This window comes from Fistularia commersonii, chromosome 25 (genome assembly GCF_037954325.1).
Source record: "Fistularia commersonii isolate RoL2024-O1a breed Wild chromosome 25, RoL_Fcom_v1.0, whole genome shotgun sequence".
Taxonomy (NCBI): domain Eukaryota; kingdom Metazoa; phylum Chordata; class Actinopteri; order Syngnathiformes; family Fistulariidae; genus Fistularia; species Fistularia commersonii.
The window spans coordinates 2794675-2866763 of record NC_141308.1 but is presented as its reverse complement, the minus strand read 5'-3'; the positions used below and the strand labels follow the sequence as shown (position 1 = coordinate 2866763).

The window sequence follows — 72089 nt, the reverse complement described above, 5'->3', positions numbered from 1 at the left end:
AAATAATGTGCTCAGAAATGCCCTGAAGAGTACATAAGCTAGCGCTATTTTAACCATAAAAAATGCCTGATTAAAAGAAAATACGCTGTATATTCCCTTGAAATCCCTAACTTTAAGATATATATATATTTTTGTAACTGATATGACACAAGTACATCTATTCAATATGATTTGATACAGGCCTTTCCGAGGAAGTTAATTTGTTCATTGTACACATAAACAGTGATGACAAATGCTGGAGTTTGACATGAGATTGAAATATAATTTTTACTCATCATCTGGATTCACCATTCATCACTAAGCAACTGCAGTCTCAAATTGACAATAATATATTTTTATTTATTATTGAATTAGATTTTTTTTTTTTAAAGTCATCCATACAACATCAATGTAATAGATTGTTTGGCCCTTCACAATATATATATATATATATATATATATATATATATATATATATATATGTGTGTGTATGGTCTTTTAAGAATGCTTTGATGGCTTGCAGAGATGGTGTTGATAGAAAGAAACCAAAAATCTGCAGAAGAAAAACCTTGTCTGCTGTTCGGATCGACACTGGCCAGTTTTCTCACCAAACTCAGTGAAAAGCAGCTTTTGCTTGCATTAATAGATTCTAACTTTTCCCAGACTTTATGGAAATAAAACCCTAGGCGTACTTTTATACAATGTTAACACTAAATTCTGTGCAAAACGGTAATGGCAGGCTCGAGCAGATTTTAGCTCGGTGTGTCCTGAGACACCAGAGGAAGGCAACAAAGACTGCAAAACAGTTGGTGGAGTGAAGCCGAGTCCGTCTTTTGTGCCCTTCTCTTTCTAACTCCACCATCAAGATTCTCCGTGAAGCAACACAATCAGCAATCGTGGCAGAGAATGTAATCTTTTTGAAGTGCAGACATAATTTGCAGCATGCAAAGAAAGCCTTTTGTCCTCACACTGATACATAAATTGTTCAGTGCTGGTTGGTTAGACCTTTTATTTTTAGTTTATTTATTTTATTGCCCTTTTTTGTCATGCTAAAACCAACTCTTAATGGTTAACTAAAGCTGAGCTTCATAAATTCAATAATAGTGCTTTGCAGTCTCGTGCAATCATCAGATCTATATTTAAACATAACTGCAAGCAACATTTGGTCTCCTAACTATCAAGTATACAAAGATTTTCATTCCCTTGAAACAGCTTTATTTTTTTTTTTGTGTGTTTCGTCAGCTTTTTTTTCCTCACTGAAGAGAATAAGCAAATCGGGCATGTTACATGACTGTATTCTTTTTCCCTTTTCTTTTTAGGATTGAAAACAGTAACGACTCTTCCCTTTATAATGTATGATTAGTCTTGAATTATTTTATAACTTTCCCCCTTTAGATAAAAATGATGTTGAAAGTGGGAATATTTCCCTGGTAACCATTACATGCAGACTAAATTTCAATGAAATTCCAAAAAATAAATAATTCGTTTTTACTCTATTTGTGGTGATAGCCAGTCTGCCTAACTGGTGAAACATTGTTTTTGAAATGGTTTGTATATTAGAATATGTAGACTATTGGGCCTCAAAAATGTTATTAAAAAACAATGAATTTATATAATAGAAAGTTTCAATATGTAAAAGGTCTTCTTGATATGTAAGTGTTCAAGTACTTGTTTCAGAGCCCGTGGTTGAAAATCGATCTCCTTTAGTGAATTCTTGTAGAGTAGGGAATGCTGTATATTTGCATTTCATAGAGTACTTAAGTTTGTTTGGCTGCATTTTCAGAAAAGGAACCATGGTTTGAACCCTTTGCAGGAGAGGAGCAGAATGTTTGTAATGTAATCCAACTATCTCTCATCCATTATTAGTCTGCACAAAGCAGCTCTTTCAAAGAGATTACGTCACATGGTCGAATCCAACTTTTTCCATAATTTTTAGCTCGTAATTGCAACTGTTTGGGGTCCAAAGTCAACTAATTATTTAAAGTTTGATTTGTACATATTCTTTACTGCTTCATGTATAACCTGAATTAACATTTAAACTTTTTAAAAAAACGTTTGAAAATAAAACATCACTTGGCATTGGGAATTTATTTCTAGAATATCAATATTCTAGAAACTGAAGCCTCTCTTGGAAAAATTCTGAAAATTATTTAGATAAGAATTTGATTTTTTTTTTCATGTCTTATTTTATTTATTTATTTATTTATATTGCTGTTCTTGATTTGTCATTAACAAGTGATTTGATTCCCAACTAATCAAATTATGATATTCTGTATTTTTGAAGGGGACAGTGATGAAAATGAAATTCTTTTTTTCCCCATTTTTTCATCTTTTCATTAAGATGTTCCTACCGCTTCCTAAACTGAAGGAAAGCTTTTTATTGAAAGCTATTTATTTCAAGACTATTTATTTTCAAAAGACTATCAGGACATACAATGTTAAAAAAAAGAGTCTCTGGTATATGAATGTTAAAATACTTGATTTCATTGGTTAACATTTTTAATATGATATTTATTGTGTAAGCCACAGACTGTAACTACAGTTATCCGAAATCTTGCTATGAAAATGTAAATATTGACAAAATGCCATCTTGACTGTTGAGAGGTAATACTTGCTGAAACTAAGATTTTGTTGTTGGATAACCTTGGATTTTGCTGTCAAATTTAGCTCTAGTTTGACTTAAACATGTACTATATCGCTCCTTTTTTAATACATTTTCTACATATTAATAAAATACTCAACTGGTCCTACTGACTTGAATGTACCATTTGCTGAGTCAAATGTTTTCCTTCAGTTTGCTTTTATCCCTCAAAAATTAACCTGTCAAAAAACAACCTGTAACTACAGTGTCGTCGACTCACTTCACACTATGATGGACTTTGGCTAAATGTGCTAATTTATAATACAACAGTTGTGACTGGAATGAGACAGACATAAAAACACAATTAAATGCTGTAATACAACACATGCTTAATTTCATACCTATATTTCAACAACAAACAGGGTGATTCCCACTATCAAAATACATTTTATGGGAATCAGACCCAACTACAAAACAGTGGATTTATTGTCATGTCAAACCATTACTGTGGGTGAGGAAATAAACTTAGTTGCCGCCAGATTTGATTGTGCTATAATGTGAATGTAACCTAACATTTTTTCTGTTACTTTCTAAATGTATTCATGAGAATTTATTGTAACAGATATTTAAGCAACACCCTACTGCCTCACACTGCTGGCGTTTCACGAAACGTTTTCAGATTTTACACACTTGAGGCCTGATATAGAAGCAAAGCCGGAAGGGTTTATAACATTCTTACATTCTTGGTGCCAGAGCTCATTATGTGCTCTTTTTTGCCTTTTGGTCTCCAATTCTACTTTTCTTACCTCCTGGTTGAATTCATTTTTTCCATCCTGCAACAAACACACACACACACACCATCAAATAATTTAGTACTGTACTGTAAAAACATGGGCAGCTGTCAAGGCCCATTAAAAATAGCCAAATAGCTACCAGCTATAGACTAGACCCATTTTTGCCTACCTGGAATTCATGCATTTTAACCTATATCTCCTCCAAACACAATGAAGCTGTTTTCTTCAAACCTTTAAGGTAATCCAACCCACACATGTACATTCTGATGCAATGGTGTTGTTTGCCCAGAATAAGATCTACAGAAACAGATGCTTTTGCTTAATGATACCCATTCTTCATAGACAGATCTTTCAAGCAAAGATGGTCTAAGCAAATTTGCTCATGATTGAACTGCATACTGAAAAGATACATTATAAAGCCATAGATTTGATTTGATCAGAAAAACAAAAGTACTCTAAATCTCTCACTTCAGCAGTTTTAAGATTCTTTATACAATTACTGCATGTTCTAATTATTCATTAGTTATCTACTGAAGTGTCTGGTCAGCAGAAACAACTTGGTAAATAATGGGCCTGTTGGAAATGTTGTGAATACATTAGACACAGATAGATGAGCAGCACAGGAACAATGGTGCAGCAAAGGTCAGAGAGATGAACTTTGTCTTTACCAGAACAAAATCAACCAAAAAGATATCTCACGGACTTTTAGGTTCTTGATGATTGAAAGATATAGTTGCCTTAAATAATTCATTAAACAACACTATGCAGAAATACTATTTTGCCAACAGATTTGGTGAGAGTACACTAACTTGTGCCAAAATGTAATGTGGCCTTCTCTGTCCCTCCATTTTCTATTTTCAATGCCACAACCGACTTTCAATACTGCAATCACACACCTAAAGTTTACTCAGCATGTTCACAACGAAAATCGCATCACAGGTGAAGAGAACAGGAAAATGTTATGAATGAATAGGGCCACAATTTGTTAATGGGCCATTCCAATGAAATGGTTAAAATTACAGTCTTATACCGTAGATTTTTATTAATGTTATGTTATGATCTAGTTCATCTCACAATATTAGCTCTGATACCACTTAATTAAATATATAATATTCTTATTATGTAACTTTCTATTAGGAAGCAGCTCTCCCAACCCCACATAACTGAATTTCACTGCATGAAAATATTATTTTGACATTCTTTTTATTTATGTTTTTATTTATTATTTCTAATGTGTTAGTTTATTGTCAAATTGAAGATGAAATACTCAACTTGATTTTGTTGTAAATTCAAGAAATGTGTGTCAAAAAAGCTCTCCCATGTTTTCATGTCTACTACCGAAGCAAAAAGAGTTTGGGTCCAAACATGGTCCAAACCAATATTCAAAGTCCCTACTCTCAGTCCCAGACTCTTGCCTTTCCTCTTCTCTCTCTGCTTCTGAATACCCCTTCATCCTCTTTCTTCGACCCACAGTAGCCCAATTTCCACTGGTACCCTGTAGGCTATAGCTCCCCCCCACCCGCACTATCAAGAAATAATGATTAAGAATTCATATATCTAAACCAAAACCACAAACGTGGTCTTTCTCTGTCAGTGAAACCAGGTGCACTTACTTGAATAAGAGAAAAACTGTGGTAAGTGGTCTTGAATCCAAAACACAGAGATAATTAAGAGTAAGAATAAGAATAAGAACAACTTTATTTTTCCCGAAGGAAATTGTTGTGCCAGAGTTAAAAGAAAAATATAATAATAATAAATAATAGTAGAAAATATTATAAACAGTAAAAAAAAAGGGGGAGAATAAGAAATACAAATAAACTATAAAGGGTCTAAATAATAAAGAATGGAAGTGTAAAAGAAAGAGGCCTCAGCAATTACAATGTAATTTATGCAGAGGGAACATTCAACCCAGGTGCACCAAATCCCTCAGATGAAATATCTGGAAAATCCAAATGAAATAAAATGACTCAATAATCTCTTCATAGAGAGCTGGCTGGGCTGTCACACCGAGAGGTACTGGTGATCTTATAAAATTTCTAATTTGTCCATGATATCTGCCATTTTTTCTCTCCAGGAAAACAATCTAAGTGTGATAATGCATCTGAATTTTTAGGTCCATAAGATAGGTCTTCTTCTATTACAGCTTTGATTATGAAATATTCCCCAGCACTATATTTCAAAAAGTAGTGACAGGGGATGAAAAAAAGAACGGCACCTGTGAATACGCATCGCAACTATCATAGCAAACAACTGGAAAAAGTGCAAATGTTGAGGGCCATTTGTTTTCTTTTATAAAATCTCCATTCCTTATTAATCTCAAGAAAAAGACATTTCAACAAACCTCTGTGCTAAGGTGGCAAAGATGGAAGCCTCCATTGCCATGGCAATCCATCAATGTGGCATTCCTGGATTAAAAAACCTACATGAGTCTTGTGGGGGTATACATACATTATACAAGAATATTTTGGACAATTGTTGTCAGTACAATTACAAATTGTTAAACTCCACCGAAACCATCCAGCAAGCAAGGTACGGGACCTGTAACATATCACAAACTGAAATGTAACCCCTTTGCCTTTGCCCAGTCTTCTCAAAAACCAAATATTAAATTGATTTTTAAATTATACACTGACAGTTTGCAACCAGGAAACGTTCTAGTGCCTTGTTGACAAACCTATCAAATGTCCATATCAGGCTACTTTTTTGGCATTTCCCATAGATCTTCACCAAGCCTTTATGATCATAGTCAAAGTCAAAACCTGCTCTGCTTTATGAAAGGGTTTCCTTGAAAAGCTACGAACATTAGTTTACCCATCATGCATGTGCTGTATACTCAAAAAAACAGCTTTCTGTTACTGTTGATTTAACTCCAAATGGTCCTCTCCGCATCATGATGACTCAGGAAGAGAAGCTGGCTTTTGGCCAAGCCTCCTGAAATTTCTTTCAGTTCTTTGTTTGGTTATATGCACTCTTTGTAATCTAAGGTCTACAGAGTTTAAGATGATGATTAATTTCTTGCTAATGTAAACCATTAGTTGCATTACAAGCTGAAGCTGGAAGGGTTTGCGTCTCCCAGTGATCCTGGGAGCTATGTTGCCCTCGGAAGGGTCACCCAAGGCAAACAGGTCCCAGGTACCAGACAAAGTGTGGATCAGAAGACCTCCCATGAAGAAGAAAATCATTGGACCCAGTTTCCCCTTGCACGGATGGGGGTCACCGGGGCCCCCCTCAGAGCCAGGTCTGGGGATGGAGCTCGGCAGTGAGTTGCTGGTGGCTGTACCCATGGGGCTCGCCTGGGCACAGCCCGAATGAACGACATGGGTCCCTCTTCCCCTAGGCTCACCACCCACAGGAAGGGCCAGGGGGGCTGGTGCAGTGTGAGCCGGGCGGTAGCCGGTGTGGAGGACCTTGGCGGTCCGCTAATTGGCTGCAGAAGCTGGGTCTTGGAACATGGAATATCACCTCTCTGGCAGGGAAGGAGCCCGAGCTGGTGCGTGAGTCTGACAGACTAGACATAGTCGGACTCACCTCGACAGATAGCGTGGTGTCTGGAACCAGGCCTCTCGAGAGGGATTGGACTCTTATTCTGGAGTTGCCCCCAGTGAGAGGCACCAAGACTTCAACATTCACACGAGCAATGACAGTGCGACTTGGAAGGGCGTGATTGGGAGGAACGGCCCAGCTGATCTGAACCCGAACGGTGTTTTTCTTATTGGACTTCTGTGCTCGTCACAGATTGTCCATAACAAACACCATATTCGGACATAAAGGTGTCCATATGTACACTTGGCATCACACAGCTCCGGAGCCAGCTAACAGGTTCCGGCAGGCCAAGCGGCATGCAGCATCGGTGGTTGCCGAGGCAAAAACTCTGGCGTGGGAGAAGTTTGGGAAGACCATGGAGAACAACTTCCGGTGGGCATCGAGGAGATTCTGATCCACCATCCAGCGCTCAGGAGGGGGAAGCAGAGCTCCATCAACACTATGTACCGTGGGAACAGGTTGCTGCTGACCTCAACTCGAAACATTGTAGATCACTGGCAGGAATACCTCCGAGACCTCCTCAACTCTGTTGAAACGCCAGCAGGACTGGGGGGCTCTGGAGCGGACACACCTATTTCTGGAGCTGAATTTGCTGAAGCAGTCAAAAAGCTCTTCAGTAGCAGGTCCCTGGGGGTGGATGAGATCCGCCCTGGGTTCCTCAAGGCTCTGGATGCTGTAGGGCTGTCCTGGCTGACACGCCTCTGCCGCATTGCGTGGATGTCGGGGACAGTGCTGCTGTACTGGCAGAGCAGGGTGGGGATCCCCCTTTTGTGCTGGAGAAGAGGGTCTGCCGGGTCATTGAACTTCAGATTCAGGAGGAGCAGTGTGGTTTTCGTCCTGTCATGGAACAGTGGAGCAGCTCTACACCCTCAGCAGGGTCTCTGAGGGGGCATGGGAGTTTGTCCAGCCAGTCTACAACTGTTTATGGAACTGGAGAAGGCATTTGATCATGTCCTGCGAAAATCCTGTGGAGAGTGATCTGGGTGCATTGGAGAATAGTGATACAGAACACGACAGAGGCAAAGGTAGCAAAGGCCAAAAAAGGGTCTGCAATGACATGTATGCTGTATTGGAGAGTAAGAAGGGAGAGGCTGATTTACAGGGGAAGATTAAAAAGAAAGATTGTCAGTTATGTATCTATTGATTGCTAGTCTCCTGATAGTTTTTGCAGCTATATATGCACAAGTACCAGTGTTCCTGAAAATTACATCAAATCTATTTATGCTCCAAGGCTATCAATGTTCCCTCAAATTTTTCATATGTCTGGGCATACAAACAACCTCCCTGAGCACACTGAGGACTACCGTGAGCAGCATCAGATGTGCACACTGTGGCCACAAACAAGTATCACACCTGGGATCATAGCTTCCATTTAGTCCATATTTTTCCATCAGAAAACTCGCTCACTACTTTAGTGTTGCTGCATGTTCCGCAGAACAGACCTTTCTCACTCGAAAAAGAAAAAATCTCACCCAGTTTCACCGCTTGGTCTTCGATCTGCACATACTCAAACAACCATTCCAACTTAAAAGAGTCGCATTTCTTTTTTACTTTGGTTTGGTTTGGCTGCCCGCTCGATTCGCTGTGGTTAGCATGTTAGCATTAGCGTCACTTAACTCTGCCACACTGTTGTTATTGTTATTTAGCGTGTATGGGCAGAGCACGTGCACAAGTAACGTCAATGCTGTGATTGGCTGCGTAGCGCAATTGCATCATGCGATGCAATTGCTGTTGTATTTGTAATTCATTTGCAGTGCGCTCACAGTGCTGGATCGGTTTTCTTGCATGCTGAGTGTGCGAGCAGTGCGCAATTGCGCAGTTTAGAGGAAAAATTGGTCGCATGCTGCTCTTTCATCCCTACACTGCGGCTCTGAGTGGCTTATAAGTATTCAGTTGAAGTGTATTTTATTTCTGTTAGTTCCTTTTTTTAATTTTTGTTCTAAATTGGAAGATTGTTGTTATCTTGAAATATTAAAATAAAATTGTACTTATTATTTTTCGACGCTCAAAATAAAAATCACACTCGCAGAGCCCGTTATTCCTGCCAAAACGCCATCAATTTGTCAAGACTTTCCATCCTATGTGGGCAAAATATAGTTGTTTATACAAAGTGTAAAGGTAAGAAAAAGCAATGTACACAGTGGTACCTTTATTTTAGATGTCAGAAATTAATTGCGACTCCCAGTGTTTTCTTTTCCGTGGAAAATGGGTCCAAATGGCTCTTTGGGTGTTAAAGGTTGCCGACCTGTCATAGACATACGTGTACTGTCATGCACTGATCATTTTGGCTACTGCAGGATACCAGAATAAGATCTTGTGGCGGAACAAATTCAGTAACCTTTCTTCACTTTATGACATGCACACAGCTCTCAATATTCACTACAGATCAATGATGGGCTGAAGCTGATCAAAAGTGGCATTATGGGCCATCCCTTTCTTTCCATGTGCTCCACGAGTCTCTTTACATCTCACTGAATCCAAAAAGTTAACAGGCCCTGGCAGGCATCTGAATAAGGGGGCGGAACAACCTCGATCTCCCACTAGAACTCGCTCTGTGATTGCCTTGTAAACACCAGAACTTAATTAGGCAACTGGTCGGTGAACAGCTTGATCTTTATCAGGCATGTATTGATGCTCAGAGCTTGTTATGTTGGAGCCCTGGAAGGAATAGGGAGCTTGTTCAGGGAGGCATGAAGTTTTGACACTGCTGTTGTGCTGAATGTGAGGTAAGAATTGATGTGATTTTGAGCTTCAAAATCTGCTTTTTAAACTTTTTCATTATTGTTGCAGTTTCAGTATCAGGGCTGATAAATGAAAGCATGATGAGGACCCTTTTTTACGTGTGTGTAGCTGTGGGGCATGATTTGTGTAACTCTCTTACAAACACACACATACAATTCAGTTAGTAACATAATGAATGTGGAGAAAATTGCAGAAAATGCAGCTTACTTATTGAATATTGCTAGTCTTGTTACATGTCATTGTCATGTACAAAAAAACAGGTTGTAAAAAATGTAATTTTAACATATTTCATTCAGTATGTTTATGTATATGGATACAGAGAGAGAGAGAGAGAGAGAGAGAGAGAGAGAGAGCAATAGAGGAGACAGAGAGAAATAGAAAGAGAAAGAAAGAGAAGATATGTATGTGTATATGGAGAGAGGGAAAGAGAAAAAGAAGGAGAAAGAGAGGGGGGTTATTTCTTTATTGAGTAAAAACATGGTTTTGATGACATGCAAACATGTTTCCTCCTCTGCTGTAAGCACACAACTCAAATTTCACTTTAGAAACTTCTATTATAGTTCATGTGTTTCATCAACCAGATACACTGATTAATAATTATGACCAAGAAAAGTGAATAAACCTCAAGATGATAAACTGGGAACAGGTACAGTGCAGTAAAAATAAGATGCAGTGATGACATTAATCCGAGTAAAAGACTTATCATCATGCTAGTGTGAAAATTGATGAAAGTGGTTAATAGAATAATTTTTTTCCCCTTGGTACTTTTTTTTTTCATAGGTGATTTGTCCCGTTTAACTCAAATGGTGCCGTGTTGTGTACTTGACATAGAGACAGCAAATAGACAAAAAAAGGGAAGTGAATGCATTTCATGACCACATAAGGTCAAAACATGAGATCAGGACAAAACTTTGCTTCATAAGAAACACCAGTCAAAGTCTGTCTTTTAAAGATGATGACTTGAGAATTTGGTCTAGTTCTTAAGTTAACAGTTTCTGTTTATATTCAGTACTGAAACATGTTGCTTAATTTGAGTTCATGTTTCCCAGCAACTTCCTCTCTGCATGTTTTAGCCGAGCTGGTTCCAAACAAATGACTGAATCACAGTTAAGAATCATCTCTGGAGAGCTGGTTTTATTAGCAACCTATTCTAGGCACTTGTCAGATTCCACAACAGCTACCGTCACTTTTGATCATCATATTCAAATACTCACAGTGCACAATGCATTAAGTCATAATACACCACATTTGTGCCAGTAAGAGTGTGTCATTGACAGAAACAGGAGACTGAAATGATTCTTAATGTCCATTTGCTTTGTTTTATACTGCTGATAATGTAACATTCACTCATTTTACAATGATGACTGTATAATCAGTGATCCAGCAAGAGATTACTTTTTTTTTCCTGCAATTTGCTTAGCAAGAGACCCCAGCTCAATAGAGGATTACATTGTGTGAACTTGAGTTTTTCCCTTATAATCGAAGCATGTGGTCCCTATAGGCTAGATGACAGCTATGGCCATTGTAGTTAGGGGTCAATGTAATATAAACTGAGATCAAGGTTTCAATAACAAACACTCCAGATTCAAAGGTCACCGTAGTATGTGCCAAGCATGTCCTTCGAGGGCAAGACCTACAATAGGTTCCTTACAATATCAGAAGAAAAGAGAAAATGGCCTTCTGTCAAGAATAGGCAAACATTAAAATCTACTTTCATTGCCAAATATAGCCACCTTTCAAATAAAGATATATCTGATTAGGCCTTTTGCAGCACTAATGTCAATACTAAAGCCACCAAAAACTGAAAATTCCTCCGTAGTGGGATCATTTTCATATAAACTAGGTTAAAAGAGTATTTTAATCAACAAATGCAGTGCTGCACAAGATTCTTCAACAACCATGCTCAGCAAAACTAGACAGTGAGATGTCTGTTCGGAAGCTTTGATATTACTTCATTTTTTTATGGACAGATCATCTGAGCTGGTTGAGTGTATGTGTGAATGTGGTATATGTATGTGAGGGAGGGTGGGAGGGTGGATGCAGTATGCCTTGGATGGCTCAGCCACTCCGGCAGACATGGCATGGCTTGTCCCATCAGTTTTCGTTCAAGCATGTCTCACAGCTATGAAAACGTGGTGTTCAGCCAGGCAGGTAGCGAGGACGTGACTTTTCCGGTTTATTGAGTTCAAAGTTTTATGCACAGCAGCTTCACTGTCATTGTCTCTGAATCCTTTTTTTTTTTTTCAAATATTGACAATAGTTCACTTTTTTGCTAAAACAGTCATGAATGGTTAGGATTTAAAATATATTTTCAATGATATCTATCATTTTGCATGTGACCTGACTCCGAAGCCTGCACAAACTAGTTTCTGAGTTAATGCATTAGCTAGACTGTATGTCTCTGGGCACACACCATACACTAACTGAGGGCACACTGTATTCGAGTCAATGCACATTCACTAGTAATTTCCCTGTTTCAAGAGACTAGATTGAGTTCCATTTAATGTAACATATTTTCTCTTTTTTTCCTCACTTGAATGAAAATCCTCTTTTGCTTGACTGAGCTGAAAGGGGATCGACAACAGTGCCACAGGCATTGTGTGTGTTTAAAGTTTTTTTTTTTACCAATGCACACTGCACATGACCTTACTCTTGCTCATATTTGTATCTCACTGTCTCACCTTATGGCCCTTGACAGCATTCCCACTTTGCCGATTTCATTTCCACTTGTCATTGTAATTTTACAACTCGGACATTGAAAGATGGAAGTTTTTTTACAGAAGAAGCATCAAATTCTGTAAAGAAATGTTTTCATCTCTTTTTTTCTTTTTTTTTGTCATGACATTCATAATGTATTACAATAACTAAATTATGCCTTTTTGTAGAATTATCTGTGTCTGGCTGACATCACCAACTGGTTATGAGTAAGTACAGTAAAACAACCACAAACATCCACACAGGAAACGCAGAGGAGCAGACAGAGGGCCCATTCTTGCACAAAGTGGGCAGGGTGAGGTGACGTTATGACCGAAACACACACGCTAAGAGTGGGAGAGAAGAAAAAGAAGAAGAACGCAAAGGAGAGGACAGGAAACAAGAATTGAGAAGGAAATAGGAACAGAAAGTGACGACTTGTCATGGTGTCTGGGACCTAAACTAAGCAGAAGACAGATGCCAAAACAGGCACAACAGAAGTTTTGGCGGTTTACTGGATTAGACTTGACCTCCCTCCTTACACATGCTCGTGGGATACGGTTCTGCTTTGAAAGACGTTGAGCGCCAATAACTTCAAATACTCTGGTGAGCATTTATATAAACTGTTGATCTTCTTTCGCTGTGTGAGTCTGAGAAAACAAAGGGAGAATTGTTGCTAACACAGCCTGTTAAAATATACCGGCGGTTGACAAGATGTTTGACAGGCTGCAGAAATAAGATCAGTGTCTACCAGTGTTTTTGGCAAAGTGTCAGAGCCACTCGGTAACAGCAGGTTTTGAACAAAATTCTTTCAAATGTAATTTGGGGAAGATAAGAACAAGTTTACTGGCTACATGTGTTACATCAACCACAGAGAATGCATTTACACTGGTCTGTTCACTGAACCTTCACGGAAAACATTCTCCCCTGTGAGTTAGTTACTGGGTAAATAGCGTTTTAAAAAGCTTATTTCTAAGCTTACACTTATTTCTCTTTACTCTGTAAATACATTCTTAATGGCAACACCAAAACAAGTTTATTTTTGGTTTAAGAATGTTGATTATGACTACTTACTACAAGTCAATATTGAAATAAACATTTCACTTCTTTACAATTCAGATGTACATATTATTGTAGCGGTCTGAACAAATCTGTGTCTTATTCTGATTAAGTCAGTACATATTTTGCTATATTCATGGAAATGAATGTTGCTTTTGAGCACCTCTAAGAGGAATATAACTCATCTGCAGTTGGAATGCCATTCACTTAGATAGAACCTCTGCGGCTTCTACAAAACACATAATATTTAATACTATAAATAAATGTCGGGAGATAACATGAGACTAAATTTAGAATGAGTTACTTGACGAGTTAAGTTAAAGTGCTTATTTACAAGTAATGTATCAATATGGTCAGATGATGGGTTTGTACTCGCAGTGTGCTTGGGGCAAGTCATTAAACATTCCTTCCCTGCCTTCTGTCACAACTTTAAGTCTTTTAGGTCACACATGTTCCATTAAAAGCAGCAGGGCCAAGTGAGTGCAATCATAACATTTTTCTCAGCCCCTTCCTGGCTTTGTATGCCCCTGAAATGGCCTTTTCCTGTACAAATGGCTCCAGAAGAGCGCAGTGTCATGTGAAAGAACCTTCGGAGTCTTGAATGACAAATTATGCAGTCCAGGAGAATATTTAACCCTGGGACCTCAATGGAAAAACAAAGCATTGTTATTTTATATTATGAATATTTTCTAATGCAAAACAAAATAGCTTTTTTTCATTTTACAGTGATTTTCATTTGGAATATTTGCTGTGTACCATTACTATTTCCCACAGTCACCTTAGGGCAAACAGAGCAAACATCTCCGGTCACTTTCTCAGTGTTGCAGGTGAGAATTGTACAAGTAAATCAAGTAAATAAGTTGATATGGTTGTTTAGATTCTGACTATGCTAATCACAACTTACTTATCCTTTCTGTATCAAGGCTACTCGTTTCATATGAATGGGCTCATCACAATCCTCTTCCATTCCCTGTTTTTTTTTTTAAATCATCTGTAGACCTGCAGTTTAATGAATCAGGCATACTGACAATCCTCTCAATTTGAAGGTGTTGCTAACTAAAGTCAAACGATCAAACGTGCCTTAAAGTGAACTCCAGACTAATTGGCATACTGTAAATATGCCTTAATCATTATCTCATACTAGAATGTGTTGTTACAAAAAAAAGCACAAGGAATTGTTGTTTCCTTAAAAATCACAATATATAACACCTATTTTAACCTACTGCAGCAGCCATTGTTTTATGAGCACATTGCAAGCTGGGTTGATGACATATACAGGTTGCTTGCGTTAACTTTGGCTTTCCGATACTGTTTAAGAGGTAAATTGCTTGTGGACATGTACAACTTCCTCAGGATCCATGGCGGTGTTCTCGCTGTTTCTCTCCAGATGCATTTAATGCATTTAGCAGCTGCTGAAAGAGTTCACAGGTGCTGCTAGTTTTAAACGGACACTCAAGCCGAAGGCCGTGCCTACAGTTTTCTTTCACAAGCAAACAAAAGGTCCTCGGGAAAAAAGGGAAGCCTGCTCAAAGAAACACCACTGAATGTTCTCCTGCGAGGATGAACCGGCACGATCACGGAGGAAGATGACGATGAGTCACCCAGTCGATCAGCACAGCAGTCCAAACTCGACAGTAAACAGCGGATGACCAAAAGTTGAGCTCTCTACGACAAATGCTCCCTCTGTGTTAGCATAGCTCACCAGTGACTTCTGCTGACTTTTGCCGACTCGTGCCTCTTCGCTCCTTTGTTCACCTTCATTTTGAACCTCATTTTGACTTCTGTCTTCAGCGTTTACATCCTCACTAACATCTCACTCAGGTTAAAATGGGAGAGGCTGCACAGATGACATGCTTTTTTCATTCAGTAAAATCAATGGGACCGAGCCCAGTTCAACCTCATTATGTCACTATCCAGACAGCATTGTGATGTAAACAACAAGGGCTTCCTACAAGTGACAATTTTGTGCCAACTAAGAGATGTTGAGATGTTAGCTAGTACATATATTTATCAAATACAAGAACAACTTGGTAACCGGGATCCCTTTTAAAAAGCTTAAAAAGCAGAAACGCGCTGAGTAGGTTGGAGGTGATCACCTGCTGAGAAACAACAGCTGATGTAATATGAGGTTAAAAGATGATCTTGTTGAAACCTGACATTTATGCACACGTATGTAAAAGACCTAAAAAGGCAGATCTTCAAGTAACATGGCTGATACATAAGAATTATAGAGGGTAGAAGTCTCTGGAGTGGATTTACTTTCGTTTTTTGTTCTTTCCTGCATGGGACTTTGCAAGAACAGTTCAGCTTCCGTTTGAGAAAATGAACAGGATGATAAGTGTCAAAACCAGAGTCTTATCTCTGACACAATGCACAGCAGCAGTCATGCAAAATCTATTTACGCTTCCACTGCAGATGCATCATCTCTCTCTCTCTCTCTCTCGCACGCACTCTCTATCTATCTCTCTCTCTCTCTTTCTGCCTAATAAGCCACCAAATTTTCAAAAATCCTTTCTCCCTCCTGTGTCTTGAATACACAATAGAGTAGCTCTGTAGATGTTAGCTATAGCAACCAAGGGCAAACTTCAGTCGAATACTGTTTGAAAACATTGAAAGTATACAGTTGTCTAGCATTGCTTAAATAGGGATGTTGCCTCAAGGCCTTAGCCTTAATAGAAGCTATTTCTTGAAGAAAATTAGAAAAACACTTTGATTTAAGACTAAGTTTGTTTATTTTTCTTTTCCACCTTTCCCGCCCATATACACCACCTTGTATTTCCTTTTTGTAGGATATTTTCTGAAGATTTCATTTCAAGGCTCAAGATAATCAATCACTTGGAAATGTATGAAAAGTAAGGCCAGCTGCCATCATCTCCAAAGGGGACCATTTAAAGGATGTATTCAGATGAATCTCATGCAGCACCCTCTCTCTCGCCTGCCCGATACCCTCTCTCTTTTTTGTTCGACATTCTGTCTAACCCTCAGTCTCAGTGGGACTCTTAGAAAGATTGGTTACCTCTATCACTCCCTCAGACACAATCTTCCCCTCTTTTTTTGTCTTTCTCTCCTTCGCGCCTGTCTCCCTCAGTGGGGCTCTTACAGAGATCTGCCCTGAATCCCAAATGACTCCTCTGCAGTATTAATGAGGGGGGAGCTGAAAATGTGTAGCTGACGCTGACAACACCAGGAGTAGAGATGCTTAAGACAGACCAAAAGATATAGAATAGAAGGTAATAAGGGAGTGAGACAAGCTGAAACCCAAATTTCTCTCTATACTTAATTCTTGTTTCTTTTTTTCCCTCCATAGACCTATCCAAACTGAACCACCTCCAGGAAAACGGAATAAGTAAAGCAGGAGAGAAAGGCTAGGACGATAAATTGAGGAAGGAGAAGCAACATCACAAGGGACTGGAGGATATTTTCTTTTTTTTTTTTTATTTTCTACATGAAGATCCTATTCATCAAAACAAATTATCTGTCTTGCTCTCGAATTTGGACACACATGTATTGGCCGTGTATCACTTTTAAAAGGGGGAAAAGACATACATGAAGGGGCCCTCAACGCTGCCAGTGTTTATACGTAATGTATAAACAATGTACCAAGATTCCAAACTCATCAATTGCTGCAACTAACCTCCGTAAGTTAAAGACAAGAGTTAGAGCAGCTGGCTGGATGGATGTTTTGTTGAACACTGAAGCCGAACTGAGACGGAAATTTCATATCTTACACTTTTAAACTCTCACCTAATTTACATAAAAAGTCATTTGAATCCCATTAATATTATATGTTCATTATTTTGTGCCCTTTTTTTTTCATATAAACTCAATAACGTGCAGGAGGATTAATTGAAATTTGTCACAGACTCAATTAAAAGGCGCCACAGTTTCATATCCAGAAGTCATGGATGGGGGAACTGACAGTATCAGGGATTTTTTTCAGCAGCTTTGGAGTTTGATAACAGAGAAACACAACCAGGGCATCTACAACACTGTCTGCCTCATCGTACTTGTGGCTCTTCCCCTGCTGGTCCTCCTCACTACTTTGGTGGTGTGCTGCCACTGCTGCTGCTGTCGCCATGCCAACAATCGCTGTTGCTGTTGCTGCTGCTGCTGCAGGGACACCATGGCAACCCCAAGGTCAGAAACAAAGAAAAAAAAAAACACTGTCAACAACGAAGACTTGTGGATTTCGGTCAAGACGGGACCAATGACACCTGACAGGGTGGCCCTGGCCATGGTGTAGTAGCCCAGTCTCTGATATGCGTCATCAAGGTCTAGTTGAGGAACTGATGCAGAAGCTTCTGTCATTTTGTACTCGAGTGAGTCCAAATGAAAGAGGAAGGACTTCATGCAAAATGATTGGTTTCAAGACACTGTTTACAGTTTTGATAAGGTTTAAACATTTTTGGTACATAGAAGAAGCAATATGCTTGATAAAACCTTAAAATGTCTGCAAATATATTGCATCTAAGTGTGTTTGTTTATTTGTGTGTGTGTGTGTGTGTCTATGTTTGCTATGTGGGTAAGTGAGAGAGCGAGAAAGGTAAAGAGGAGGGATGTAGTACGCTGTTACTTGAGCACCTGGTTCTTGGAGCTCCCTTGTGAAATTCAGTAAAATTAATTGTGTCTGTATTTTGGGGAGAGTGCCAATCTAAAGACCGTTCACAGTTCCGTAAGCTATAGTTCTGCTTACTTTTGACAACCAGCCGCAATTGTCTCCTTTTTTTAACAAGTAAAAATCATTTAACCTCTGCATCAAGTAACACAGCCTGCTGAAAGAATTTCCATTCATTATTTTTGAAATCTCCTGTTGTTTCCTCACACTGTACAGTTCGCATCCGATGTTCATACTGGAGGTTATTTTTGGGCTTGAGAGTGTTCATTATTCCTATCTGTTCCTTAATAAACAGACCCATGAGAAATATGTCCAAATGCACTCATATTTATAAGTTGCGTTTTTGTTTTGTTTTTAACCATTATGTTTAACAGTCAAGTATTTGTGTTCGAATTCATTTGTTCAGTTGAGAAACAATATCTGTGGTGATGTATTTGAGCTAAACTCTGCGTAATATCAGACCTTTGTGAATATCAACTGGTACTTTTTCAGTCAAATAATACAGAAACATTTTAGTTATATTTATTCATTGAATTAAATTGCTCGAATAATTAGGATCACTTTTGAGAGGCTCATGCTGGATCCAAAATTAAAGTAATGTTTAGAATATTGAAAGATTGCCGCACTCCACAAATTTCACTTTCACTGTACCCAAAAATATCAGCGGCAGTACAGTTCATGAATCCCGTGTAATGTTTAGCTTGACAAGATTCCTGTTCATTTTTATTTCATTAATGAATAAAAATACATGATTAAACAAGACTAGGAATTATTTGAAATAATAATTTCTACATTACCTTACTGTGAACCTCAAACACAGTTTCCACTCGAGTCACATCAGTCAATTGCCTTGAGCAGCTTTAAAACAGCATCAAACTTCCTTTCCAATGAGAGACAAATACGTCCATTTAATACTGAGCATTTAACACATTTCTTAACACAAACTCTGGAATAATCAGATAATTTTTGGCTTCAAATGAATTTAGCTTCAGGGCTCAATTTCTCAAAGAATATGACATTGCAGAGCCCAATTAAGCAGAAAAGTCTCTGAAGAATCATCATCCTTGTGCCTTTGTGTACTCTGGCACTAAGTTGATTTTCTTGCTTCTGGGAAAACAGGCTCTACTCATTATAGCTCAGACAGAACGATTCCCATGGAGAAATTGGGGTTTGTCTCTTCTGCTTTATGTTACAAGTCAGAAACTGTATTTGGTGGCCTTAACTTTTCCAAGCTTGTCCTGCAAAATAAAACCTCCATTGCAAAGCGAGATCAGTACTCAATGGTCTACCTCCCAGAGTGAATGGTGTATTGTGGAAAGACATCATCATGCTCAGAGTTCTGGTATTGGTAGTCAGTTCATTATTGTATTGGTAGACTTTCTTGCAAAATCTATAAGTATGGTAATGACACCTTTACATCAAAAAGGTCCCTGATTCGATTGCAACAGGAGGCCCCTCTGTGTGGAGTTTGCATGTTCTCATTGTGTCTGTATGGGTTTCCTCCAGGTTTTCAGGGTTTCTCCCACAAAATATGCAAGAGACCCAACAGGAGACCCAAAATTACCTAAACATGTGATGGAAGTGATTGGATATAACGTACATCTCTATATGTGGTCCTGTGATTGATCCAGGGTGTACCCCGCCTCTTACCTACTGATAGCTTGGATAGGCTCCAGCCCTGCAACACTGACTGCAGGATAAGGAGTATAAATAATGATTGAATGAATCAATAGATGGATGAATGGATGAATGAATCATTGATAATACTACTTCTACTCCCACTAATACTAATAATAATAGTGATGATGATGGTTATGACAGTCGAAAGAAGGTGAAGATCAAATCAAGACCATATGACTTCTGTGAAAAGATGAATCACCAACTCTATCTAAGGTGCAATCAAAGAGTTGTAACTGGAGGTATCGGGACAAAAATGTTCAGAAACCAGTGTCATAATTTTTGAGCATTCATGAAAGAAAAAAGTGCTGTTTGACAAGTGATTTATTTTGGTCTGTTTTTCTTTAAAATGTTTTGTTGAGTAGTTTTATCACTGCAATTGCAAAAATTGCTCAGTTGAGCCATAAAATTAAAGTATTACTAAAATAATGAAGTATTCAGGATTAAATCTAGAATCTACATCAGTTTACCTGTGGCTGCAGAAGCCAACTTACCAATTATCAGTTTTCAAATTAATCAAATTGTGTTATTGTTTTTTACACATCATTTGGTACAACTGTATTTAATTGAGTTTCATATGGTAGAAAAACACACACATTTCTTTAAGTTTCCAATAAGCAGCCATTGTAAACTTAATAACTACTGTGTTTTAACATTTCGTGTTTTCATTACACATTAAGACACCAGTGTCCAGTGTGAAGTTGAAGGGGAGAGAAGGGAATATTTCATTCCCATATTTTTTCTTTGTACTTTTATTATTTTTGCTGTCATCAGAGAATTGCAGGTACATGGGTTTGTCGACATTCTTTTTCATGATCCACCGCTCAAAAAATAGAAAAGCAATTGTTTTATTTAATCATCTGCCTAACTATGCATTGCATATATAGGGAATTTATTTTGATATTGGGGAATGCACTTTTAAAGGACGTATTTTATATATTAATTGAAATTTACACAAACTTTGCATATTGGCAAGAAGTCATATTTCTGTGCAACACACCATGCATTGCAAAAGACTTTTATTCAGCTAGGAAGCCAAGACATGTAAAACCGGGATGAAATGTGACTTACCTACTGCAAATGCTTGGAGAGACACAAAAATGTTAAAAACAGTAAATGTTAAATGCAATCAGCTATAGGCATATTGTAAAGCTTAAGAAATATTGTGGATAGAATTACCATTAGCTTTCTAGGAAAATAAGTCATCAGTGAATAGATAAATATGGTAGAGTAAATCAGAAGAATATATCAACGTGTGTTATGAGTTGGTCAACCCTTATGAGTTACTTTAAAAATTGCACCTTACTTTCAGTCACAATTGCAACCTTTTCAAAGGGAAATGTGTAAGTGGAAAGAAGTTACTGAGACAATCATGAACTCATTCGGGTTTGTGAGTCCAGCCAAAATGTACCTATGCATCTAAAAAATTAAGTTAGTTATGACTCTTTCCCTCAACATATGAATGCTACTTCCTTAGCATAGTACAAAAAGTATTTCCATTCATGAATTAACATTCAAAGGCATTACTCGGGGAAAGCCAATATATATTTGGGTATATTGAAACAGTAATCTGACAAAGCTTTTGCAAACACACCACAAAGGTTCTAAAAATTATAATTGGACCACAGCAGAAAAGTCAATTTCATGAAGCCTGCAAAACAAACCTGAAAAAGACTAGAATTCCATTTTTTCTGTTTGTGTCCAGCAGAGTAAAATAATGTATAATTCTAACCCAGTCTTATCATTGTAATGTATATGTTCTGTGTCAAACCTTTCAGTTTCATTTGTTCAGCAAAATCACAAGAGCTTATAGAATACTATAAACATGCATTAAAATGCATTCCTCACTTGCATATCTTTTCAGACCCTGATATTTTGCCTAACAATGTTCCCCATTCCTAATTTTGCTTTGAGACAGTTTAAATGGTATTTTGATGAATAGTATTCCACGGAAACTCCTCCATCTTCCCTTTCCTCTGGTCTATAAGCATACTTCACTCTTTCCAACTTGCAAACCCAACCCCTTTATACAAACACTCCCTTGTTAACACTAAGTTGTCTCACGGAAAAAATGCATCATACTGCACCTCGGGCATATGTATGGGAGTAAATGACATCAGCAGGCAAAGTTATATTTATGGACTGTGCTTTGCCTCTCTGTACGTCAGAGATAGACTCAGATATGTTTAACTAAACCTAGGCCATGGAGACTGTACCCACAACCAATGTTTCCTCTAATTTTTCATGTCTGGGCACACAGAAAACCTCCCTGAGGCCCACTGTGAGCAACATTAGATGTGCACGCTGTGGACACACACCAGTATCACACCTGGGATCATAGTCTCCATTTAGTCCATATTTTTCCATTAGAAAACTACTTTGGCTTCACTGCATGTTTTGCAGAGAAGACCTTTCTCACTCGAAAAAGATAAAATCTCACCCAGTTTCACCGCTTGTTCCTCTATTTGCACATACTCCGACAGTCATTCCAACTTAAAAGAACCGCTTTTTTTTTTTACTTTGGTTTGGCTCGTTTCGCCATGATAAGGGGTTAGCATGTTAGCATTAGCGTCACTTCACTCCGCCACACTGTTGTTATTGTTATTTAGCGTGTATGGGCAGAGCACGTGCGCAAGTACCGTCAATGCCGCGATTGGCTGCGTAGCGCGTTGCATCGTAACGTGTGATTGGCTGGACACCTGTCACTCAAAGAGCTACGCAGCAAAATGATACAGAAAAAAAATGTTGGATATATAATTCATTTGCAGGGCGCTCACTGCGCCAGATCAGTTTCTTTTTTGTGCACAACTTAGAGGGAACACCTTTTAGATATGGACCAGAACTTAAAAACCACCATTTAAAAAGGCCAATGGATGTAACAGGATGTGCAGTAACAATAGCAGAGATATCTTAAGAACAAGTGAAATGGACACCCTTGTGAGGGATAGACACAATCTTGCGTCACATATTTATGAAGAATATTTACATATGAGCCAGTCAGTCTGTATAAACATAGGACATCTTCCCTCAGCGGCAGGGAATGTTCAAATCTTTGTAGTTAACAGTTAACAGTTAAGACCATTTATATTTCATTGTATTTCTTATTCTTCCTCCCTCCTACTATTATCTATTACTGTTATGTTTTTACTTGAAACTCTGGCACAACAATTTCGTTCGGGATAAATAAAGTTGTTTTCATCTCATCTCATCATCTCAACAGATAGCCATACCAAGTTAAATGACTCATATCTTGTGACTGTATATGTCTGCAACTTGAGTTGTATAGGCTGGAAAAAAGTATTGTATTCATTCCTTGTAATTAACAATGATACCAGCATAAAACTCGAGGCTGTGGAACTTCATCTGTTGTATAGTAAAAGTCCATGACGAACAGACAATCTGATAGAAACGGTTTCATCATATTTTGGCCCTGAAAATCCTTGAAGCGTCCAGATATCTTGAACAGAAAGGATATTAAATGATTTTTTTTATTTATTTTTTTTTACATGGGGATTTCACTTCAATTTTCTCAACCATCAGCAACTTATTTTTTACTTCCACATTTTTTCTCAATCTGTAACCTGGAGTTTTTGCATTTTTAAACATCTGAAATGAGGTTGATCTGGGGTGAAGGGGGAGAATATTATGCAGCAGATGTATGATAATGAGTTGTAGTGGCTGTCGTTTCTGAAAGTTCTTAACTGATGGATTTCTTTCACTGTCCGTAAAGTTTTCGTGGTCAGGAAGGACTATATCATGTGTCTACACATAACTTCAGCAGTAATAAAGGCAAGTATTTCATTGGTTTCTTTGACCCAACTCACAACCATACGGAAAATATTTCGAACCCTATATATTACCCTATATGTATGGAAAAAAGGGGGAAAAACTCTTCCTAGACCTTTCGTCATTGCCACATGGCGTTCCAAACCTGATTAATATGGTGAAAACTTATCAGATACCTAACCTGAGGTCCAGACTTATCTCTTTCCTTGGGCCATCTGAAATTTGAAGGAGGGTTTTTGAAAATGTACTTTTAAAATAATATTTCAAATGGTCCAATGTGAACTGAAATGGATACTAATGCTGTTTCTAGAAAGTTTACATTAAACGACAACCTGCTTTTTCATGTACTGCACATCCCATTGTAGAGATGTGAAAATCTCACAATAACTGAGCAATGAGCCATAAGTACATGTATGTAAATTGTATCACAGTAGTAATTTATGCAAAGTGCTTTTATATAAACTTAGAAATGGCACTGAATAGAGAAAAATGGAGAAAAAGACAGGTGGTAACTTGAATAACGCATGGTGGAAATGATGTTGGGATATTAGCTTATTACCTGGAGTTAGTTTTAGTTGTGTAAGATGTCTGACAAGTCAATACAAGTCAGTTTTTGCATTTTATGACACTGTAAATAATCTAAAAGCCTGAAGTTTGGGGGGAAAAAAGTATTGGCTTATCTACTCCTTTACTTTGTCATTAATATTTTCTCAAAAATTATTTCTGTCAAAGAGTCAATCCTTTGATACTAAAAATACTGTACTATCTGATTTTTGACTGTTTTCCTATATTCACTTGCATGTATTTGTACTTTGTAATATTCTTATTCAATTTATTATACTTTTTAATCCCTTGCATGGAATTCCTCTTTGCATTTAACCAAATCATGGATGAACCATGAGCGATTGACAGCCACCTGGCGGCGCCTTGGGCCAGAATATGATTTGAAAGACCTTAGTTGCAATACTTTTTCCAACTTTGTAGTCTATTGAGTGCCCTAGTGATAACACTGTATTTTTAGGGTATGGTTTTACTTCTTGATTAAATAATTAAAAATGAGAATATTTCATATGAACCAGTGTATGTTTCCACTCATTTTCACTGTTGTCTCTCATCTCATTTGTTACATTTGATAATGCATGTGAAGGCCATGCATATGACAATTCTGTTAGTTAAGGAATGGGGTCAGATTTGCATGTTGTATTCCTCTTGCATGAGGAGGCTACAAAGCATCTCTGCTTATCTTTATTTGCTCAGAAAAAAATATAGGTCTGATGTCATGGAGTGTTGGGTCCTGATGAAGAGCATCAAAGTTTGACTCGTGAAGCAATTGAGAAAAACGGACCAGGTACAACTTTGTGAATCATCACTTGTGATGTCTATTACAGAGGGGTTTTCACATCTGCAAATAACATGTGAAAACATGTAAATGATTGAATTGCACTAAGCAACATTCAGTGATCATGAATATTGCTCTTTCAGTTGTTTTTTTCCCTTCAACAAGCCTTATCTATGGATTTAGATATGTTAATTGTAGGAAAAAAAAGTTAAATAAATGCTCCCGAGGGCAAATGAAGCAACTATAACTTTTTGCAGATACACATACAAATGCTCAATCCATCCATCTTCTGCCGCTTATCCTGCACTCAGGGTCGCGGGGGATGCTGGACCCTATCCCAGCTGTCAGCTGCCGACTGGTCGCCAGTCAATCACAGGGCCCTACATATAGACAAACAACCATTCACTTCATTCAGGGCAATTTTCCAATTTACCAGCATATTTTTGAGCTGTGGGAGGAAAACCTTGCAGACACAGGGGACAACATGCAAACTCCACATAGAAACGTGCTGTGAGGCCGAAGTGCTAACCGCTGCGCCATGTGCCTTGTCAGCCATATGAAAAACTAATAAAGAAATGATAAAATGAAATAAAAAAAGGAAAATCTGTGTTTATCTCTGTAATAAGCCATCAATTGCCTGGCAGACCATTGGCTGGAACTAATCTCCCACAAGTAATTTACAATCACTCCGGCTGAAAAGGCATTTTGCTTCATTGACCTCATGGGAGATGGTACATAAAAGATTTCTTGTGCGTCTTACACCAATAGGTCTCTTACTTCCTTATATTGATGAGTAACACTATTAAATAATAAAGATAATGAATAAACGAATATATAGATATATAGAAAAACATGAATTGTCTTAAATAGGGGGATTTGTTGGAGGAATTCTCTATATCAATTCTCAATCTCAAATTTGAAAGGATAAGATAAGACAAGATAAGATAAGATAAGATAAGATAAGATAAGATAAGATAAGATAAGATAAGATAAGATAAGATAAGATAAGATAAGATAAGATAAGATAAGATAAGATAAGACACTATATTGATCCTCAAAGGAGAAATTCTTTCGTAACATCAGTGTAACAGTTACAAGTCTCAATAAATATGAATACATATAAATAGACAGACAATTAGAAGGTTATTAGAAAAAGCAGAAGACATCCACAAATAAATAGACAACAGAGAGAAAAACAACAGAAACAACATCAAGGAAAACAGTGAAAACGTGACAGTAGGGGTGAAAATAGACGACCAAAACTAAACGACAATAGCAATGACAAGATTAAAAGAAATAAACAAAAATAGGCAGGATGCAAGTGGGCTAGGACCAACAAGGATAAATCCAAGAAAACAAAATAAGGGCATGAAATGTGAATGGGTGAGGCAGTGAGATTGTGGTAGCACAAATGTATCTCCGCCGGTCAGAGTTTTGTGCCGTCCAGACTGCTGTTATGCAGTCTGATGGCTTTGGGCACAAAGGAGTGTCTGAAGCATTCGGTTCTACATTGGGGTGAGATGAAACGTTGGCTAGAGGAGCTGCCCATCAGCTACAGCTCATCATGCAGGGGGTGAGGGGGATTGTCTGGGATAGCTCCCAGCTTGTCCTTCACCCTCCCCACTGACATTGATTGGAGATGGTCCAGGTTCAGTCTTACCACCGAGCGTGCTTTCCTCACTATCTTTTTGAGCCTGTTGACCTCGGCAGACCTGGCACCGCCCCACCAGCACCTATACCAAAGAAGAGTGCGCTGGCTACCATTGACTGGTAGAAGGTCTTGAGGAGCTTGCTACAGATGCCAAACAACTTCAGTCTCCTCAGGAAGAACATCCTGCTCTGACCTTTCCTGTAGAGGACATCTGTGTTGTGTGTCAAGTCTAGTTTATTGTTAATGTGGACCCCAAGGTACTTGTAGGAGTCCACTATCTCCACTTCCTCACCCTGGATGGAGATTGGTACCTGTCTCATCCAATTCTTCTGGAAGTCTACAACCACCTTCTTGGTCTTGGAGATTTAGAGTCGGAGGTGGTTCTGGTTGCTCCACTCAACGATACTCGTGATCAGACCTCTGTGCTCCTCCTTGTTGTCATCGGTGATGCATCCAACAATGGAAGAGTCATCGGAGAACTTCTGGAGGTGGAAGGAACTGGAGTTTAACAGAAAGTCAGAGGCGAAGAGGAATGGAGACAGGAAATTTGGTTCATAATTAATCACATGCACTCGGCAGATAATAAAGGTGATCCACTGATGGAGATTTCTAAAACAAAAACAGCAGAAAAGGCAACACTGAGACCTTGATAACAAATATATATTTGGATGATTTGAACTACCTAACTCTGACTAGCATCTGCAATTTAAGTCACTTTTAGAATATATGAACGCCCTCCTGGATTGATTTAGAAATACTACTGAGTTGTTGGGGTCTACCGTCAAAAGCACACAATTCCACTTACACAAATATATATTAAGGTAATATATACCATGAATCCTGCTTTAATGTAAATGTCATCGAGAAGTCAATCATTACCTACTCCACTGCATGCTCAGAAAAGGAGCATTTGAGTTTTACACCTACGAACCATTCGCCACTAGAAAACTCCTCTACATTTTCTTTGAAACAATTAAAGCAACTTGTTTTTTTCAACCATATTCAAATGCAAAGTAAAAAGAAATATTCCAGATGCAAAATATAAAGTTTATTAAATAACTAAGACCATGGATAATACCAGATAGTATAGTAAAATAATGCTAGCTAACACCTTCAATTTGGACAGTTATTAAGCACAAGAATGAAATACTGACTACACTGATTGCACAACAGAGACAGATGAGAAAAGGAGGGCGTGTAGGGATCAGACTGATAAAGCATATTAATAAATACTTCGTCTAAACTACTTCATATGTTGCTCCTTCATATGTTTTCTATCCTTTTCATTTCCATGTCAAAGTAAATAAATGGTAAAAACAAGCTATTAGAGGGATGTCAACCCCCATTTATGGCTAAAGGTGGTTGTGGATACAGGGACATGCATGCACAAATACACCAACAATGAATGAGTGAAACAATGTAATGAGCACACACAAAACTGCTTCTCATCTAAATACGGAAGACCGGAAAAGCAGGGATTAAAAGCAGTCTATATTTGGAATGAAGGCTGCCCCATAAAGCTTGATGTAACAATACAAAAATCCATCAACTATCACTTGTCTCTGGTCGGGTCACATTAACTGGGGAAGCAGAAAAGTCCAGACTTCCCTTATCTCGGCCACTTGGTCCAGCTGTCTTCCAGGGGGGGATCCCAAGGCAGTCCCAGGCCAGCTGAGACATAGTCTCTTCAGCGTGTCTTTGGTTTTCTTCAGGGCTGCCTCCTGTTTGGACATGCCCAGAACATCACCATGGAGGTGTCAAGGCCAGATACCCGACCCATCTCATCTCAGTCCTCTCAATGCCGAGGAGCAGCGACTCTACTCTGAGTCCTGGATGGCCCAATTCCTCACCCTATCTCTAAGGGAGAGTCCAAACACCCTGCGGACGAAACTTATTTCGTCCTCTAATCTTGTTATTACAATCACTACCCACACCTCATGACCATAGGTGGGGATAGTAACATAGATCAACCGATAAACTGAGAGGTTCGCCTTTTGCTTCTGCACCTTCTTTTCTAACACGGAGTCAGAGCAGAGTGCAGTTTCCATCACTGCTGATGCCGTACAGATCCGCCTGTCAATCTCCTGCGCTATCCTTCCGTCTACTTGTGAACAAGACCCCGAGAAACTTGAGGGCAGGACCTCAATCCCAATCTGGAGGGGGCGCTTCACCTGTTTCCGGCTGAGAATCATGGTCTCAGATTTGGAGGTGCTGTTCCTTATTCTGGCTGCTTTGCTTTCGTCTGCAAGCTGCTCCAACGAGAGCCGAAGATCATGGACAGATGAAGCCAACAGGACCACATCATCTGCATAAAACAGAGGCCCAATCCTCGAATCAGATCTCCTCGCCAGCCTGGCTGCACCTAGAAATTCTGTCCAAAAAGGTTATGAACAGAATCTGTGACAGGGGCAGCCATGGCAGAGTCCAACTTTTTACCAGAAATGGATCCAACTTACAACTGGCAATACAGAGATAAGCTCTGACACCGGTCATACAGGGACAGAACGGTACTAAATATATATATTATAAAATATTGCAGGAAAAAAATTATTTGTATACATTACATGTTATGTTATGAATACCCTGGCGTAGTAAGGGGTGAACAGGGAAAGGGAATGGAATTTGTAAATGCAAAGCAAAGAATCAATCAACTTAGGGAGAATTTATGATCTTTTTTGATGAGTGTTGTATATCATTTACACATAAGGTTTTTTTTTTTATTCTTTTGGTATAATTTGATAATAGTAGATTTAAAAGATATAATACTGATTGTTATTCTTTGGTGAAATTATTTTGTTTCAGAAATTTCAGGGTCATTGCTTTGTTTCAACCATAAGCTCATCTGTCATGTAACTATCTTTTTTAATAGATGAGTTTTGCAGCTTTGGAAATCTGCTCCTTGAATCTCAGGGACTCATATTGAATGGATGAGCCTTCTCATTAAAAATCTCTGTTGCTACGACCATAAAACAGCTCATAAAAACCTGCACAGAAGCAGCAAGCAGGTGGAGGAAAACCAAATTTGCCATCTGACTGAGGCATTTTCAGATGCACCGTCAGGTAGCAAAATATGTGCATGGATAAAAAGCCCTTAAAAAAATACATCAAGATTATCAAGATTGTTTCTGACTCATACAAAACAATCTCAAGTAACTTTTGCTCCAGCAACAAATAGCTTCTTTCCTCTAGTTATCAATACAATTGTATTTTTACAGCTAAGATAAACAGCAATGCAGTTCTTTTCCAAGATAAAATTCTTATTTATATCAGGTATCAGGTAATATCAGGTAAAGGCTAATGTATGAAAGGCTAATATATGAATTACTAAGTTCACTATGACACACATACACTATTGCATGCTGATGGTTGCAAGTACCTCTTCATAGCTTACAGTTGCGCCAATTGTGTTATAAATAAGTCGTCCACCACAGCACTTGATGCTCTTTCAGCAGCTGTTTTAAATTTGTGACAGATTTTTAGGTAATTTTATGTAATTTATGCCAAGATCATAGATCCTTTTTATGTGAACTTATGTTTTATATTTGGATTGCTCAAGCTACACTGGGCTATATTTGAAGACTACATGTTATACATGCTGTACAAAATAGGAATCTTTATGAAATGGGATGTCACCTCCTAGTTTGTGTTATGCATTTGGAAATGTTGTGGGCAATCCTGTGGCAGTTGCTATCCTTACTTTTGCAATAAAATGAGACCACATGCGGACAAGAAAGAAGAACTATGGTGGAGCCCCTAACTGCCCCTTGGGCACCAATAATGTTTTCTAATTCAGAGTGTCTCTCTTCATCTTCAGTTGCCCTGATGTAGCCAGTATCAAAGCAAATATACCTTCAAGCAAACGTTATTCTCTACTCAATTGTACAATTAAGTGTTTAAAGTTGTGTTTGACATCATAAATGTAAAAGACAATTATTCATGATAGTAATCGATCAACAAATAAGAAAGGATATGATTTTTTTATGTTAGGTGTTTACATGTGACTAAATATATATATTGTCAGGTGTAAAATGAGTGATTTGTTTTTGGGTACGAGGGATTAAACAAAATAAATCAGACAATAACTATGATGAAGAAGAGGTTAATTGATCATGGGGACACAATCTGAGTTCAATTCTATCTGACAAAGAGCAGAACTTTTGAAGAGAGAGCTAAATGATCCCTGTGGACGGATTCAGTGCTCCAGTCAAAGGTCCACTGGTTTTACATTTAGTTCTAAAATTGAAAAACTGAACTACATATGTACCTGTTTCGTCTTTCACAATTATTAATGAATGATTGAAAGAAAATATCACTGCCATCTGTTAAGAGTAGTGAACTGTAATGTAATTAAAAACTGTAACCTTGGAAACCCAATAGAAGGTTTAACTCAAGTGGCTGAGAGTGAGTTCTATATCTGATAGTTAAAAGATGCAAACAAGAATCATTGGAATAAAACACTGCTGCTCATTAAGACTTAAAATATTGAGAAAATACAGCATTTATAAACACATGAACAACAATATTATTGACGACATATATGCTGACATGTTCTGTCATTATATAGTGACAGAGATTGTGGTAGAAGTGTAATTGATTGATGGAGTTAAAGTAATAGCAGTATTAATAGTTTTTGTCGTCCTTTTGGATTTAAAACAAGGGCTTGGTCATTCAATTTCTGAGGTCATTGCGGCTGACATTAGTGCATAATGGCATGTGATAGGGCCACATTATACTGACTGATAGGTGCTACTCCTACCATGTGGATATGAAGACTCGCTAGACAGCATCCCATTTGTAATTCTCTGGCTTGTCCCATTCAGCGTAATGTGATGTGACAGTATCAAAGCCACAGCAACCATTATCAGACCACAATGCTTCATAATCAAGAAGCTTCTTGAAGAAAAACACAATCAATTCGTACCATTTTGTTTTACATTTATCTTATCTTGTCAGGACTATCATACAAAGAAAAAAGATATACACTTGTTTTATGCAAAAAACCTTCAATGCGGCACGTGGGTTTTTGTTTGTTGTTTTTTGTTGTGTGATTTTTTTTTCAACTATAAATGCATTTAATATTTAGAGAAAATATTTTAGCTGGGTTTTCCATTTTCAAAAAATCTAGCCAAATTCAAAGTATCATTTTAGCTGACAATTTTCAATTTATTAAAGCAAATACACTATATCTAATTAGCTAAATTTAAATGTACCCCACTTTAAAGTTTGGCATGCCAATTTACTCATTATCACTTTCCAACAAACACACTACAGACTTAATTTCTCATTTTTAGCAGGCAGTTGGAAAATTACTCTTACTTTCAATGAATTCAGTGTCTGCCCTGAAACGTTTACATGGATTCCAAGACAAGAGGCACAGAAACAGGAAGACTGATTAGGATTCGTAGGTGGTGAGTGATCAACTCAATTGTGAGCAGATGGACCGAAATCTAGTGACAGATTACAGATTACATGGCTGGGTTATGATGCTCTTCTATTTCATTTGGGGAGCAGTGTTTCTCTTCTCTCTGGCCATCAACGACCGCCTTTTCCTCGCGGACATTGCTCCAACTGGTCTGATCTTCATCTCTGTGAAGTCAAGGGACATCAAGTGACCCTTCCACGGTTCCCAGTTGACACCCTGAGAGCAGGACAGAAATTTGAATGAGATTGGGGCAGACCGAGAGACAACAAATACATTTGAAGAAGTAGGTGGGATAGAAGAAGAGATTGGAGAATTGGGGCAAAGGACGAGAGAGATAAAGACAGAGAAGAAGCGTACAATGGGACAGATGGGAAAAATCAACACCAGCTGGCGTATTTATTTCATGTAAGCAGAAATTTGTTTTTGACTGTTATTGCATTTTGATGACAGAAACTGTGGGAGAATTATGGCAGTAATATTATGAGAAAATCATAACAAGAGCAGAGAAATCCAATGCGTCTGCCTCGGTATCAGTCTCCATTAGACATAATAACAGTCATTGTTACTCTATCAGCCTGGTAAAGAAAACATATGGATTATTGCTGTTGTAAAATACGTTTCTTGTCCCAACCAATAGATTGCTAGTTGACGAAACTGCAACTCAAAATGGGCTGCAGTGAGGTCTATTTTGATTGCCATCATGAGAACCAATCTCCCAGCTTGTTTTATTTTTGCCTTTATCATATTTAAACATGTGTGCCAATGTCCACTATTCTATCCATATTTTTGTTGTATCTCTTGTTTTTTCATACTTTAGTAATCCCTAAATTTCTCTTTGCATTTAAACCGTCATTAATGAGCAGTGGTCAGCCACTTTGCAGCAGTTATGGGTTCATTATCTTGCTTAATAACACTTCGACGGGCTAGTAGGAGCATAGGACTCAAATCTTCAATTCCAAGAATAACTATTCAAAACCCCTGAGCCATGCTGTCCCTTCTATGTGTCTCTTCCAAATTCGTATTCAATATTTTTTTTCCAACAAATACATTAAGAGATTTTTTCCGGGGCAAATACATAAAACTCTTACAACAGTGTAAAATATGAGACTTGAAAGTAGGTTGTATAAATAATTTCTAAAGAATAGTTCCTGGGTATATCTAGCAATAATACAGATTGATTGAATGCCATTGTACTATTCTTCTTTGTGTGCCTTTTCTACATCTTATGTGTTTCCTTCATCATTTCTTTGTCTTTTCAGCTCATATCGTTCAAAATTAAAGACACATTTTTCTTATGTCTGACTGTAGTCACATGGAATACAATTAGTAAATTAGCCGTCTTCTTCCGCTCAATTGTTTATATTACTTTAAAGAAATTTCTATTTTTTTTTTTTTTTTTATGAATTCTAATCACATGTTTTGATTCTTCATTGATTTTCAAGTAGTAATTCATGTAATAAAATCAATGCTAAAATTACATTTTACGGATTACAAATCAAATCGGTTTTCCTGGCTTTTCATGTTTTTCAGATAAGCATAGGTATTTCTAAATACCACCTGATGCAGAATGACCTCCTAGACCACTTACCAAACTGTGTCTGTTGTCGCCCCATTTGCCATTGAGGTTAGCAAGGTGACAGTTTTTATACCACCAGGCACCACGGTGGGTCAAAGCGCAGTTACCCAGGGCGATGTCATTATCAGAGTCAATTGTGGTCCAAGGTCGACCTTGGTGGTAAGTCATCGCATCACCTGTTCATCGTCAAATATATACATTATAAATAACAGACAGATGTTACAAAAAAGTTCATACATTCTAGAACACCCCTTCACTCAAATATTAAAACTAGCCTATTTATTATTTTCACATCTACTTTCGCGCAAGTGAGATCAATTCAATAGAATTATAAAAAACAGAGCAATGGGTTATCTGGGGTATATTTAGTTTGAGAACATTATGAAAGGGGAGCTCATTACATTTCATGTGTTTGAGCTGGTAAATGACAACCTACATGGCCACTAAACCCCAGTTCTCTAATATGCCACCTGCCAGTAGAGAAACTGCATACTGCAATCTGAATATGAGTTTCTGAAACAAATGTTCCAAATATTACTGATATCTATTTGCATTCTCAGCAGCTCACAGCAGGACAGTTGAGGTGCCACACTGAAACCTTTATATCCCCATTTTATTACTATACTGCAGCTCTTCCTCTTGTAACTTCCTCTGTTTGATGACTGTTAGCTGGGAAAATAGGCTTTTGATGGTAACACATGGTGAGCCTGACATCACCCCTCCACTGACTCATGACTTTGCAACAAATTTTCAAGTCAATGCCCACCTGCTGTTCCTCTGTATTTGCCAATAGTGAGTTTAAACTTCTGCTTGACAGGGGCGATTCTGAAGTCGTCATACACAGCATAGGCCCTCTCTGAGCCCAGGCCCAAGTCAAACCTTAGCTCATACTGGGTTGGTGTGTTAGTGAGCTCATATATCTTATCCAGACCTAATAAAAAAAGGACACAACAAAAGATAAGTTTGATTTAATTCAAACGTAGTTGATGTAGAAAATACATCAACATTGTTGTACTAACCAATCCAAAATTCATCTGTCATATCGCCAAAACCTGCAATGTATTGCTTCCAGCGTTTCATGAAGTCCAGCTTTCCACTGGTACGACGCTGAAGCACCTGAGAGCAGCAAGAATATCATTGGATAAAGCTCAAGAATTTTCAAATATTTTGCTGTAATAATTACTGTCAACAATATCTGTGTTACATATTTGCCACTGCCAAATTAAATTCACATGTCTTAACTGGGCAACATTTAAATAATCTTGAGTAAATTAGTGGTTATTCATACCAGCCAGCCACCTCCATCAGTGTCCATGTCACAGTATACTTCAGTCAGTTTAGATGGGTCATTCTTTAAATAAATCATGTAGATGCCACTTTTTTTTATCCCGTTCTTCATAATCTGAAAACAATCCATGGGAAAGGGATAGAGAAGGCCACCTGGAATGGAGAACATGACATAAGTATATGCCAATTCAAATAAGCAATTGAGATCAAAAAAGGTATCATAATAAAAGCAATATAATGCAGTGACAATTGCATCAGCCAAACTCTTCATCATAAAATAACAAAAATTAGGCAACATGTCTTTTCTTGATAAGGAGAATCATGATCCTTTTCTCGTGATGTGGAAGTGTCATCAGCAGGGAGCCAGTCACCGACCTGTTTTGAAGACCGTCTCCACAATCTTGCTTCGTTTGCTGCCCCTGTATGCTACAATGGTGACAATATAGGTCTTTGACATTCCCAGACCAGAAAGAGCAAAAGTGCTCTCACCAGCTCCAAGGTTTTTAACACTCTGAAAGCAACAAAAAGAAGAAGAAAGAAAATTAAAAAAAAAACTATTGTTCATTTTTGCAATATTTTGATTTTTGCAACAAATGCTTGCTTCCAGTTCCTGTAATAAATGAATCAAATAATAAAACATGACCTTTTTTTTGGAAGAACTCGCCACGAAATTAACAGTTTAAACTTCAAGGAAAAAATCATTTGACCTTATTCACGTGCAAAATATTACGATTGTTAAAATAGTTTCATAAGTGGCCACAAGAGGGCAATGTGCAATCGTGTTGAAATGTACTTTGCAACATTCTCATACAATTTACAAATCTAAGGACGTAATGCCGGTCGATTTTTGCATCCTTTGTATTTACTCCTAATTGTATTGCATTATACACAGGAGCAATTGGAATTTAAAAAAAATGAAGCATTCATTTGTGTAATTTGTATGTTCCAGGTTTTAATTGTCAGAGCGAATGGGCATGTCTTAAAGTGTGTGTGTTTGTGGGGGAGGTAGGGTGTCCAGTGTCTCAGTACCTCCATGGTTCCATCCTCATCTCTATAAGTGAGGATGTAACCCTCGATGTCTGCCAAAGGCCTAGTCCAGGTCAAAGTAGCCGTCTCCTGTGTCACATCTGTAGCACTCAGGTCCTTTGGAGCATCAATTTCTGTGGGTTGGTGAATATTACCGATCAGAGGTTGGTACAAGAAAACAGTGTTTACAGAATGTTGATTATCCCCTCAGTTAAAGGATTTTAGTTTGTGTACTTCAGATAAATAAAATTGACTACTTATCAATAAATGGTAATGTGTGGTTATGGATTCCATTAAAGTAAACATTGCCAAGGATATAAAAAACTGGTTAATTTGCAATAACCTGTTTCAGCTTGTGTTGAAATCTTCCTGGTGGATTTGTCCTTTTTAATGGCCCAAAGGTAGACAGTGTAGAGGGTTCCAGGCCTCAAGGAGGTAATGGTATAAGAGCTGCTTTGAGGAGCAACTTTGATTTCACCACTAGAACCCTCAGAGGAGCTGTAGGTTAGGATGTAGCTATCAATTTCAGCTTGGACCTGATCCCATGATACAGTGAAGCTGGACTCTGTTTCATCTTGGGATAAGAGGTTAGCAGGAGCATCCAGTTCTAGAGGAAGATGTCGGTAGATCTGGTTAATGTACTTACAATGCAAACTGCAAGATTTGTTGTTTTGTATTAAACTGAGAAGAAAAATAATAACCCTTGTGTTTTTTCTTTATGAATCCGGGCAAAAAAATAATGAAGGTAAAAGTTGAAATAGACCTTATTATCAAGACTTATCACAATTTGATGAATAAGTCTGTCACATGGTAGTTGATGTTAATCTAATGGAAGCAGAGTTAATCTAATGTACTCAGAGAGGTAGTGACAGGAAAATAGGTTTTGTAAGATGGGCTTAGTCCTACCTTTTACCAAGCACCCACTATCTTGGAAAAACACAAGATAGACAAAATGATGGCGGCATATCATCAACTCCAGATGGTGAATCTTTGACTGCTCATTACAGGAAGCCGTTTTAATACCTAAAAAATGTTTACTTCTCTCCTAAAATCATTCACAGGAGCAGGTTTGCGCCATAGGCTGATAATTTTGCAAAAGAGGTCGCTTGATGTACTTGAGGAGAGGATGTCTATGATGGTTTACCAGGACCTAAATAAAGCATTTGGCAAGCACCTGGATGAACCGTCCAACGGAAGACTGCTTTAACCAAAAAAAATCAACAACTATAACGCATTACATATTGAAAAAATACACTATTACAAATTTGAGAAGAGGGGATCGCTATCAAAAAAAGTGGGATCTTCACAATATCCGCCAATTCAACCAATAAGAAACAATACGGCACACAGTATACGGAATACATATTAGAATTCAATGAAATATTAACATATTGAGCTAGGTGAGGTTCCATAGGTTTTGACACCTGTCACAGCTTGTGTTGAACTCTTCCTGCTGGCTTTGTTTCCCTTGACACCCCAGATCTACACAGTGTAGAGGACTCCAGGCCTCAAGCCAGTCAGGCTATGAGAGTTGGTGTCTGGGCCTAAAAAGATTTCCTCACTAGATCCCTCAACTGAGCTGAAGGTTAGGATGTAGCCATCAGTTTCTGACTGGACCGGATCCCACGACACAGTGAAGCTGGATTCTGTTTCATCTCGAGCTAAGAGGTTAGCAGGAGCAACCAATTCTTCAAGGAGAGGTTACATGTTAAATGTTACTACCGATGGAAAATAATATACAGACGGGCAAATCAATTCAAATGGACGACCAGGATCGATGTAAATCCTTCCATAAATTAATAAGGGGGTATTCAAACAATGACATTCAGTAACTCACTGCACCATCACTATCAAACTGGCTGAGTGATAATCCTAAAAATGAATGATATCCATCCAGTCCATGCCAAAAATGACTAAAACTGTTCAGGACTGCCCAAGGTGACCTCACTAAACCAGATTTTTGTGTTTCACACATCTGTATACTGTTAAATCTCATGAGGAAAATATTTTCTTATTTTGATGTTGATGTAAGAAAAAGGGAGCTCTTTAAATATTTTTTTCATATCTGAGCAAACGGTGTGAAATGTGAGACCTGTCTCAGCTTGTGTCGAGACCTTCCTGCTGGCTTTAAGTCCCTTGACAGACCAGATGTAGACGGTGTAGAGGACCCCAGGCTTCAAGTGCCTTATCAGGTAAGAGGTACTGTCGGGCCCAACTGGGATTTCTTCACTTGAGCCTTCTGAAGAACTGTAGGTAAGGATGTAGCCATTTACATCTGCCTGGGCGTGATCCCAAGACACAGTGAAGCTGGTTTCTGTTTCATCTTGTACCGAGAAGTTAGTTGGAGCATCGTGCTCTGCATGGGAAATTGTGGTTAGAATAGTCTCCAAAAATGCTAAAACTGATTGCATCCAGTGCATTCACGACAGTATCCACATTTTATTAATATAACTCATATAAATCAATATAGTTCCCAATAATTTCATATATAAAGTGTCGGTTATGAACTTTTAACATTTTTTCTCAACAAATCAGTTCGACTTTAATTTCAATAAGATGTCTTTCATTATGATATGATGTTAAATGAATTAAGTACAAATGACTGCCTCACAGACATTCCTTGAATGATGACTGAAGCTGTTTTTTGTTTGTTTCTTGTTGTTAACAGCCATTTTGAGCCACACAGACTGAAAACAAATTGACTGATTTATCAATGACTGAAATGTTATAATTGAAATGTGTGTTATTTTGACTCCAAAATTATTCAAGCAGTGTTTTCTAAGTCCCATTGTGAGAAATTTGAACACTTCCTAAACCAGTCAAAGTGAACTGTGATGTAATTCTGAGTTCGACATCAGATCACATTGTAATTAAAGCATGAGGATTGCAGGTTACAGATGAGTGAAATTAATAGCTAAAGAGTAAAGCCAACTATGCAGTCATGATTTACATATTGCCGACAGCAGAGGTTAAACAGTGAATAATTCCTTGAGGCAGAAAAGGGAAATGTGGATTTACTTTGTACTGTAGCAATCTGTAGTAGTTTCCGTAGCTAAATATGGATAGCTGTTTTATAACGAGGAATTACACATCAACACCTCAGTCTCACCTTTCTCTTTATCTAAAGGTATAACTCTTGCTACTCCAATAGGATTACAAATATAACATCAGATCATCAGTTGATCTCCCACTAACAGGGAGACTTTCTGGTGACTTAACATATTTGCATGCATGCTTCTACTGTTTGATGTTGGAGCTAAGTAATTGGAGCTAACTTCTCTGCTTCCCTCATTAAATTTGATTCTAGGAAAAAAAAGGTTGAAATGGGGCATAAAAAAACAGAATAATGGATAAACACATTTAAAATAGTGGGTCAGGATTGCATAAGACTTCCTGCTTCTGCGCTATTCTTCTGAACACTTCTGAAAAAATAATGCTTTTGTTTTCCACTACATGTGATAAAACATTTTCATGTCCCATTTAAGCATTTTCAAATATTGCATCCATGTCTGAATATGAATCCAAGCAGACAGATTCACATTAGCAGGATTAAGCTATGTAACATGAGAGGGGTAACAAATTATAGCAGCTTTTGTTGAGCAGGAGAAATTCACGCCTCTCAAACATCTAACAGCAATTCATCCCCAGGCCATAGCACAAAACCATATATTAGGTGTCCACCCTAATTATGTTAAATTGCCCTTTTCAGTAAAGGTTTGTTTTCCTCTTGGCATTTAGCCAAAGAGGGGTTAATGTGCTAAATGTCTACATTGATGCTTTTAACTTTGACATTCACTCACATGCCAGGAAAGTGATGCTGAAATTATGCTCATAAAGCATGAAACGGAAACCATTTGGGCCATTGTACAAGTGGAATATCTAGGCTTGTTGTATGAGATACTTGAAATATATTTTTCGCAGACTTTAAAAAAGGCATAAGAGAAACACGTTTGAGAATATGATGGATGAAAGGGAGGAGGGAAACCTATCCGGGTTTATTTTACATTGCAAAGGCACATCCGAGATCAAAAACATTGATGTGCTTATCTGTGACTTGTCTTTGTGGAGTTACTGCCAACTCAATATCAAACAATAGATCTTCCCTTGTGCGTGAAGCTTTTTTTATTGTCACACACACTCAATTGATCAAAAACATAAATCCATCATTGAATTCCTGTTTACCTGTTTCAGCTTCTGTTGAGCTCTTCCTGCTGACTTTGTCTCCCTTGTAGGCCCAGACATAGAAAGTGTAGAGAACTCCTGGCTTTAGGCCAATGAACCTGTAGGAGGTCATGTCACTTCCTACAGGAATTGAAGAACTGGAGCCTGCAGAGGAGGTGTAACTCAGCATATAGCCATCTATCTCTGCCCGGACTCGATCCCATGAAACAGTTGCAGTGTCCTCGGTTATCTCAGTCGTGAACAGGTTTGTTGGAGCATCAATGTCTAAAGCAGTGAAGAGATACAAAAGACTTAATCAGAGGGATGAAGCAATCAACAGTTCTCCATCACTATTAGGAAAAGATACAGAGCGACAAAGTGAGGGGGGAAGGGGGGGGTTGAAGCGATGTAGGGGAGGGGGATGAAAGAGGAACATTATAAGAGGACCAACCAAAGACACAGAGGAAGTGCAGGGAAATGTAAAAGCAATCATCATTAGGGGATTATTCCTCTGTGGCAGCAGCTCAGTCAAGGTCAGTCTTGAGTCACCGCAGACTCTGCGTCATGAAAACTGATTGATGATACATCCTGCGGAAGGAAAGAACCATGCAACTCTCTACTAAACCACCCTTTTGTCCCTCAATACACTCCGTGCAGTGGATTTGCTAGCAGCTGTTTGGCTTCGAGGTCTGCTATGAAGTACACACCAAAAGCAATAATATTTTCTAAGAGTTACATATCACTAAATTGTATAATCGCCTCACACAAACTATATAACACACTTGCAAAGATCCATTCATCATGTGAAAACATCTTTATGGAATTTACACATTTAGAATGACTATTGTAAAGATTTGCATTGTCTATCTGGAAAAAGACAGAAATAGAATAGACACTGCTTAATGGCACTTGTGGTGCAGCATCAGGAAGAACTTAGGTCTTGGAAAAGTACTAAATTAAAGATGTGTTCTGTAACAGTCATTTCAATTCATGATTTTATTTTAAACAGATGGATGATAAACTTGAAATACCGAAAGACGGACATGAAAGAATCTAACAGTTTAAAGGATTCGGAAGTGACTTTTGACCTTTTAGCCACATTTGCTATTTGATCATTTGATAACATTTTGAAATTGTATGCAGGAAATGATTTTCATAATTTCAGCAAGTATGGATCATTTAACAGCTTCCTCTATCCATCTAGTATGTTATTCAATCTTATCTCAAAGAATCGCTGTCAACCTATAGTTGGCAAGCATTTGCTATTAATTTATTGATAATAAATGATGATTTAATTGAAAGATACTTTCTGCCCCACTGGCTGTGTAGCAACGATCATAGAGCTGCACAGCAGTTCTGATCAATAACAGAGGGTGTGCTCAACAGTATCATTTTCAGCCTCACAGCCTTGCTACAAAGTGGAAGTGATATGATGAATATGCAGGTGAAATCAATGGTACACATTTCTATCGGGAGTCATTTCTTCACAAGGGTGCACCAGGAATAATATTATATTTTATTGTGCACCGTTCACAGCAGTCTAAATGTTTTACCAGTAATCCATTATGTTCAATGACAAAATGTATGAATTTTATAAAAGCCTATGTATTTATCATGCATTTATCATGGTCTGCCTGACTTTTTTTCAGTCATTACAGAATCATCAAAAAGGCAATGCATCTCTCTATTCAAAACATATTTGCATGAAAATGTAATAATCATTGTATTTGTCAACACATTTTTTAACCTTTTTGACACTCCCATCGGGAATATTTAAATAACCGGTCACAAAAATGTTGTCTTTTTCTCACACAAAAAATGTAAGTTTGCACATATGGAAATACCTGGTTCTGTGAATTGTGACAACAGGAAACACAACCTGGATTTCTGTGATCATGACATACATAAAAATATGTGTTTTATTTGTGAATATTTTATTTTTTCAGGGGGAAATGGATTCTGTGTCTTTTTTCTAATGTGAATGTAAATAACTATCTGATTGTGACATGTTTACAACAATTTTTATGAGTGAAGGTTGAAAAAAATGTAAACACATAGATTGGTATCATTTTTGTTTTGTATGTTGGGAAAAAATTTCCGGGGAACCATCCAGCATCACCAAATGCCAAATTTTATTCATCTTGATTACTTTGTTTCATCTTCTCTTCTCCATTTTAAATGCAGATATTATTTGTGGACATGATGATGAGAAACATGTTTCCTGAATTAACTCAATTACCTAAAAAATCATTAGCTGTGCTGAATAAATATTTTTTTGGTTTTGTTCATAAATATATGATGGTATTAAGACGCTGAAAAAAAAACTGGCATATGATTATGTTCATCGAACCCATGTGTTGATTAATCTGAATACATGCATGTGCTCATTGATGTTTTTGTTGTAATGACTTAGAAATTGTAGAAAATGTAAAATTCCATTTGAAGGAAATATAAACTTGAGAATTCTGTTTAAAATGTGTTTTATCTGGACATCATCTTCTTTTCATAGATATTGGGGGAAGTTGTATTTTAATAGAACTTGTATTTGTTTTTTTTCGATTTGTTGAAAAATTCAGTCTGTCTAAACACAGTTATATATATGAATATATGTCATTTCTTGGGGACAGGAAAGAGTCCATGACGAGTACATCTGACTTGATCATGTCATGAACTCTTTATCAATCTTTTTTATTTTTATAAAATCTCTCTCATACGTACACAGCCCGTTTAAACAGTATTTGATGGTTAAGTTTGACAGACAGGATACTCCCTCTGGACCATATAAAATTGTACAGAGTCCAAGTACAAAAGACACAAAATTGGTTTCCTCCTGCATATCCATCTGCTTTTGCTCATGAGGTCCTGGTTTAGACTTTATTGAATCTGAATTTGCAGCAGCAGACGTGAAATGTTACGTTTTTACGCCCTACAAACTCCAGGCATGTTACCGACCAAAATGTCTGCTGCAAGTACATATTCTTTTGATTATGGTGTTTTCCTAAATGTAGGCAAGTTTTTTTTTGGATATGATGGTAATGTAGACGATACTGCCACACACACACACACACACACACACACACACACACACACACATACACACACACACACGTGCACTGGTGCAGGCTTGCACTCACACACATCGCAAGCACGCACAGATACACTTTCATTTATTGTTATATAACAACAACGCATTATATTAGTGAAAAACGGGCTTTATGGCTGAGCTTGTTCTTTTTTTATTCCCGAATGCTTTCTCATTTTATTCCATCTTGTCCCTGGTCTTATTTTTAGCCTGCTCTCGGTCTTTACGCATCACAATCTCGTGTTACATTGCTGTGGTTTTTTGTATATATTCTACATTTGTCTTAAGTTCTCTGTATCTCCACCACTTATAACCATGCAGACCTAAGGTAAACAGCCTGCTCAGAGAGATAATCTCCTTTCCACTATGCCAACCCCAAGGAAACCTGCAAATCCTTGTTGGCAAGCAGAGCTAAAGACTATCCTCTTCAATCACCTCTAAAAGCTTTTCCGTGCAACACCTAAAATGAAGGATTGTAGCTTCTGGAACGTAGACAAGCCAGTGTCTGTCTGGTGGAGATTACCACATTCACACACATATATACTCACATGCAATTACTTTACGAGAAGGTGACACTCTCACAGAAAAAAAGATTAGCCCTGGCAGAGGGCTCTTGAGTACCTAACTGGCTTCAAAAGAAGAGAGATTAGTCTCTAAAATACCTGATGACTGAAAACCATTAAATTGGCAGCCCCGGGGTCAAAGACAGAAGAGCCGTTGACCTGAAACCTGTTGCTGAACTGATTATACACTCAGGTACAACAGAGAGAGGAGGTGAAGGTAGAGAGATTAGGGAAATAAGGCAGAAAGAATATACAACAGCTGAAATAGACAGAATAACAGTGTGACATTAAGACTATTTTTATCAAAGCGGAAACACTTGTCAGTTAAATATTACCAGTAAAGGAACCAAATATCAAGAACAGATGTTGAAGAAAAACAATAGTATGAATTTCACTTCACCATGACTCCTTCCAATACCACCACCATTCAACACTATCAGCCAGACTCACTAAATCACAAACATTCGCACCTTAACCATCAGGGAGCATCTTGTAGTTATTTCACCAGTCATATTAGATTTCCCTAACCTGACCATGCTCTCCACTAAAACAAGTCCAGATTATAATGTTTTAAAGCTCTCTGTTATTAACCCCATAACTGTATAATGTACTGGCTGAATCTATCATCAAATTATCACAGACTGAGTGTGGTGGATTGTATCATTTGGTAGACCAGTACTATGTGTGACAGATGTATTTTTCCAATTTAATTCTAACCACTAGTGAATTATAGGGGGCTTCATAGTGGCCAAGAGCCTTTCTGTGTTCCCATAGCCATTTCAAAGTGTTATATGGATTTCCTCACTGTTTTGTGAATGTGTTCGGGTCCACAAGTGTCAGATCAATCATTTTAAGTGTCATTCAATTCAGAAACACATTGAACGTAAATGGAGTCTGAATGCAATTTCCCATTCAGTGGTAATTCATGTCAGGAAAACTGGACCCATTTTGTGTTCACTGATAATACATGGACTTTACTAAAGGAGCAGTTTCTACAAAATTACAGTAACTTAGCCAGATATTACAGAATCTGATATTATTGCAAGAACATCCCCATGGTGGCCACCCATGTTGTAATCATTGGAGGGTCAGAATTGAGGTCCAGCTCAATAGTTTTAGTTGGTGATGCATGAAGAGATTGTTATTTCCTAAAGGGAGGAGAAATATTTGTTTAAATATGATAGTGTTGGTACTGACCGGTGACACCGATAACAGAAGACATTTTTCCCTCAGTGGTCCCTTTAATGGCCTGCACTGAAATGAGGTACTCAGTTCCTGGCAGCAAACCTGCAGAAAGATGCATTTGATTAAAATAGAATCTGACATAAATGAGGTGTTGGCAGTCTACAGTAACAAAAAGCAATTAAAATTCATCACAGATTTTTCATGGAATGCACGAACAAGCTTGCTAATATTAATCTGTTTCAATACTGACCTACAATAGTGTGCTTCGTACGGGCCTCTTGGCTCCCCTGTATATCTGTCACCTCCTCCTGTCCTATTGGGTCAGTATGTGTGAGCCTGAAGTGATCCACTCCAGTCTGCGGATTGTTCCAGTCTACCTCGATTGTGACTTCTGTCTGGTCAACAACTCGTATATCGTCAATACTTGAGACATCTGGGCAGAATGCAGGCATATATAGTAAAGACATTTTCAAAATGGAAGTGTGAAATGACAATCGACAATGAGCTCATGATACTTAAACAGGCTAAATCTTCTAAACTGTCCTCTCCTAATCATTTCTCATGTGCTCTAGTACATGACCTTTATATTCAACCTTTAACCGTCAATTTCCAATTGAGACATAAGTTAAGGTGATGATATTGCTTTATTTCCCAATTCTCGTCGAAACATTCTTGTCTTGGCAAATGGACTTGAATTTCTTCATTTGAAGATATTTCACCCTTCATCCAAGAGGCTTCTTCAGTTCTAATGACCTATGAGGAGTTTCTGAATATAACTGCCAGGGTTTTGGCCAAGTCTAGGTTATGGTGGCTCATTGTGTAAATGGAAGAGTTGATCTACAGAAACTAGGTCTGAGGGGGTTGTTATGCTAATGGGGGTGTTGTTCGATGGAACAAAAGAGCAATTTAGTGGGATAACCTTGACTGGAACGTGAATAGGTAAAGCTAAACAGAGGAGTGAAACCTGTTGGATCCCAGGAACTGAAACTCATGTGGACGTTACTGGGGGCTGATTCTGGTGTTGGGTCTTTCCTGGTTGTTTGGAGGGTGCAGATATTCTTGGTCCGTGTGTGCAAATCCATCTTGGTATTGATTCCAGTATGTTGTATGGGAAACGTTGTGTCCGAGGCCCCCTGCTATGTTCAGAGATGTTTTTTCTGTTTTGACAAGGATGGCTTCTTTGACTCCTCTCTCAAACTATCTGTCTTTTCTGGCCAGCATACGGCCATTGCTGTCTTCGAAAAAATGGCCTTTGTCCTTCAGGTGTAGGTGGACCGCGGTGTCCTGTCCTGAAGTGGTGGGTCTCCTGTGCTGGGTCACCCGTTTGTGAAGAGGTTGTTGGGTCTCTCCATTGTAGACATTGTGACAATCCTCAGTGCAAGTGACAGCATACACTACATTCACACTGAATGAAGCGTGGGCCTTGCTTTCAACCTCCTCAATGTATAGGTTTGCCACTATGGGGCATACAGACGAACACATGCCACATCCATGATTTTGCTGGTAGAAGCGGCTGTTGAACTGGGAACATGTGGTCTGTAGACAAAGGTCCAGTAGGGTGCAAATGTGATCCGTGGAGAGTTTTGTTCTGTTTCTCAACGTGTTGTCCTTAACAAGGTGTTCCCTCTCTGCCGCGATTGTATCCAATGTGGGGATACGTATGAATAGTGAGGTTACATCGTACGACACCATGGTTTCATCAGGGTCCAGCCTGATCTGCTTGACCTTACTGGCAAAGTCTTGCGAATTCTGGATATGGTGTTTGGTGTTACCAGTCATAGGTGACAAAATCTTTGCCACATATTTGGCAATTGTATATGTGTTGGAGTTGATGCTGCTGACAATGGGTCTGAATCCAATATTACTGGTATTTCTTTGAAAAACGGTCTGTACCAACAAAAAAAAGTAGTAAAAATTATGTTGACTTGGTTAGGTGCAATGTAAATATGGGGAAATTTATCTGTAAAGACTTAGGGTGTATGAAGATAGAGGGAGAAAAAGAGAGATGCAAGAGAGTAAGAGAGAGAAAATGAAGAAATGTTTTTACCATTCCTAAATTTGCACAATTTGTACCATTTCTTAATTTGCACACATGGCGTAAAAAGGCAGAACAAATGTGATCCATTTGAATAAAACAGGGTGCAAGTACAGTTTGAATGTCAGGTAACTGTTTTTCATGATGTGAAAGGAAAAAAAAGTCCTCTTATACACCCTGTAGATATAGATTAGATTGAAGTGTTTAACCCATATCTATCCCTCACTTTGTACTCACACAATCATTAAATGAGATGATGGTGTTTTTCTCAGACCCGTACAGGAATTTTATTTTTCTGTTGGATTTTCCGTGGTAAACCAGACTAACCACACTTAAGAGTTAAACTCAATTTCTTCCTTTTCTTGTTCTGTGTCTTTCTTTATCAAACCCCCAAATTCTTGTGTTAACAGTTTACAGTTATTTTCACATCTGTCCCTGACCACATCTGAGAGGATGTCTCATTTCCATAAAACGCATCCTTGGAGTCATTTCCTTTTTAATTTACGCTAACTTTGATGTTTCCAAAGAACTTTTTTGATTTGTGAACATTACGCAAATCATTTACTGAGATATGAAATACAAGTGAGACTGATTTGAATGATATGGAAATATATACTTTAAGGATATGACTGTATTTGCCATGACTTGAATGAAAATATTATAAGACTTAAAATGATCCTTCTGCTTCCACTTTTTCCCCCTGCCTAAAACATTGTAATCTACAACCAATCTGTGTGTTGAACATGTATGATTCTGAAACAAGTGTTTTCATCCTTTACACTTTGCAGTTGGATTTTCTTTTAATGTGATCATTTAATCCTCAAATAATCCAAATAAACCTGTCAGACCACTGGAAATACATGGCCTCTCTGCCAAAATATTGTCCTGCTTTTTTAAACCAATGACACATTTGGGATCACTTTGTTCAACTGCCAAGAGAAAAAACTATGTACAGTTTTGGGTCATTTTTAGCTATGGAGGCCTAAATCCATCTCTCCTCGCTCACCTGTGGTAGCTCTGATCTTTTCTGATTCACTCTGGATGCCCTTGATGACAGCTCGTATCTGGACAATGTAGGTGACCCCGGGAATCAGTCCTGTGATGAGGTATGCGTTTTCTGTGTTGGGAACTTGAATCTAGGTTACAAATGGTCAAAGGGAAGAGGAGCAATGATTATCATCATATCCCTCCTACTTTATAACATCTTATGTACTCACTTCACTGACCATCCAGGATTTGAAACTTGATAAGGGCATTAGAAAGCAATCAAAGGAAAATAATTACAAATCAAACGGACAAGGATCACTCAAATACTTGCCTTTTCCATGGCATTCTTCTGGTCTCTGGGATGATATGACAAAATATAATACTGTGCCCCACGAACCGACTCCCACTCAACAAGAAGAGAAACATCAGTCGCCTTGACCAGCCTAAAACCCTTAGGTCTGAGGACTGAAGAAGACAGAGATAGAGGAGCTGGATTATTAACCAATTTGTGAACTGACAAATAGTTAATAAATGATGTTTTTGTTAAATGATTTATCTTTTATGTTTATATTTTTCAAAGGAAAGGACATTTAGGTTCTTAGTCATTTAGTACAGTATGACAGATCATAAAATATGTCTTAAATTATTTATCAGCATTTACTCATAAAGAAATATGAAAGTGAAAGAGCATCTAACATAAATTTCTCCTCAATTTGTAAGCAGATTTATTATAGTATCATTTTTTTTCATGTTTTAAAACTGATCTACTTACCATTCATAAACTGAGATTAGCATTAATTACAAACCAGTAAATGAATGATCTATTTCAGAGATTAATAATTGGAAAAAGAAGTAAATTTAACAAAACAATATACAGATGTAAGAAATGTTATACATGGCCTTTAAAACCAATTTAATGCCTATAAAACGCATGAAAAACATTCAAAACATGTCATGCTTTCCCAATTCCTCGTAGATATTGACAAATCCTAATATCAAACCAACCCTGTATTAGATAACCTGTTTTGATTGGATCAGTATTCATGAAACGGCTTGGAATGGGAGTGAGGAAAGACATATCTGCAGGGAAAAATTAGATTTGAGCGCAGTAGATACTTCTGTTTGCCAGGCTAATTGCTATCAGCTGCAAAAAGAAAGAAGTCTTGGTTTCGTTTTGGAGAGGTTTAAACTGGAAGGTGCAAACCTCTAGAGTGTCCTCCAAAGCAGACAGCTTGCTGTTCTCCCCAGAAATACAAGCATAATCCACAAATGGTTTTGCATTCATGCAACCCCAGAGACCATTCCCACCCAAAAAGAAACTCAATCTAGTCACTGTTCTAATCTTAAATACTGCATCAACACAGTCCTGATGAAGGGGCTGAATCCTGGCAACTCAAGCCTAGTTTGAGAATGATGATCTATAAACCATCAAGAGAAAATATGATTAAACTGAAAATATTAGTATGTCAAAGTTTAAGTGTTCAACATAGTTTTTACACCAAGATTATGATGAGCTAAAGCTCTTGTGATGAGTAACCTTTGGCAATGAGACCAAGATCCATTTATACTGTTGTTCAAGAGGGTAGTGAGTTAGCATAAGTTATCATTAAACATAAAAATTTGCAAAATTATCATTGAATCAGTCTGCTAAAAAAAAAGCCTTCATCAGAGCTATAGAGTATTCGGTCAATAGAGCCGATACAACAGCAAATTCAAAGCCAAGGTTATCTATGCGGTAAAGCACAATCTGATATTTGTAAAAAAGGTCCATCCTTACAGGCACGCCAACCTTCATGGCTATACACGGTACATGGTGGTAGAATTGAAGAAACAGGGAAATGGGTGGGAGTCTGGTGTAAATATAATAGGAAAGCCAATACATACCAGGGTCCTTTGGCCTTACAGCTCAAAGGACCCTGGTTCAGTTCCAACAAGGAGACATTTCTGGTTGTGGTTTGCATGGTCTGTGTGGGTGTTCTCTGGTTTCCTCCCACATGGCCACATATATAGACACCCACATATTTTTTCAATTAACATGCCGCATGTTATGGTGAAAATGGTCTCAAATGAGTGAGTGAAGGGTTTTCTGTGTATATATGTGGCCCTGCGATTGACTGGCAACCAGTCCAGGTTGTACCCCTGCCTCTGGTAGGGCTCCAGCATCCCTGCAACCCTGCAGCAATGTTCGGGTTGGCAGGATAAGCGTCAGAAAACGGATGGATGAATGGATGGATGGATAGAATATACATATGGTACAGATATGATCCATGATCTCTATAATTCAGTCCTTTTGACCTTGACCAACTTATCAGATAATTGATTATTTTTCCAGAACAATTGACAATTGTTATCTGAATTTTTTTTACAGAATGGCTATAGTAAATAAATCATCATACTGAGATCATAAAAAGCTGAATCTAAAGGAGATTGGTGATTGTTTGATTGAAAAATATTGACGAAGCAGGCAACTAGAAGAACACACACTGAACAGCATCTACGTGAACAAATTAATTAAGAATATTTTTAACATTGATCATGGTTTTAAAACTATGTTCAAAGGATGCATCAGGGAACGCTTACTATTCTATTTATTGAGGTCCTCCTCAGATGTTAAATGAAAAGTAATTACTATCAATTTTTATCATTTACCCAGCATCAATGGTATTGCGTTAAACAGCACTATTCAAACTGTGGCACATGCTAAAAACATAATGCACCGAATCATCACACAGAAATCAGTTTGACATTTGTCATCCAGGTGTTGAAATGGCAAGTAGCCACATTAAATAAGAGATGGCTGCACTTCTCCCACTGCTTATTACTACTTTTATTACTCACACCTAAAATCAACACACTATGTTATTCTCACCTCCCACTGCTCCACCCTGACTTTTCCTCTGACACTGAGCCACATCTTTTCAATAGCACGGACACACGAAACTGTCTGGCTTCAACTACCCTCTACCTCAGAAGAGCAAAACACAGCTTGATAGATTTAAATTACCGACAGTTGCCCCGCTATGGTGAAGAGTGAACTATTGATGTTCTTCAAAAAATGTGATTCAGAACCTGAAATTGATTGCAGGCAGTCTTTGTTGAGTGTGGATTGTGCTTTGGAATAAGTATAGGCTGTTCTTATATGGATTATTAATAAAGCCGCTTCTGTAGAGAAGAACAATTGACAAAGTTATAAAATCTGGACACACCCTCACAAAAGTGTCTGGTCTGGAAACCATCACAATCCCAAAGTGTGGACCTTGTTGCTTTGCTGTTTGTTCGGTTTTAAATTAAATGCCTTCTTTCATTCCAAAGGTATGATGTGAAATTCACTCATTAAACTTATGTGGACCAAAATCCAGGAAGGGACCTAATGTGCCTGTTGAAAGAGCATCACACCAATTGCTGAAGCTACAATAACCTTTGGTCAGATTCTTATAATATCACAGAAGTATGCTGGAATTACCCTTGGGTTGCCTTTCATAATTATCAAATACACTTTGGTAATGGAATTAGTTATCTACTCTTAAATTCAACCAAACAGTTTGTGGTCTGGAGGGAAAACTTATATGAGTTAAAGCAACGTTGTCTAGCAGTGCTGGGCAGCACCAGGTTCTAGTGATACCAAGAGCACTTGTGAAATACAGGTTGCTAACAATTCCTAATTTATTACTACCGGACTTTGCTGCGCACCACTCTATTTATTAAGTTAAGCAGGTGACAATTCAACAATATCACTCATGGTGAGAAGACAAAGATGAATTGTGTTTGTTCTGCTGCAACATCCTGCACATTCTGGATTGATCTCACAGGGCAAGTCACCTCACAAGTCAATCTCCAGATGTTTTACTCAGCTAGAGGCTGAAGACTTTACCATAGCTGCCATTACAAGAACACATCGCTACTGGAGAACACATTTGTGCACTTGTATAGTTACATAAATTTGCAATCATTATTCTAAAATTGTTTAAAAGTCCCTTGGTTTTCATTAGTCTATGATCAGATTCCCTGGTATTGTAATGCTCTTAGGTATAGATACCTTTTTTCAAGATTCAAGTTATTTTCTTCTCTACTTTGCTTCATCCTCTTCTCTTTTGTACTGACATTGAACTTATATTACCTGAAAGCAGCACTACAAGCAATCAGAACTTCTGTGTGCAGTCACAGGCGAGTACTTTGCGTCCAAGAAACTACATTTGGAAAAATGGTGATTAAACTGCGCACCATGGAAAAATACACATCGTTGGAACTAGCTGACACTAAACAAGAAACCCTGTCTTGAGTCTGTCCCTGCAACTAACATTTTCTCTTGGACCAATATAAAGTGCGGAGGCCTTTAGTATCAGTGGCCCATAGCTTAACTGCCACCATGTCCAGCATGTCAATGTAGAAAATAGGATTTTAAAAAGCTGTTGTTAAGCATTTGAATGACTTTACCTATTGAACAGTCTTCTCCATAAAAGCCCTCATCACAGATGCACTGGCCATTTACACAGCCGCCATTGCCACTGCAGTCATTGTGGCACTTCTGGACACTGCAATCTTCACCACTGAAGTGTTGGAAGCATACACATTTTCCATCCAGACATCTCCCCTTGTCGTTACAATTGCCTGGACATGTCAGCTGGCTACAGTCATTTCCTGTATATCCTTGATGACAAATACACTTCCCATCTACACAGCGGCCATTGTCATTGCACTCATCAGGGCACGAAGACACAGAGCAGTCTGGGCCTTCCCAGTTTGGATCACAGAGGCAGCTGCAGGAATCATGTTGGTAGGTACCATGACCGCTGCAGTTGGTGTCCACACCTAGAGATGTAGATGCAGAAGAAATATTTTGGGGTAGATTATCAAGTTAATGCCTGTAACTGACCTAATTATATTACTTCACACTCAAGCTTTAGAAAAATAATAGGAAATAAACAACAAGAAACCCAGCAGTAAGCTGTGACAGAGCTTACCTGCTGCTCCACCTCTGCCACAACATCCTTGTGCACACTGAGTTTTTAGGTAATTGACCTCCTCCTCCAACCCATTAACTCTATACAAAAGATCCTTGAAGCTTTCAGACTCCTCACAGTCACACTTGGTTGTTTGCAGCCTGATGTTGTGTCGGAAGACAATGTCATTCTCTCCATTCATGTTTGTCTCCATCAGAGCACCTACAATGAGAACATTAAGTCAACATATAGAGTATATCTTACTAATCTGTCAATGACAATGTGCTGTTTTTTAATCTTGACAGTTTTGCTTCTGACCTGCTTCATCAGAGGTTGGGAGTTGCTCCATTTTACAGCCCGAGTTCCCTGCCATGTCAATTTTGTAGACATGGCTGAAGGTGAGTCCCTTGTCTGTGGTTACAGAGTTCTCGTTGTTGTCAGCAGAATTGGAAGGTGAGATGGCACAGAGTAAGCCCAGTAGGCTCAAGGTCCAACACAAGAGTCTTGGAGTCATGGCTAGGAGACAATACATAAGAATACCATAATTCACCTCTCTAATCTTTCAAAATTCTTTTCAAAAACCAGATGGATACGCATTTAGAGATGGGTGTGGAACCCTTTAAAAGTGTAAAAAAAAAGGGTAACGGCAGGGTGAAGTCACGCATCCTTAAAATACAACATTTTTTACTGGCGGTTGTATTTTTATTACGATAATAAAAAGATTACGATTGGAATAGACTCAATTTTTTTCTATTTACTTTAAATATCATGTTATGTACTACAAATATTCTGTTACTCTCATATTTCCTTGTAAATTATAGTTTTCATTAAGAAATGCAAAGCCAATAACATCTTTAAATACCATGTAACAAAGTGGTATGTGATAAATCTTGGAATTAATAAAAATCACATCTATTTTTACATTGAATCTAAATACTGGCAGACAGATCATGAATGACTGAAAAAAGAACCATCTTTATATACTTGGTCAGTATTTCATATTTATATGAGTACAGAGACCTATAATTTTCTCTGAACAATATTTAACTTACATCACATTAGAACTTGTAGGGCACACTAATGTATTTTTAATCTTCAGTTACCTCTGGCCTTTGGAAACCTCGCTGATCATTGATGTGTGTGTCAGGAAAAAGTTAGCAGTCACAACTTCACCAGAAGGGAGACAACACTGATTTGTAAATTTTTTTATCTGTTCCTGTTCTGGTTTAATTGATGACAGTGGTCATGTTTACCTCTTCAGGTACCAGCTCCTATTTTTTTATCTTCATAGATGATCTCTACTGGCATTTTTACCAAACTTAAAGCCTATGCTTGCTTGCCTGCCTCTTGAGAACTTTTGGAGCCAGCAGAAAAATTATGAATCCTGATTAAGTAGATTTTCATGAACTTTTTTGTGAAATTGACCTCACAAGTTTATAATAAAGTTGACATGAGACAAAGTTACAGCTCATTCAGTTGGACTGACATATTTTCCATCAAAGTCATAAGTGAATACTGACAACACCAAAGTATGCATGGCATTTTATTTAAAAAACAGGTCTTGGTTATTTTTTACTTGAATTTCTATCAATAACAAAAGAGCCAGGGCAGAATATTTTTTGCAATCTTCTCATTGAACCTGTCCAACTGGAAGCCCCTTTTCAAAATATTTACTAGGTGACCAGAGAAAACAGTTACAGACTGAGAAAGTTAAACAGAATGCTGAAAACGCAATTCCTATTTATCCCGCTGGACACAATCTGAGCACTGACCAGCACATTAAAATGTCAGCACTCAGACCGAAAACTTAAAAAACAATCCCTCAGCCAATATAATGATTCTATTATCAGATTAACAGGGATTCCGAGTAAGGATGTTACGTGAGAAAGACTGACCCTCTCCTGGTATGGAAAAGTCATAAATAGCTCAGGTTGAATTAGTGGACACAATTCATTTTTAGCCAGTTAGAATGTGGCTTGTGAGTCTTTCTTCCAATGATTTACTTGCGACAAAAGTCAGCTCTGTTCTATTCCTTTTGGGGGGAAAGGGTGGATGGAATTTACATGATCTGTTTTATCTGTTTCCTGTTTTGGTCTACACTCGGCACTCCTGATCTGTTTTCGTTATTATAGCTTGTGATTAAGTTGTTGTTGGTCAAAGGTTTGAGGTTAAAAACTAGGAGCTATGACATCAGTAGGAAACTGTGTTTTGACTTTCTCTGATGGCTGGCATTTGGACTTTATTTGGTTTTTAATCAAGAGCCAATATTTTTGAGAGTGAGATGGAGTAACAGAAATATGAGGACTCTGAGATGGAGCGAGATGTAACATGAGGGCCAGTGAGACAAAAAAAAATGAAAGAGATAAATGGTGTGTGGGAGAATAAATAGGTACAAAGAATGATAGTCGAGTGTTTGTGAATGATTTGCTGAAGGGTCAATTTATGGAAAAGCAGTGAGCTCTGGAGGACAGAAAAAACAAATATTTTTATTGCTTCCCATCAAGGTTTTATGTGCTGTTCACTATTTTAAAGTAATTTATGTTTTCTTTTTTAGAATAAACTGCTGAGAACTTCCAAGCATAGCAGAGGACTGCTACCATTTGCAATCTATGTCCGCCCATCCATTGTCTGCCGCTTATCCTGCACTCAGGGTCACAGGGGATGCCGGAGCCAATCCCAGCTGTCATCGAGCGAGAGGCTTGGTGCACCCTGGACTGATCGGCACTCAATCGCAGGGCCACTTGTACAGATAAACATTCACTCACTCGAATGTCAGGGACATTTTTCCCAATTTTTTCCAGTATCCCAGAGGAAACACACACAGACATGGGGAGAACATACAAACTCTACACAGAAAGGTCCCCCTGGTTGGGTCCCCACCAGGGTCCTTTGTGCTGAGAGGCCGAAAGGCTGTGAAGCAAGAAAGGCTAACCACATGCTGCCCAGCAATGTATGTCCCACAGTGGGAAAGGGAGGGGAAATGGGGTATTAAAATGGGAAGTGGAGCAGTCAGAATTAGAAATACTGCATGAAAGACGTGTGGATGAATGGCCCAATATATGGATTATATATAGGTTGGTGCCTGGATATGTTATGATTGGATGTCAAAGATGACTTTGACCTAATGCTGTGTTATATTTTCAAAAGCAACCAATTGAGGTTTTCTTGAACAACTGATAGCATTATAGAACTCATTTATTAATGTTATTTCAATGATGAAATGATCTGACAAATATATATATATATATATATATATGTATATATGCTGTGTGTGCCACACAGCACAAAGGACCCTGGTTCGATTCCCACTTGGAGCCTTTTTGTATGGAGTTTGCATGTTCTCCCCCTGTCTGCATCAATTTCTGCCAGATTTGCCAGTTTCCTCCCACAGTCCAGAAACATGCAGGAGGTTAATTGGAGTACATTGGAAAAATTGTCCAGTGTGTGAATCTGGAGTGAAAGGTTGTTCATCTCTTTATGTGGCCCGGTAGTCAAGGGTGTACCCTGCTTCTCGCCCAATGACAGCTGGGATAGGCTCCAGCATCCCTGGGATCCTGCTGACTGCAGGATAAGCTGTTGGTGATGGATGGAAAGTGCGAACTGAAAAACATGGTTCTTTACACAGATAAGTTGCATAAAATGTGTCAGAATTCAGAATAACTATTTTGAAAACAGTGAGGTGTTTCTCATCTGTATGGCAAATTTAAACCAATTTAAAGCTATTTGACTTGATATTTGAGATTACTGTAATTTCTGGACTATTGAGCGCCCCTGAATATAAGCCGCTAAAAATAAACAACTAAATAAATATATGGTTTGATTCCCAGCTCCTCCTGGTTCGTCTAAGTGTTGTTGAGCAAGACACTGGACCCCTAACTGCTCCCCTGGCACTGGTCGACGACAGCCTACTGCTCATGGTTCATCCATGATGGGTAAATTGCAGAGAGCGAATTTCCCCATGGGGGTTAATAAAGGATAGGTTATCATTATTATTATTATCATTATTATTATTATTATTATTATTATTATTATCATTACTTGTGTACATATATAGGCCGCACTTGTCTATAAGCCGCAGGTGTCCACATTGTAACATGAGATATTTACGCAGAAAGATGTTATGCAGAAACGGTCTTTTGTTTTCATTTGTACTTTTTTTTACTTTCAATTAAATACAATACCACAAACATCCACAAATACTGGAGCGGCTTTTTTCCTAACAGTGCCTGTAACATGACTGATGAAAGAGATTAATAATAAATAACACAAGGAAAGTTCCATCCATCCATTTTCTATCCCTACTTTGTCCTACTCCAGCTGATAGCTATCTTTGTCTTCCTCCTGCGCACTAAAACAATTAAAGTAATTTCTTCAGTGTTGGAATTTAACAGCCTCAGAATATCATAGTAAATTGAATGGCCTGATGTGACGAGGCTAAATGTTTTGGCAATTAATGTTTTTTACCTAAAAAAAATCCATAAATTAGCCACATCATTGTTTAAGCTGTGGTAATGCAGACTCAGGTTGGCACGGGCCAGTGTCTCCCTGAGCCAGTCCCAAGCCTGAATAAATGCAGAGGGCTGCATCAGGAAGGGCATTTTTCTGCCAAAACCAAACATGCGAATTAAACATAATAACCAGATTATACTGGATCGGTCGAGGCCCGGGTTGACACCACCATTGGTACCGATGACCTACAGGGTACCAGTGGAAATTGGGCTACTGTGGGTCAAAGAAGGAGAGGAGGAAGGTGTGTTTGGAAGCAGAGAGAGAAGAGGAAAGGCAAGAATCTGGGACTGAAAGTAATGACTTTGAATATTGGGAAGATGACAAGAAAAGGAAGAGAACTGGTCAACATGATGCAGAGAAGGAAGGTGGATATATTGTGTGTCCAGGAGACCAGGTGGAAAGGTAGTAAGGCTAGAAGCTTAGCGGCAGGCTTTAAGTTGTACTATCATAGTGCTGACAAGAAGAAAAATTGAGTAGGAGTTATCTTGAAGGAGTTCTGGAATGTTCTAGAGGTGAAAAGAATGTCAGATAGACTTATGAGTCTGAAACTGGAAACTGGAAACTGAAGGTGTGATGCTAAATGTTGATAGTAGCTATGCCCCACAGGTGGGATGTGAGTTAGAGGGAAAAGGAGAAGTTCTGGAATGACTTAGATGAACCGATGCAGAAAATCCTCAGAGATGGGAGAGTGGTAATTGGAGCAGACTTCAATGGGCATGTTGGTGCAGGCAACATAGGGGATGAAGAAGTGATGGGCAGATTTGGTATACAAGATAGGAATGCAGAAGGACAGATGGTGGTTGACTTTACAAAAAAGATGGAAATGGCTGTAGTGAACACTTTTTTCCAGAAAAGACAGGAACGTAGGGTAACTTACAAGAGTGCAGGTAGGAGCACCTAGGCAGACTACATCTTGTATAGATGAGGTAATCTGAAAGAGATCAGTGACTGCAAAGTAGTTGTACATGGTGGAAGCTGAAAACGGAGTGTTGTATGGTTTTCAGGGAAGAGCTGAAAAAGGCTCTGGGTGGTCAGGGAGAGCTTCCAGAGCTGGACAACTCCAGCTAATATTATCAGGGAGACAGGTAGGAGAGTACTTGGTTTATTGCCTGGAAGGAAAGTACGTAAGGAGATTTGGTGGTGGATTGAGAAAGTGCGGGAGTATATACAGAAAGTATATACATAAAGTGGTTAGCAAAGAAGAAGTGGGACACTGAGGGGACTGAAGAGAACAGACAACTGTACAGAGAGTTACAGTGTAAGGTAAAGATAGAGCTAGAAAAGGCAAAATAAAGGGCGTACGATGACTTGTATCCCCGGTTGGACAGTAAGGAGGGAGAGAATGATCTATACAGGTTGGCGAAACAGAGAGATAAAGATGGAAAGGATGTACAACAGGTCCGGGTGATTACGGATAGAGAGGGAAACATATTGACAGATGCTAGAAGAGTGACGGGAAGATGGAATGAGTACTTTGAAGAGCTGATGAATGAGAAAAATGAAAGAAAGGCAAGGGTAGGAGAGGTAAATATTGTAGACCACAAAGTAGCATTGATTAATAAAAGTGAAGTGAGGATGGCACTGAAGAGGATGAAGAGTGGAAAGACTGGTCCAGATGATATACCTGTGGAGATGTGGAAGTGTCTCGGAGAGGCAGCGGTAGAGTTTCTGGCTAGATTATTCAACAAGATCTTACAGAGTAAGAAGATGGCTGAGGAATGGAGATAAAGTGTGATGGTGCCAATTTTTAAGAATAAGGGGGATGTGTAGAATTATGGCAACAATAGAGGGATAAAGTTGATGAGCCATACAGTGAAGTTATGGGAAAGAGAAGTGGACTGCGTAGACAGCGAGCAGAAGTCAGCCTTTGTGAGCAGTAGTATGGCTTTATGCCTTGAAAGAGTACTACAGTTGCTAATAGAGAAAGTATGTTATCTGTGAGACAGTGGTGTGCTGTAGTGGTAACAGAGAAGTTCAAGGTGGAGGTGGGACTTCATCGGGGATCAGCTCTGACCCCCTTCTTGTTTGCAGTGGTGATGGACAGGCTGACAGATGAGGTTAGACAGGAATCTCCATGGACCATGATGTTTGCGGATGACATTGTGATCTGTAGTGAGAGCAAAGAACAGGTTGAGGAAAATCTAGAGAGGTGGAGGTATGCGCTGGAAAGGAGAGGAATGAAGATTAGTCGCAGCAAGACAGAATATATGTGTGTGAATGAGAGGAACCCGGGTGGAGCGGTGAGGCTACAGGGAGTGGAGATCAAAAAGTTGGAGGATTTCAGGTACTCGGGTCAACAGTCCAGAGCACCGGAGAGTGCAGAAAAGAGGTGAAGAGACGTGTTCAAGCAGGTTGGAATGGGTGGAGAAAAGTGTCAGGGGTACTATGCGATAGAAGACTATTAGCCAGAATGAAAGGAAAGGTGTACAAGACAGTAGTGAGACCGGCGATGCTGTATGGACTAGAAACAGTGACAATGACAAAAAGACAGGAGGCAGAGCTAGAGGTCGCAGAGATGAAGAAGCTAAGGTTCTCTTCGGGAGTGACCAGGATGGATAGGATCAGGAATGATTCTATCAGAGGGACAACACATGTTAGAAATTTTGGAGAGAAGGTCAGAGAAGCCAGGCTGAGATGGTTCAGTCATGTACAGAGTAGGGATAGTGAATATATTGGTAGACGGATGCTGGAATTGGAGCTGCCAGGCAGGAGGTCTCGAAGAAGAAGGTTGATTTGCTGGGGCAACCTCTGAAGAGAAAAGCCAAAAGGAGAAGAAGCAGAAGACTGTTTAAGCGGTGTTCAAAGCGTGTGAAAAACATTGTGGCTTATAATCCGGAAATTACAGTAAATTAACTTAAATGCATCAGAAATGCAGTATGATACAGTATGAAAATAGAGTGGCTACAAACTATCCATCTGGATGTTATGCCTGCAAATCCAGATAGTCAGGTACTACATCTAGAAAGCTGTCAACATGGCTTTCACATCCCCTCAAGTAAAATCCAGTATGTCTATAAACACATTTAGAAATACTCTTTTGACAATAAATTCTCCATGTAACTCCATCATTGGACCCATAAAACAATTATTGACTATTTGTAATGGTATTCTCAGTGTATATGAGAAAAAAAAGCTGTCTAGCATAGCATTGTGCTGATTATATGTATAAGAAACGTCCCATTAGTCAAAGTCAAAAAGTCAAAGTCAACTTTATCGTCAATACTGCCATACGTTCACACATACAGAGCATTGAAATAGCATTACTCTGAGACCCATAGTGCAAAAGTAAAAGAATTAATAATTTCAGAGAATGACGAGTTATGCTGAGGTATTATTCATTGGACGTGAGGGATGTTTGCATCCAAATTTAATAGCAGTGTTTTAATTATAGAGGTCAAATGGTGCTTTTGTGTTTACCTGTAATTACCTTTTGTAATTACCTTTGGATATTGGAAACTGTTGATGTGCAGACAATGAAATGAAAAGATGACAGAATGGAGAGAAGAATCAAATCACACCTGAAGGCGGAATCAGAAAATCCATGGCTTTATACATACTGGCAAGTCTAAAATAGGTGTTGTTGCTGTCTTTTGCTTTCTGTATCTTTTAAAGGGATCTTGCAAACAGTAGAGGTGATGTTGGGGGGGGGTTAGGAGTATTTATTGGGTCCTTGACTGACAGGTCCCAAATATATAACAGCATAATGAATGGTATATAGGAATAATAACATGTGTTTTTATGGAGCTCAAAAACTGTAGCTGCTCCCAAGGCAGACAAAACAAAGTAAGTAAAATGAACCTGAAAGCAATTATTGCCTGAGAGCAGAGTTCATATCTCCATGATTTTGTCTGCCTCCTTATGCCAACCATACAACCTCCATTACCCTCTAAGGCACTGTCAGGTGAAAACCAAAACCAGAGAATCAACGAGGCAGCAAAAATTCTGGCATAATTTTCTGAAATAATAAAAAATTGTTTTAAGTAACTTTGTGTGCCCTTGGGTCATTTTAAGTTTGTGAAGGTAAGTGAAAATAATTCTCTTTCCCAAGTTTTCAGGTTTTCCATGAAACCATGTCACATTAGGCAATCTGAACACATTTTATAAGCCACCCACTCATGGTTATGGCTCTCCTTTTTTCTCATTCCCTCTTTCCCATTCTCTGTCTCCCTCCCTCTATCATTTTGCATGGCTCAGGGCCCACATCTGTAGTTCATTTTGTGAGAGCTTCTGTGTATTCCCAGAGCAAGCACAGTAGCATTAAAGGTAAATCTAAGGGATCAACAGCCCTGTGTGATTGTCAGTCAACTTGGGACATAAGTATTTAAACCTAAATACAGGTTACCATTTCAAGCGAATGTAGTACAGTGACCTTTGTAGACAGGGAATACTGAATTAGTCATTTCAGCAATTACTGACTATATACAAACATCAGATGTAAAAGAAATATTCTATTCTACAATTATATAAATGTTCTGAAAATGATTTTGACTCTAAACATAAATATCAAAATTATATTAAAATTAAACTTTTTCACTAAGAAAATTTTACATTTACCGACTTTATCAATAACATACTACAAAAACACCTGGTTTTGCTCCCTTAAAATCTTGCAAGCCACAACTTGACAAGGACAACAACAACGACAATCCCAGAACACTTAAATTCAAAGTGTGAAGTTTAATTTTCGATTTTGGTTTCTGCTTAGGGTTCAACACACCCTCATTCAAGCCTGACCACAATATCAATGGAGTAGATTCAAAAAAGATTTAGGATTAAATAGTGTAAGAGGAAGAAAATAATTATCTGTGAGAGTAAAATATATCTGAACGATTGACTGAAGAAAAATATCTCAGAAGAAATGTCCAAAAACCAAAGAAAAGGAATTAATTATTCCTCTGGAATCCTTTACACATGAGCTGTCTCTGATTCAGGCAGACTGAATAGCAGGAATCAAGAGTTTCAAACATATTAATAATGTTCAAACACATTTGATAATGATTTTGTTAGTTTGCTGATGATCTTACACACAATTATCTGACTGAATATTTTATACCATGAATTTCATCTTAAAGTATATCACTTGGATCACTGAAAGTACAAAATCACAATGTTGCCTTACCCTCAGAGATCTGATTTCTTGAGTCTTCCTTTCTCTATTCTCAGAACACCAAGATTCTCCCTCTGCCACCTGTTAACAGTTTTGGGTCAATAATTCATAGTCCCTTACACTGACTGTAACTGTTGGTCTCTCCCTCCCACCTCAATTGTCAAAACCTATCCCAAACTCTCCTATGGGCCAATGGGCAGTTATTTTGGGAGTGTCTCCTTTCCTCATGTGATTGAATGAGACAGAAGAAGAAGAGGAGGAGAGAGGTAATGAGCAGCATTTATTCCCCTTTTTTCCCAAATAAATCTCTTTCTACCTACACTCAGCTCTCCTTTTCAACATTGCTGCCCTTTCTTCACTTTTAAAATGTATGCATGTATGCCTTTTAGTCACAGTAGCACAGGGGTATGAAAATAATCTCTTTTGCAGAAGACACAAAGTCTTTCACAGTACGTGCAAGCTGAATCTAACTCCACCGTAAGTTGGATTCAAGGGAGAGAGTGGCAAGCCAGGAAAAGTTTATGTGCGCTTAAGATTGGAGTAACTTGAGAGGACAAACAATGGCAAATTTTGACTTGGTTAACAAGGAGACAGCAGCACTATACAGATTATGTAGACAATTAAGGAAAGAAGATGAGAAGGTGTCAAAGGTGGCAATAATTCCTGATGGCAGTGGTTGCTTGTTTCTAAATATATAAGGTTTCAAATGTCTTTAGGAACACAGAGGTTCAAGTTAAACTTGAGGTGAAACCCAACATTCAGGTGTGATTGTTTTGACTGAGAAAACTGTGTATAATATTTTAAATCTGCACTGATATGACAGAAAAAAGGATTACTCTAAACTTGTATTTAATGCAGCCTTGTCAGCCACAAGAGTAAATTCATAATGGTCTTGTCCCCTCACCACTTCTTGTAAACAGGAAAACACTTTGGGGGAAGGTAAGATGTGGCAAATAAGGACAGATGATGGATAGAAACATATGAAGAAAATAAAAGCAGAACTTACACATCCTTCTATAAACATACATATAAATATACAATACATGCACAGTGCATATGCATATAATAGAATTAATCAAGCGATAAGCTTCCACCATTATTTTTTCCAGATGATAATTAACTTTCTCTGGCATATGGTGCTGGACAAATTAAGTGAACCTGATCCTTTGAAATATTCCCTCATGAGAGCTGTGTCACAATGATACAGTGCTGATGAAAATGCTGATGTTGAAGCAACCCATACATAAGCATGATAGGAAACCAAAGCTGTGAGCTGAATAATGTTTCAAATCTATATAAAGTCAGTGGGACTTGCAAGATTTTCCATGATTGCAACTCCCAGAGAGTTTTGGAATAATTCTTATTGCTTTATGAAACTTTAATGTATCTTAAATATGAATGTACGGGTCATTAGTTGGCTCTGGGCAACCGTAAATAGCTTCTCAAAAAGTCTTGCTCAAAAAAATATATCAATGAACTCCCAGATGGGACACTATCATTACAAAGATTTAACCCCTCCAATGGAACTTTGAAATCTTCTCCTTTAGAGTCCATTCCAAATTAATCTCATTGTAGTTTACCAACAAACATCCACTTTCAGTAAAGGAAAAAAATATATTACCTCGGTTCACATTTTTTAATTCATTTTATGATATTTTATTTATTTTTGTATTTTTTGGTCAGGAGTTCAATTCTATGCATATGGAGGAAAGTTGTATGTGGTTCCTCCAGCGAAAAAGGAAGAGATTGGAAGTAAAATGTCATCTTCTCCCATGCAATTATTATACTATGTGTGATAAACAAGCTTAGCATGTTTCTTAGACATGCATGCTTCTATTAATTTTGATTCTACACTTAAAATTATACTCTATGAATGGTCTCATTGTACCACATGTTTTTGAGGAATACTGATCTTCTTGAACTAGACATTTATAGATCTTCCAAGTTTTGATTTTTATCTTGTTTTAAAATTTAGATCACGAAACACTGCACTAAAATCTTGTAGATGACATTTATTATAGTATTTCCTTCCAAAGATAATTTTCACTTTTTCTGTCATAAATGAAAGTGGTGGTTAGAGATTTTTATCTATAATCATGTGGGAAATGCTATTATGTTTTAAACATAATAGCCATCTTCACAGCATAGTATTGTAGCTATGATGTGACATTAGTTATGGACTAGTTAAAATGTTGCACATATAAAATGAAATGAAGGCCAAGTAGTTATAGTTAAAAGTTTTGTAGCAATAAATCATATTCAAATTAAGAAACTTGTACAGTTGTGACTTTTTTTTGTATTGCACACCTGCATCTCCTAAGATGTATTTAATCAAAGCTTCATTTGTCATGCTTTCATTTGCTTTAACACTTATTCTATACACACAGTCATTGAGGTGGTGCAGCTACTTTGGATTTTGAGTTTTCAGTTCGCACATTGCATTTTGGACTGCGGGGGGACAAACCCAAGAACCTGTGAGAAAAAGCAAACTCAACACAAAAAGGATCCAGTTCGCGGCTCAAATCAATGCACTACCAACCTGCCTCAGTCTCCATTCTTAAGCATTCATATATCATAAAATAGGATATACAGATTATCACTGAACAGATATATGATGTGATGTTTTGTTTTACTGACTATATGTGAACAATGATGTCTTTTCATTATTCTCCTTTTAGACTGTGATTAAGGCTGGTTGCTAAATGGAGGGAATAATTCCTTCTCTCCTCTACATCTGCTACAGATGTTTTTCTCTGAACGCATGATAAACCTTTTCTGATATCCATGAAGGAATAGGAATTACAAACATTATAAAAACATTAAACAGTTATTTAAAAAGGTAGGTCAAGCTTTGTAATGTCATGTCATTTTAGGCGTTATAATTAGAGTATAAGTAGCTGTGCCTCTGATATCAGTAAATGAGGTAGTGGCCACATTATGCTGAAGCATGTCTTGTGCAACACTGCTCAAGGAATGCACTCTGTAAATTTAACATCTGCAAAGCCCAGTGACTGATACATCAAAAAATAAAAAGGGAGCTTCTAGCTTTCTTCTAAAATTTTTTGAATAGGTGAAAGGAAATGAGCCAAGAAAAAACTTAGCACTTCAATTCCCAGCTCCCCCTAACTGTGTGTTCAAGTATATTTGGACAAGACACTGAACCCCAATTTGCTCCCGATGGCCAGGTTAGCACTTTGCGTGGAGTGTGTGTTTGAATGGATGAACGTTAACTCGTGTCGCACTTTGAAAATGCAAGGTGTGAAAGCACTCTATATGTTGAGACAGTACTACTAGCTACTGTGCCTTCAGGGCATTCAGAAGATTTTTGGGGAATGAAATGTGAATTTAATCGCATAGACTTTTCCAAACCATTCACATATGGTTAACTTCTGTCAGGCATATCAATTTACTTTTCTTAGAAGTGTGCAGAAATGACCTGTTCATAAAGATTATTGTGCAGGAAGAACCAGAGGCATCCATATATCTCAGGGTTACACAGTAGTCATGAACATTAATCTTTGTATCATATTATATGAGGTCAGCTTTTGATTGCACAAGACCAAACATAGCCTTCAAAGTGACACGACAAGTATATAAACCATTCACATATCAGTTGTCAGTTCATTTGAGTGTGTTTTCTTTCTTGCAGGATCTCCTTAACAGCCATTACATTATACTGAAGCTATATCAGATAGTGCCTCCACTTCACAGTATTTGCTCATACTGGTGACATAGTGGAAAGTTGGTTTACTGACATCAGCAATCAAATTTTTATCAGCATGTGTTTTGCCCTGAAATACCTACAGTCAGTGGTATTCGGCTTAACCTCTGCATCCAATCAAGTAAATATACAAGAAAGTCATTAGCGCTCCCCTTTTAACTACATGGTCTATTTTATCACACACAGGCAGCCTGTAGGAGGGAGAAATGCAACGCCACTGATTGCATGTTTCCTGCTGTACCTGGAAACTGTTGATTTTGGGGGCTGATTTGATTTGAATGAGATGTGTAAAATGGGAGCAAAATAGCAATAGCAAATTAACTTACTAACACTTAATAATCCACTTCTCTGCGGTGACCAAACTAGATTAATGCAGTCTTCTCCAAGCTAATATCTGACATTGTTTATCATTAAGGTGAAAATAGAATATCCATTCACTTCTAAACATGCAAAAATGTTTTCTCTTTGTTTACATGTGAGTCAAGATCAGATTAGATTAAGTGGCCATAATGCCACATTCTGCATATTTAGTGTTAAGAAATGTCTTGTTGGTTAAGGGTGTATGATTCCGTAGGAGAGTACATCAGACGATGCAGTGTAGATAAAAACTCATTTAGGGGTATGGGAATTAAACTAATGCCAGATGGAAGACTGGTTGAACGTGTTCCTTTCAAGTCTAGAAAGTTTTTTTTCTAGGGTTCCTTTGATGGCTGCCATATTGAGCGCTTAAATATGTGAAAGAACACACACACACTGTATAAACTAGAAAATTCTGTCCTGCATCTAATCAAGTCACTCTCTCCACAGACACACGCACACACACACACACACTCTCAAACACACATTTATATAAATACTGTATATATATATATATATATATGTGTGTGTGTGTGTGTGTGTGTGTGTGTGTGTGTGTGTGTGTGTGTGTGTGTGTGTGTGTGTGTGTATATATATATATATATATATATGTATATATGTTTATACTGTACATATATGTAGGCTGTAGTACAGATCAAGAAAATTATAGACCAGTAATATGTCACAGTGCCACTGGCACTGAACTCAGACAAGTGGCATTTTGACGCAAGGCTTTATTAAATGCCTTAAATCATTTTCTCAAAAGACCATGTTGTCTTCCTGTCACCTGTTTACAAAATTCTGATAGCAAGGACAGAAGATCAATAAGTATATGCATTATGCATCTAGAGATGCCATTCCGGCTAGTAAGCTTTGCTAAATGGATGGTAGCATGAGGAAATGATGAACCTAAAATTCACAGAAAAGCACATTTGACAAATTTCAAAAGGGTCACATGAATTCCTCTTCTCAAAGTGGAAGTAATGACATCATCATGCGTATTCTTTTAAAATACAAATTATGGCTTTATCATGCCAAGGCAGACAATAAACTTCTAAAATTTCCTGTATTCTTAAGAGGGTGTCAGATTCCAAAAGTTGGCATATTTTTTGAGAACTGCTCACTCTATATTGCTATAATAAACTCTGCTATATCCTTGAATGAAGTGCACTTTCTGTTCTTGATCATTTGATGTCTGACTACAGTATTTAAAATCTGCCAGCTTTCTTCAACCACAACTGCCAATGCGGCCCCAGCCACAGTTTCCAGTGCTGCTGCAATCTGAACCATCTTCCCAGACCAAAAAACAGACTATTAGGGATACCAATCGAATTTCTTGTTAGTACGTGTGAAAAGACAACATGACACAACATGAATATGCCATCTTAATTGTATTGAAAAAGTTGTATATGTATATATTTCTTATTTTGAATTGGCCCTGCTGAGTTAATTGGATCCGTGAAGTTTGACAGGTTGGCTGATGTCAGCAGCTGTTAAAGAATCTCATGGACCGATGAGGAAACCAGTCATCAGGTTCAGGTCATCCTGTCATAAGACCTCCAGTGGAGCCCTGACCTTCCCACCAGTTAAGTTCACCCATAGCTGCTCGAGCTTTTTGATCTCAGTGATCCCTGATAGTTAAAAAAAGAGGCAAGCTCAGGCAGTTAACTTCCTGTCAGTATTTTATGACTAATGTTCGTTACAGTGATAATGGAAGCAAAATGGTCTTGAAAAGACCACATGGTGCAGCGGGGAAAACTGTAAATAATGATCATTGTATTTTAGCAGCTCACACTATACTCCTCTAAAGCCTCATTGACCTGCAGTGAACAGTTTTTGCAGTTCTGTATGAGTTTACAGTTTTAACAGTCTTATTGCCCACATTTTGGAAGATATGGTAGAATGGCATGGCTGGCAGCATCTCACTTACCATGTTACCATATTCTTTTTCTTAACTCTACATTTTGGCACTATAATTAGCGAAGTCAAAGTGAGTAAAAACACTGTTCTGGAGTTGGCCTCCTTGCAAACGTATTGTGTCGGCCTCCATGCTACAGTCCATGTGCTGGATATCATACAGGAAACCTGTGCGGCATTTCAATAGAATATTTTTAGATTGCATTTCATTTCGTTAAATGATAGAAAAAAGGACGAATGACAGACTGACACTCTCAGAGTCTATCTTGTAAAAAAGAGCAATCCATTCACTGAAAGGTACAGAAGAAGTCACTTTACATGTACTATTATATTAATTGGCAATATTAATTAATATTCTATCAAATATGTGTTAGAAATATTTTCTATTTTGTAACACGCAGAAGTTACCCTTCACCTGATTCTCCCTGGGTAGGAAACGTTTGTTTTCTTCCTGGAGCGTTGGTGGTCTTGTAACTAAGTAAAATTGCAGATGTGTCTGTTCCCTTTCTCTTTCTCTTCTCTTGAACACTTCTTCTCAGCCAAGGCCAATGAGACACACTTCAAATCCAAATGAATCTATCCACTTCTTCTGTTTAAAGGCTAATATATACCTGCCCTGTTTTTGTCTCTGTATACAATGCATTAAAATTCAGTTTCATTTTTTACTGTCAAAAACTATATTATACACCCTTACTGCAAACTAATAGAAGTTTGTGATTGAAAAATATGTTCTGTAATATTTTAATGTTTGTTAGCCTCATATTCAATCGTAAGGAAAGTACTACAATAACAATATAATATCTATTCAGATTGTGAAAGATAACGGCCTAAGTTAGACATGACTTAATAATAACAATGCTTTTGATCACTGCAGACCCATGTAAATGTCTTTTCTTTCATGGAGATAATTAATTGTAGAAAAAGTACGAGATTTTAACGAGTCATGATAGTCCACCTTTTAATACTAATTAAAACATTTAATGTAAGATTCAAATTTCTGTTCAAGCAGGCACCTTATCGTCGGGGAGGTGTTTGTGTGTCCCAGTAATCCTAGGAGCGAAATTGTTGTCAGGACTTATGTCCCTGGTAGAGTCACCCAAGCCAAACACATCCTCGGTAAGGGACCAGGCAAAGTGTGGCTCAGAAGACCCCAGTGGCAAAGAAGACAAATGGACTAGGTTCTTTCTTGTCCAGACGCTGGTCACTGGGGCCCCTCCCTGAAGCCAAGCCCAGGAACCGGGCTCAATGGCAAGTGATTGATGGCTGGGCCTGCACCCACGGGGCTTGGCCCGGCTGAGCCCGCAAAAGCAACATGGGTCCTCCTTCCCCTTCCATCCAACGGAGGGGCCAAGAGGGTCGGGTGCATCTGATCACCACAAGTGGTGAGCTGGCTGTGGGATAGTGGGGGAGGATGCCAATGAGACCCAGCAGACACAAATGTATTGTGAGGGTCTGTTGGGAACGTCTGGCAGAGTCCTATGTCACAGAGCTTCAACTCCCACCTCTGGCAGAGTATCAACAACGTCCAAGAGACATTGAATCCGAGTATGCCATGTTCCATGCCTCCATTGTCAAGGAGGCAGACTGGAACTGTGGCCCGAAGGTGGTCAGTGCTTGTCGAGGCGATAATCCCTGAAACCAATGGTGGACATCACCAGTGAGGGATGCCATCAACCTAAAGAAGGATGCCAAGCAGCTGCGCTGTGGTGGTTACCGAGCATGGGAAGAGTTTGGTGATGCCATGGAGAATGACTTTTGGTAGGCGCCAATGAGATTTTGGTCCACCATCTGGCTGCTCGGGAGGGGGAAGCCGTACGGTGTCAAAACTGCTCGGGACGTTTTGGATCATTGGAAGGAGTAGTTTGTCTTCATGCATCTTCAATCCCGACATCACGCCTTCCAATAAGGAAGCATAGTCAGGAGACTTTGGGATGGACTCACCTATTTCTGGGGCTGAAGTTGCTAAGGTAGTGGAAGGTGGGAGCAGTGCCTCTGGATTGGTAAACTGGGGTGGTGATCTCGCTCTTTAAAAGGGGATTGGAGGGTATGCTCCAACTACAAGGGGATCATATTCCTCAACTGCCATGGAACAGTCTACACAGGGGTGCCAGAGAGGATGTTTGACAGGTCATTGAACCTCAGATTGGGGAGGAGCAATGTGGTTTTCGTCCTGGCCATGTAACAGTGGGCCAAGTTGTACAACCTCAGCAGGGTCCTTGAGGTGTGTGGGAGTTTGCCCAACCAATCTACATGTGTTTGTGGACCTGGAGAAAGTATTCAACTGCGTCCCACAGAGAATCCTGTGGGGGGTGTTCCGGGAGTATGGGGCACCAGACCCTGTAATGCAGGCTGTTCAGTCCTTGTATGAGTGTGTTGAGGTATGGTCCGCATTGCCATTCGTAAGTTGGATTTGTTTCTGGTGAGAGTTGGACTCTGTCAGGGCTGCCAGGGTGTTGAGGGGTTAAGCTTCACCCTAACCCTAACCCAGTTTGGGTGGCCTCAGGATTGGGCTTTTTGCAGATAATCTGGTTCTGTTGGCTTCATCGGACCATGATGTCAAGCTCTCACTGGAAGCGACCAGGATGGGATTAGCACCTCCAAATCCAGACCAATGGTTCTCAGACAGAAACAGTTGTAGTGCTCACTCTGGGTCGGGGAGGAAGTCCTGCCTCAAGTAAAGAAGTTTAAGTATCTCAGCATCTTGTTTGCGAGTGAGGGAAGGATGGAACAGGAGATCAACAGAGGGACTGGCGTGGTGACGACAGTGATGTGGACTCTTCACCCGTCTGTCCTTGGTGAAGAAGGAGCTGAGCCAAAAAGGAAAGCTCTAAATTTACTGGTTGATCTACGTTTCAACCCTCACCTATGGTCACGAGTGAGGAAAGGAAAAGGAAGATCACAGATCCAAGCAGCTGGAATGAGTTTCACTTGCAGAGTGTCTAGGCTTTCCCTTTGAGACAGGGTGAGAAACTCAAGAGTAGAGTCGCTGCCTCTCCTGGTGGAGAGAAGTCATATAAGGTGGCTTGGACATCTGGGTAGGATGCTTCCTGGACTGCTCCCTCATAAGGTGTTCCAGGCATGTCCAACCAGGAGAATGCCTAGGGGGAAGACACAGGACATGCTGTCTCTAGGCTGGCCAGGGAACACCCCAGGACCCCCCCCCCCCCCAGAAGAGCTGGACCAAGTGGCTGAGGACAGGGAAGTCTGGGCCTCTCTGCATCAGCTGCCTCCCCCGCAACTTGATTCCAGAAAAGCAATAAAAGATGGATGGATGGATAACATTTACTCAACTACAATCGACACATATGTGACAGTAATTAGCTAGCAAACTGTTGCTAAAGATACAAATATATTTGTTGACATTTATGTGTGTGTGTGTGTGTGTGTGTGTGTGTGTGTGTGTGTGTGTGGGTGTGTGTGTCTGCATGGGTTTCCTCCGGGTTCTCTGGTTTCCTCCCACAGTCCAAATATGCAGCAAGTTTATTGGGAAAATTGACCGAATTAGTGAGTGAATGGTAGTTTTTCTCTGTATGTGAACCTGCGATTAGTCCAGAGTGTACCCTGCCTCTCACCCGATGACAGCTGGGATAGGCTCCAGCATCCCCGCAACCCTGAGTGTAGGATAAGCGACAGAAGATGGATGGATGGATTTATGTACTGAATATGATGGTATCATTCGTATATTCAAGCTTATTACTGTATTCACTAATCTAAGAAGTATTTGCTACTATGCAAACGCTATTCCAAACATCTC

General features: G+C 38.6%; 3 protein-coding genes and 1 long non-coding RNA gene across 10 annotated transcripts in view; 2 read left to right on the top strand and 2 right to left on the bottom strand.

Moving 5' to 3' along the window:
- Nucleotides 1–2725, top strand: part of tnr (tenascin R (restrictin, janusin)) — a 156221-nt gene extending 153496 nt beyond the window's left edge. For all 5 annotated transcript variants that reach the window (XM_086172865.1, XM_086172868.1, XM_086172864.1 and 2 more), the window contains one exon: nt 1–2725. This exon is cut by the window's left edge and continues 533 nt beyond it. The gene's annotated coding sequence lies outside the window, so the exon portion shown is untranslated.
- Nucleotides 2726–9491: 6766 nt separating this feature from the next.
- On the top strand, nt 9492–19642 carry kiaa0040 (KIAA0040 ortholog). 2 transcript variants are annotated; one of them, XM_086173063.1, is made up of 3 exons: nt 9499–9623; nt 12525–12939; nt 16700–19642. In XM_086173063.1, the coding sequence occupies exon 3, from the start codon at nt 17294–17296 to the stop codon at nt 17633–17635; it is 342 nt and encodes a 113-aa protein (XP_086029189.1). In that variant the 5' UTR covers nt 9499–9623; nt 12525–12939; nt 16700–17293; the 3' UTR covers nt 17636–19642. The 2 variants fall into 2 exon arrangements, with proteins under 2 accessions (XP_086029191.1, XP_086029189.1); XM_086173065.1 differs by lacking the exon at nt 12525–12939 and having other exon boundaries at nt 9492–9623.
- Nucleotides 17369–22276, bottom strand: LOC147218828 (uncharacterized). 2 transcript variants are annotated; one of them, XR_015108744.1, is made up of 3 exons: nt 22125–22276; nt 18805–18887; nt 17369–17502 (listed from the first exon to the last, which is right to left on the bottom strand). It is a non-coding gene; the product is annotated as an uncharacterized LOC147218828 (long non-coding RNA). The 2 variants fall into 2 exon arrangements; XR_015108745.1 differs by having other exon boundaries at nt 18805–18883.
- Nucleotides 22277–31875: 9599 nt separating this feature from the next.
- On the bottom strand, nt 31876–62492 carry tnn (tenascin N). Its single transcript, XM_086173058.1, has 18 exons — nt 62353–62492; nt 53043–53240; nt 52746–52946; nt 52219–52593; nt 48116–48249; nt 47804–47933; nt 45013–45195; nt 44775–44864; nt 39954–40217; nt 37864–38127; nt 36115–36378; nt 35775–35905; nt 35121–35256; nt 34747–34898; nt 34478–34574; nt 34225–34389; nt 33471–33634; nt 31876–32098 (listed from the first exon to the last, which is right to left on the bottom strand). Exons 2-18 carry the CDS (start codon nt 53236–53238, stop codon nt 31952–31954), a joined length of 3093 nt encoding a protein of 1030 aa, XP_086029184.1. The 5' UTR covers nt 53239–53240; nt 62353–62492; the 3' UTR covers nt 31876–31951.
- Between the last annotated feature and the right edge of the window lie 9597 nt (nt 62493–72089).

Coding starts and splice junctions, on each gene's coding strand:
- kiaa0040 (XM_086173065.1), top strand. CDS start 17,294: ATGGATGGGGGAACTGACAGTATCAGGGATTTTTTTCAGCAGCTTTGG.
- tnn (XM_086173058.1), bottom strand. CDS start 53,238: ATGACTCCAAGACTCTTGTGTTGGACCTTGAGCCTACTGGGCTTACTC. Junction 40,218..44,774: donor TTCTGTTATCGGTGTCACCG/GTCAGTACCAAC, acceptor TCACTGCTTTAG/ACATTGATGCTCCAACAAAC. Junction 34,575..34,746: donor CTGATGGAGGTGGCTGGCTG/GTATGAATAACC, acceptor TGCTGCTCTCAG/GTGCTTCAGCGTCGTACCAG.